General features: G+C 43.4%; 1 protein-coding gene across 50 annotated transcripts; it reads left to right on the top strand.

Moving 5' to 3' along the window:
- Positions 1-34,301: 34,301 nt before the first annotated feature.
- On the top strand, positions 34,302-52,171 carry LOC126161475 (putative per-hexamer repeat protein 5). Of its 50 annotated transcripts, none has more exons than XM_049917370.1 (6): positions 34,302-34,431; positions 49,334-49,847; positions 49,890-50,099; positions 50,142-50,561; positions 50,646-50,729; positions 51,192-52,171. In XM_049917370.1, the coding sequence occupies exons 1-6, from the start codon at positions 34,387-34,389 to the stop codon at positions 51,647-51,649; spliced, it is 1,731 nt and encodes a 576-aa protein (XP_049773327.1). In that variant the 5' UTR covers positions 34,302-34,386; the 3' UTR covers positions 51,650-52,171. The 50 variants fall into 50 exon arrangements, with proteins under 50 accessions (XP_049773327.1, XP_049773300.1, XP_049773298.1 ...); XM_049917343.1 differs by having other exon boundaries at positions 50,898-52,171; XM_049917341.1 differs by having other exon boundaries at positions 50,856-52,171.
- The last annotated feature ends 19,918 nt before the right edge of the window (positions 52,172-72,089 follow it).

Below are 72,089 nucleotides of genomic sequence, written 5' to 3'. Positions count from 1 at the left end.
TGGTGGAGCTTAGCTGTAAGCAGCCATGTCATGCTGGTGAGCATTGCGTGCCCAAGTAAAATGCGATCAGGTGTAACAAAAGCGAAGTGTTTGAAATGCTCTGGAAGCTTGGCATAAATACTTTTGTAAAAAACTTAAAGTAAAACGCAAACTCCCGTTACCAAAGTTGAATGGACTCGTCCCTGGCCCTGAAGGGCGGGAGAAGAAAAGAAGTTCTGTCGAAAAGAGGCAGGTTAATAGTAAGGTTACCTTGCGACAGAAAATTGATTGTCTTTTAGGATCTCACGCTTAACCAGGTGAATACCCGTGCGTGATTACTGGTACTGTGTGTCGCTAGGAGCCAAACATAGTGATGCTAACTTCTGGTACCAGTGGACATGCCAGGAAATGAGACAGTGCTCACGTCCGAGAATAAATCTGACATAGCTGCGCGCTTCACCGTCGTGCTCGACGAGTGACATGATACTGATGCTGGACAAAGGAGAGAAATGTACTTGTACATTTCGTTGGTCTGAGACAACAACTGAGTATTGCGTAACACCTATTTGTTGACTAGACGGGAGGGCTAGTCGAAGACAGCTGGTTGTCCTTTACCAATTGGCTCTGTTCATTCATGCTGCGCAGCTGTCGGAACCCGACGCTAATCGAGCCACGGCAGTGATGTAAGCCTTACGCCTCGTTGCGTCAGCCTTGTGCCGACGCCTATTGAGCTGCTTACCTGACAGCAGTGTATGCGGACCAGCTGTATCGTCGTCTGGCAGTCTGTGACGCCTGGCACGCACTGGCACTCCTCTGGTCAAGTCAGTCATCACCAGAGCCCCGATGATGATGATGATGTTTGGTTTGTGGGGCGCTCAACTGCGTGGTTATCAGCGCCCGTACAATTTTCCAATCTTTGCTCAGTCCAATTTCGCCACTTTCCTAGATGATGATGAAATGATGAGGACAACACAAACACCCAGTCATCTCGAGGCAGGTGAAAATCCCTGACCCCGCCGGGAATCGAACCCGGGACCCCGTGCTCGGGAAGCGAGAACGCTGCCGCGAGACCACGAGCGGCGGACCCAGAGCCCCGAGCCTGAGAGCCTTTGTGTTCGCGTCTGCTCTCTCTGCACACTAACAATAACTGGATTACCAAACGTGCCACTAGTGGCTTACAGTCAATAAACAACACAAACTCCTGCATCTTTTAGAAAATAGCTTTCCGAGGCTATTATCTGAAATACTCCTCCATGATAGTGAGAAGGGGGAGACGGAGTCAATAATCGAATCACCAAAAACGAAGGACTCTCGTGGATATGTCGGAGTATCTAGAAGATTACTAAACGACTGTTCTGCATATGTTATTCCAGTACATAGCCATATCTTTAACTTTTTCTTTCGGAATGATCTGTTTCCTGACCGATTAAAGTACTAAGTAGTGAAGCCACCTTATAAAAACAGACAAAGGGATAATACAATTTTAGACCTCTTTTTATCTGAGTGGTGTATACTAAAGTTATTGAAAAAGCTGTGTATTCAAGGGTAATTGATCATTTCAATTTATATAATTTAGTGTCAAACGTACAGTTTGGTTTTAGACGTGGCTTAACAGCTGAAAATGTTATGTATTCTCCTTTCTCTGTGAGGCTCTAGACGGATTAAATAAAATGTTGCGAGTGCTAGACGTGTTCTTTGATTTAACTAAGGCTTTTGATTGTGTTGATAACAAAACATTACTCCAGAAGTTGGACCATTATCGAATAAGGGGAGTAGTTCCCAATTTGTTCACCTCTTACTTTAAGAACAGAGACCAAGAGGTAATTCTCCCACTCTCCACAGCATTGACAATGACTACGACGTGTATTTCCAATGGCGCACAGTTAGATGGTGGGGGGGGGGGGGAGGTGGTGTCCTAGGGTTTGGTAAATGCCTTCTAGCCTTCTAGTAATACCGCTGATTCTAAAGTATTTCTGTTTGCTGATGAGAGCAGCTGGGTAGTGAAGGATGTTGTGTGCAGTATTGACACAGTATCACATAACGCAGTTCAAGACATGTAGAATATAAATTGAAGCTAAATCACAGTAATACTATTTCTAACATACAATTTAACAAAAACTGAGGTTTTGGTTACACAGAATGGGCATATTATTAGTGAGACTGTACAGTTCCAATTCCTAGGCATTCAGATAGAGAGTAAGCTGTCGTGGAAAGCCCATGTTCAGGATCTTGTAACAAAACTAAATTCTGCTTTATTTAATATCAGAACAGTAACTGAAATAAGTAACAGTTCAGCACGAAAAGTAGTCTACTTTGCTTATTTTCATTCGCTTATGACGTATGGTATTATTTTTCGGGGTAACTCTTCTGATTCAGAAACGGTATTTTTGGCTCAGAAACGGATGCCTCGAGGAATATGTAGTGTAAGTTCACGAACCACCTGTCGACCCCTATTCAGTAGTCTCAGAATTCTGAAGTTAGCCCCTCGACACATGTTTTTCTTTAATCTCGTTTGTTGTTAACAACATCAGCTTATTCACAATAGTTACCAGCTTTCACTCAGTTAATGCTAGACAAAAATACAATTCCATTTGGAACGCGTCCAGTATTCCGCTGTATCTATTTTCAATAATCTGCCACAAGAATTTAAAAAATCTTAGCTATAGTCCACACACTTTCAAGTCCTCACGCCCTCTGTTCTGTAGAGGAACTCCTGGGAAAATTAAAGAATTAAGCTAATCCTGTGTTACATGGTTGAGTATGTTTATTTAAACTTATGGCTTGTCGTCTGCATAGGATTCGTGTATTATTCTTTTTACCTACTATTATGCTTTCATTATAGTTTCATGTACTAACTCGTTCCAGGACTTGTTCCTCGTTTTGATCCTACGGAACATGACATATAAAATATAAAAACTAAGTTGTAACAAGGTACTCAATCTTCTCACAGGGAAAATTACAGGTTATCAAGCAACTAACTTTAAGGAAATTAAACGTTTAGCTATTGAATTAATACGAAAATTGATATCAAGTTCTTATATTTGAGTTAAAGTCAAGTAAGACTTAATGATTTGCAGGAGCTTTCTTGCTCATCAGTGTTTGTACAGAAAGGATAAAAAATGACATGACTTTTGAACACTGAATAGGCAGACAGCAATACAGTCTATAGATTCCGAAGAATCAAGGAAAAATTCCCAAAGAGAGAATAAGAAATCTCATCTTCTGTTATAGATCTATCCATCTGTCTTCAGTGTTAGAGAACTTACGCCAGGTTAGTGGTTAATCACAGAAATTATCCGTGCCCTCAGTACATATTACTTAATCTAGACTAGTATCTTTACAGCTAACAATGTTCACAGGATATTCGTAACATGCCGCTGTGGAACTACGTGTGTTCTGCAATCTCCATGCCATGAAAACATAGATGAGAGGATACCATACCTCCTGCCTTGCGGCTGTTTTCCAATCGAGTTCTCGTATCATTCTCCTCCTCCTATTGTCGTGTACTACGTGGCCAAACTAAAATATTTCTTTTTAAAACTTCGTCAGTTCCTTGTCTCCATATGTATATCTTTCTCTGGCTTTAGGTTCTGTCGCATATCTTCTGTCGCATTATCAATTCAGTGTCAAAATTTCCACGACAGATGCGATATGACACGCCAAAACACTAATGAAGTCAGTGCACATCCTTAGCTGGATTGGTCAGCGCCTGGGTTCGATTCCCGATTGGGTGGAAGATTTTCTCTACTCAGGAACTGGGTGTTACGTTGTCCTCGCCAGTATTTCGTTATCATCAACCCGCAAGTCGCCGAATGTGGGGTCAACTGAAAAGACTTGCGACTCGGTGTCCGAACTTCCCCATGCCGGAACTCCCGGCCGTCAATGCCGTACGATCATTTCATTTCACTATAGACGTCACATGTAAAACATTGCAAATATCTCTTGAAAAAGAACATTAGGTGTTCGTCATACTCAACCCTATGATTGTGCTGTTGTGTACAGTTTATCCACTCACTAAAGTTATTGGCTTGTGGATCATTGCTGTCGGAATCTTCAGCGTTAAGTTATGCGTGTTCATGTTACTTTACTGCAGAAATTCCATAATTCCTTGTTGTTGTTGTGGTCTTCAGTCCTGAGACTGGTTTGATGCAGCTCTCCATGCTACTCTATCCTGTGCAAGCTTCTTCATCTCCCAGTACCTACTGCAACCTACATCCTTCTGAATCTGCTTAGTGTATTCATCTCTTGGTCTCCCCCTACGATTTTTATCCTCCACGCTGCCCTCCAATACTAAATTGGTGATCCCTTGATGCCTCAGAACATGTCCTACCAACCGATCCCTTCTTCTGGTCAAGTTGTGCCACAAACTTCTCTTCTCCCCAATTCTATTCAATACTTCCTCATTAGTTATGTAATCTACCCATCTAATCTTCAGCATTCTTCTGTAGCACCACATTTCGAAAGCTTCTATTCTCTTCTTGTCCAAACTATATATCGTCCATGTTTCACTTCCATACATGGCTACACACCATACAAATACTTTCAGAAATGACTTCCTGACACTTAAATCTATACTCGATGTTAACAAATTTCTCTTCTTCAGAAACGCTTTCCTTGCCATTGCCAGTCTACATTTTATATCCTCTCTACTTCGACCATCATCAGTTATTTTGCTCCCCAAATAGCAAAACTCCTTTACTACATTAAGTGTCTCATTTCCTAATCTAATACCCCCAACATCACCCGACTTAATTCGACTACATTCCATTATCCTCGTTTTGCTTTTGTTGATGTTCATCTTATATCCTCCCTTCAAGACACTGTCCATTCCGTTCAACTGCTCTTCCAAGTCATTTGCTGTCTCTGACAGAATTACAATGTCATCGGCGAACCTCAAAGTTTTTATTTCTTCTCCATGGATTTTAATACCTACTCCGAATTTTTCTTTTGTTTCCTTTACTGCTTGCTCAATATACAGATTGAATAACATTGGGGAGAGGCTACAACCCTGTCTTACTCCATTCCCAATCACTGCTTCCCTTTCATGTCCCTCGACTCTTATAACTGCCATCTGGTTTCTGTACTAATAGTAAATAGCCTTTCGCTCCCTGTATTTTACCCCTGCCACCTTTAGAATTTGAAAGAGAGTATTCCAGTCAACATTGTCAAAAGCTTTCTCTAAGTCTACAAATGCTAGAAACGTAGGTTTGCCTTTCCTTAATCTTTCTTCTAAGATAAGTCGTAAAGTCAGTATTGCCTCACGTGTTCCATTATTTCTACGGAATCCAAACGGATCTTCCCCGAGGTCGGCTTCTACTAGTTTTTCCATTCGTCTGTAAAGAATTCGTGTTAGTATTTTGCATCTGTGGCATATTAAACTGATTGTTCGGTAATTTTCACATCTGTCAACACCTACTTTCTTTGGGATTGGAATTATTATATTCTTCTTGAAGTCTGAGGGTGTTTCGCCTGTTACATACATGTTGCTCACCGGATGGTAGAGTTTTGTCAGGACTGGCTCTCCCAAGGCCGTCAGTAGTTCCAATGGAATGTTGTCTACTCCGGGGGCCTTGTTTCGACTCAGGTGTTTCAGTGCTCTGTCAAACTCTTCACGCAGTATCGTATCTCCCATTTCATCTTCATCTACATCCTCTTCCATTTCCATAATATTGTCCTCAAGTGCATCGCCCTTGTATAGACCCTCTATATACCTTTCTGCTTTCCCTTCTTTCCTTAGAACTGGGTTTCCATCTGAGCTCTTGATGTTCATACAAGTGGTTCTCTTATCTCCAAAGGTCTCTTAAATTTTCCTGTAGGCAGTATCTATCTTACCCCTAGTGAGATAAGCCTCTACATCCTTACATTTGTCCTCTAGCCATCCCTGCTTAGCCATTTTGCACTCCCTATCGATCTCATTTTTGAGACGTTTGTATTCCTTTTTGCCTGCTTCATTTACTGAATTTTTATATTTTCTCCTTTCCTCAATTAAATTCAATATTTCTTCTGTTACCCAAGGATTTCTACTAGCCCTCGTATTTTTACCTACTTGATCCTCTGCTGCCTTCACTACTTCACCCCTCAAAGCTACCCATTCTTCTTTTACTGTATTTCTTTCCCCCATTCCTGTCAATTGTTCCCTTACGCTCTCCCTGAAACTCCGTACAACCTCTGGTTTAGTCAATTTATCCAGGTCCCATCTCCTTAAATTCCCACCTTTTTTCATTTTCTTCAGTTTTAATCTACAGGTCATAACCAATGGATTGTGGTCGGAGTCCACATCTGCCCCTGGAAATATCTTACAATTTAAAACCTGGTTCCTAAATCTCTGTCTTACCATTATATAATCTATCTGATACCTTTTAGTATCTCCAGGGTTCTTCCATGTATACAACCTTCTTTCATGATTCTTAAACCAAGTGTTAGCAATTATTAAGTTGTGGTCTGTGCAAAATTCTACCAGGTGGCTTCCTCTTTCATTTCTTAGCCCCAATCCAGATTCACCCACTACGTTTCCTTCTCTCCCTTTCCCTACACTTGAATTCCAGTCACCTATGACTATTAAATTTTCGTCTCCCTTCACTATCTGAATAATTTCTTTTATTTCATCATACATTTCTTCAATTTCTTCGTCATCTGCAGAGATAGTTGGCATATATACTTGTACTGCTGTAGTAGGTGTGGGCTTCGTATCTATCTTGGCCACAATAATGCGTTCACTATGCTGTTTGTAGTAGCTTACCCGCATTCCTATTTTCCTATTCATTATTAAACCTACTCCTGCATTACCCCTATTTGACTTATCTATCTTGGCCACAATAATGCGTTCACTATGCTGTTTGTAGTAGCTTACCCGCATTCCTATTTTCCTATTCATTATTAAACCTACTCCTGCATTACCCCTATTTGACTTTGTGTTTATAACCCTGTAGTCACCTTACCAGAAGTCTTGTTCCTCCTGCCACCGAACTTCACTAATTCCCACTATATCTAACTTTAACCTATCCATTTCCCTTTTTAAATTTTCTGACCTACCTGCCCGATTAAGGGATCTGACATTCCACGCTCCGATACGTAGAACACCAGTTTTCTTTCTCCTGATAACGACATCCTCTTGAGTAGTCCCCGCCCGGAGTTCCGAATGGGGGACTATTTTACCTCCGGAATATTTTACCCAAGAGGACGGCATCATCATTTAATCATACAGTAAAGCTGCATGCCCTCGGGAAAAATTACGGCCGTAGTTTCCCCTTGCTTTCAGCCGTTCGCAGTACCAGCACAGCAAGGCCGTTTTGTTTATTGTTACAAGGCCAGATCAGTCAATCATCCAGACTGTTGCCCTTGCAACTACTGAAAAGGCTGCTGCCCCTCTTCAGGAACCACACGTTTGTCTGGCCTCTCAACAGATACCCCTCCGTTGTGGTTGTACCTACGGTACGGCCATCTGTATCGCTGAGGCACGCAAGCCTCCACACCAACGGCAAGGTCCATGGTTCACGGCAAGGTCCATGGTTCATGGTTCATGGCAGGAAAACCTCCTTAGTTCTTATGTAGCCTAAATATTAACTGTACCTCCCAGTATGCCTCTGATCGTTTCTGAAGAACCTAAGAACCTATCACAACTAACAAACACGTATACTAATGCAATGACAACGCAAAAATGGCACAGCAAATCAACAAGAGTATCTTACACAAAAGGCAAAAATATTTCCTAGCTATTCATGCTTCCAAAAATCTACGAGTCGTATTCGGAAAGTAAGGTCTGATCGCCCGCGAAATTGAAACGGCAGTGAAAATCAAAATTGTTTTATTTGCAATACTTAGCCACATCTTCCAGCAACGTCTCTAAATAGTTTCCGCTCCGTCTGAGACATTTGTCGTAGCGTTGTACCAACTTTCTAATACTCTCGTCATAGAAGGCAGCCGCCTGCAGTTTTTGCCGATTCTCTACGCTGATCTGCATTTCGTTGTCTGTGCCAAAACGTCGACTTCACAGGCAATGGTTCATGTCAACGAAGAATAGGTCGTCGCCTCGCAAACTCCCGTTTGCGTATTATAAATATGAACAGTCACATAGGAAATACTATAATTGGTTGTTAAAAGTTATAATTTTGACTGTGACAATAACTACAGATTGAGACGTGGTTAGATTAGATGAACAAATATTACGTCATATTATTATGTCATCTCTCAAACAGATATTGGCAAGTAGGATGACGCTTTCCGACTTACTGTATACATGTGCAGTGATGTAGATAATCGTTGATGGCCTTCTTAGTTGCGACTGTGGGTGTAATTTTTATAGTAGATAAGAACGTGTGAGTTTCGGTGTAAGCAGCATCGAATCTACATTGACGTTTCGATGGTAAAGTTCCGCATGGCAGCTGCATAGTTTATTTTGTGTTACACTGAGGTAGTACGTTTTGCTATAGATATGTGGGCTGGCATTGTGGTCGACAATCTTATCGGGCCATATCTTTTACCTGGTCTTCTGAATGGCCACTTTTATTGACATTCGTGCAAAGAGTTCTTGCTGAGTTGTTGGAGAAAATACCCTTGGCTGTTCGTAAGAGGATGTGAATACAACATGAACTGATGGGCATCACTTTCAGCACATTTTGTAAGATATAGTACAAATGGCATGCTAATTATGTCAGTGATGGTATCTGCAGTTAGCTGTAACTAATGTAAGTATGAAAGTCCGCACGCTTTTACGGAAACACCGTATATACTTTGAACTGATTGCTCTTAATGTCAAGATGGTATAAAATAACAATCATAACATAACTCAGATGTAACTGATAATGTAAAACATTTATTGTATCTGATAGTAATATCTGCCACCTTGTCGCCAGATGTCATAGCATTGAATCATTCTTACAGGTTAGTACAGTCACATCATTCCGCTTATTCCAGCATGAATTTCTAGAGTGATAAATGGAAAAAAGACTTGCACTTAGTGTCGTTGTAAGTGTATGTGAACCAAAACAACTTATTGTAATAAATATTACTGCAAAAGATTTGAGGTAAGAAGTTTCTGGATTTTGACTCTTAATGTAAAAAATATAGACCTACAGTTAAAAATCATTCATCCATAAACTGAACTGACACTTTCCTAGTCACCATTATCTGTCCATTTCTACATCTTCTCGTACTAGCTGCCCCAGTATCCTTAGAAAAAGAGCTATAGTTCTACATATAGACTTAGCATATGTACCATGAAAAGCCTTTTTTTCTGGTCGCAGATTCTATAAACTTATTTTTAAATTGTCCTTTCCAATGACACTTAATTTGCACTTTTCGTTAGCCACTTAGTTTTTGCATCTATATTTAACTTAATTTGTTTCTGGTTTACATTTACTTCCTCATAGTGCCACGCTCTGAATATACAGATTCACTTACTTCTGCAATATCGACTACTATTTGGTACTAGCAAATTTCGGTTGTTGAAGAACAGTTGCAATTTCTGTCAATTAACCGTGATCCGTTCTTTTATATGTCTATCCTGTGTGATCCTGCTTCCAAGAAGCGGAACTACGAGTCTTTCCCCGCTTTCTTCTAAATTTGATTCTTCTACTCTTTTCAGAATTCGATGTTATTCTGATTAAATTAATTAGACCTATTTTAAAGCAGAATCTAGTGCAGCGTCATTTGTATATTCTGTGTAATACTTTCTTATATTTCTCTTACCTAGATCTGCAATGTCAGTAGAGAACATTAAATGTTTATCTCTTCTTATAGCGTTGCCTTATTAGTTCTTTAAATAATTTATCTTTCTGTTGTTTCGGTTGTTAATGTAGTAAAATTTTAGGAGGAAATATGACGGTTCCCAAATTTATTTCCTTAAACTTCCTTTCAGATTGTAATAAGTATTCTTGTCCTGAAAGTGTAACCGTTTGCCCCTGACTTTACAGAGTCTGAAGATCATCTTAAATAATTTTCAATTTCCAAAACACAATTGAAATTGGTAACCCAAAAGTTATCTCATCGACACCTGCAGCCTTTTTTAATTCTTAATTGCCACAGCGAAGTCAAAATTGCATTTCTGGTTCAACTGCTGCATTAAAATTACATACTTCTTCGCTTTAACATTAAAATTACGCACTTCCTCGCTTTAAGTTAGTATGTGAAATGGTTCTCCTCCCATGTATATTCATTTTACTCTACGCTTTGCACTTAGCGGAGACAACACACTTCATCTGTGAAATTACAGCCCTTCTTACTTTGCCCTTGAATGTATTACTGATTTTCCTGTATCCTCGGATCATTTATTATGACAATAAGTGTGTTGTTTTCTCTTTACACAGTCTGCATATTTCGTTTATGAATGCGTTTGCGCTAGTATTTTATTAAGTAACCGTGCCTTACTTTTTATGTAACGTTCTTGTACTTATGGCAATTTCCACAGTCTTGGTATCACACTGTTTCCTGCTTCGTACTTATGTTGAATACCTCTTGCAGTATTTGTTTATTTCTTTTCCGTACACAAACATTTGTCAGCTTATCAGTGCCACAATTCCGAATAAGTTGTATATATTCCATAATTATATTGACTACAGCTTAAATATTCATCATTAACTTGTAACGTTAGTCCTTATATCCGCCAAGATTAATCAGTAATCTCTTACACATTTTCAATTTTGTACCAGTCCATATGATACCTTTCATCGCCTATTGTTCTTTCCTATGTTTACCTCATTATCTACAAACACCAGGCGCTTAAAGGCGCTTAAAGTTGCCGCAGATAAGCAGAACACTTCCACTTCTGGTATTTCAATCCATGTTTCTCAATAACACTCATCCGTCAGTACTATACATAAATATCATCAGTGACTATAAGATTTTCATTTCTCTCTACTTATCTGAGTAATTTATGAATTTCTGATGTATTCTGTTTCGCCAACATCACTACCATAAAGCACGGAGAGTAATTTGTATCAATGTTATCGATTTTCTATTCTACTCTGTATGTATACATACATGTCTTCGTATGCACCCAAATTACTCTTATCTTACACTCATGACATATGAAATGCCATACACTCTTCGTAGAATACCAGTTGTATAAAATCAACCAATAGGGCCTTGCAAGAAAAATCTCATCTTCTTTCAAACACCCCTGTTACACTTCTGTACTGGGTACACAGGCCTCTTACGACCTCTAATTGCATTTTATGGCCAGAATTAATCCTACCTGATAATGACTCTAGGCCCTTGAACGGCGCGTTAGAAGTGCTGGAGTACAAGTGACTTACAGGAATACTACTGACTTCTATGCCATTTCCTTTACAGATAAAATACCGTCTCCAAAAGTTTTGTCTTCAGTATTATAGCTTTTTACCGTTTTCAGACATTAACCACTAATCTTGGTCTTGGATACGATACTGTTCCTTTCTTTGTGATGGAAACTGCAAAGCATTTACCCACATTTCTAGAGAGCTGCCTATTAGTCCGCCAACTCCTGTACTTCAGTACAGTCATCCAGTGACGATGATTTTCTTTCGCAAGAGCATCGTCACTCAATAACGTGATACTATTGCTCACAAAATACGGCGTATCATTCACGCATATCGAGAACACTTGGGAACCTACACTGACCGGTGGCGAACCCCATGTTATTTACGTTTCTATAGAACTCCTGTATAGAGCGTACTGGGGCCTATAAATTTAAATTATCGAGACTGTCAGATATCTGTGCATATCATATGTTGGTATCGTGCTTATGAATGACTGATACTTACAGTTTTGAACGCTCATCGGATAACTAGAGAGAAGAAATTTGCTGTTTACGTGTATCTGTTGGGGATTATTTTACATACTGAAACTTATCACATATGTAGAATTACACAGACATAACTTTTTAAGAAATGAAGGGTGAAAGGGGGTAGTAATAAGTATTATCTCAGGACGCAAAACAAATGTGCTCAGTTCGTTCTTTTAATTCCGTCCCTTCTTTGCTATACTCCCTATGTGAGCCGTTCTGCGTTCTGCAACCATTTTCTGCTGCCTAATTTTTCTCTCTTTCTTCCTCCACTACCGGAGTTTCTGTATCTCTACCCTTAATATGTTCAGCCACACTGTGCAGAAACTACATACGTTATGTTCAAATAACTTATGAGAATACAGTCGAGTAACATCCTCGGCAATCGCCGATTTTCGGCAGGTGAATACAACTTCATTTTCAAGAAGCAAATGAAAGAAGAGATCGATTGTCTTGGCAGTTTAGCCACATCCTGTCACTCTACATCAGGTTTCCTCAAACTTTGTTGTGAGAGAAGCAAATAAGGACTCCGCATAAAACTATTAATAACATGGCATCCTTTTTCAACATTTTAACGAAAGCAATTATTTTTTAAAATTTATTATAATTTATGAGTCATTAGTTATTGTTTAAAATCGAAACAATCGCAGATAAAAAAGTTTTTCGCATTTTTTAAGAATTTCGTTCAAAATTGGCAAGGTATTCCATGAAACAACCGGAATTTCAAAACCATTACTCTGAACAACGTAATGTCTCTACCACTGACCGACGGCCATTTCCTCCCTAAGCTCCATGTATCCCTTTCCCCGTCCTCATCCACCGTTACGACCATATGGGGCTAGGGGGTGGCTCAAATGGTTCAAATGGCTCCGAGCACTATGGGACTTAACATCTGAGGTCATCAGTCCCCTAGAACTTAGAACTACCTAAACCTAACTAACCTAAGGACATCACACACATCCATGCCCGAGGCAGAATTCTAACCTGCGACCGTAGCGGTCGCGCACGCGTGTTCTGATGTCGGTGTCATAAGGGGTGAAAAATGAATCGCGACCTCCATGAAGAGTATACTTAGATTAACAACAAATTGCAGGTGGTTTGTCTTCATCGAAGGCAAATCTGACAAGCTACCCTTTGAGTGCGAGGTCGCAAAAGACCAATGATGTTTACGGCATTCGACGCCCCACACATTGTCTACCAGGCAACCACGGTATTTGCTGCAAATGACAACAGGGGTCGGGACTGGAGGTATCCAATGGTGAATGCAACATGAGGCTATGGAGCGTAGTTGAACTTCTTCTTAGACCAGTAGCTCACAACAGTGCTACAGTGCTAGTGGTGTTGATACGAAACAGAACAATGACAACGAGAAACAAAGCGAACGTTGCATTATATCTGTGGTGTCACCGCCAGACACCACACTTGCTAGGTGGTAGCTTTTAAATCGGCTGCGGTCCGCTAGTATACGACGGACCCGCGTGTCGCCACTGTCAGTGATGGCAGATCGAGCGCCACCACACGGCAGGTCTAGAGAGACGTACTAGCACTCGCCCCAGTTGTACAGCCGACGTTGATAGCCATGGTTCACTGAGAATTACGCTCTCATTTGCCGAGACGATAGTTAGCATAGCCTTCAGCTACATTTGCTACGACCTAGCAAGGCGCCGTATTCAATTGATATTAAGATTCTATTAATGTATCATCAAGAGCGATGTTCTACAAATGTGGATTAAAGTTAAGTATTCCAGAAGCTACGTACTTTTCTTTATAGCATTCATTTCGTATCCTGTTTCAGACCTCACTCCAGCCTGCGTGAGTTTAAGCGCGTGCCTTTCGGCTTCCTCTAATTGTGTCTAGGCTGTCTTGTCTAGACACAACATATTTGGCGACGAGTCTCAAAAAGGGTCATCTTCTTCTTTCTACTTGCTTCCTTTACTTGTGTCATGGCTTCGCCACATTCTCCAGATGTACTGTCCGAATTTTATCGCTTGCAGAATCAGCAGACGCAGGCGTTATTGGATGCCCTTGGACAGCTCGTCCAGGGTCAACGTGCAATGCAATACGATGTGGCCGCCGCCGCTTCATCGCTACCGCAGCCACAACACGCAGTTGCACCACCTTTTCGTAATTTTCAAGCGGAAGTGGAAAGCTGGACGGAGTGGTCACGCCAATTTGGATTCAATCTCGCCGCCTACAGAATTCAAGGTAACGAGCGGCAGCCCATCTCCTTTCTTGTGTCGGTGTGTCTATGTACCGTGTGATAGTGAAATTGTTTCCCCGACGCGACGTAGCAACTCTGTCCTACGAAGAAATTTTGTCTGCTTTAGATGCCTATTTCAAAGAATCAGTTAATGTGGTTGCAAAAAGGTATACGTTCTTTCGTACAAAATGTACGGCCGGTCAGACTAATAGGGAGTGGGTTGCAACTTTGCAAGGCCTTACAATGGATTGTGCTTTTGAGTGTGAATGTGGACTCCCTTATTCAGATACTATGGTGCGGGATGCAATTGCACAGAACGTTTCTGATGTTCGTATCCGGGAACAGATTTTGAAACTGGTCAATCCCTCCCTTCAACAAGTGATAGACATATTGGATCAGCAAGACACACTTGACTTTGCTCATGAATCATTTGAAACTTCGCCAGCTGTGTGTCACATTAATGGGCCCGCCGGACGAGCTGCACGGAACTGTAAACAGCCCTCGCGCACGTCCGCACAGCCACGTGTGCCGCCCAAGCACGCAAATGCAGTGAAATCATGCCCACGGTGTGCTACTAGACATTCGCGTGAGAATTGCCCGTCACGCCAAGCTATTTGCTTTTTCTGTAATAAAAAACGACATGTTCAAAGTGTTTGCCAAAAAAAGCTCTGAACGGACACTCACAACCTTTCCAGGCCCTTTGCTTCACGCCGGAATCGAACCAAGACTACTCGGGCTCGTGAACCTTCGCCCATGGAAATTCATGTAGTTAATGCCACTCCGCCCAGTGCTTCTCTCTCTAACAGTGACTGTGTTCGTCCAACAAAAAGTGTGCGTCGACGTCGACGGAAATCACGTCACGTCGCAAGTGATTCTGTACCAGTGTCTGTTCACGTTGCACAAAACAGTCGCTCTTGTCGTCAGCACGACAATAAACTTTTTGTAGACTTGGAAATTAATGGCAATGTGATACCATTCCAGCTCGATACCGGAGCTGCAGTTTCATTGATGTCAACAAACAGCTGGGCCAACCTCCATTGCGTGCCGCAAATATTAAGTTACATAGTTATTCCGGACAGCATATCCCTGTGATAGGACAGTGCAGCCTTCTTGCAACATACAAGGGACAAACAAAACTTGTGTCATTTTACGTCCTTCGTTCTTCTTCTGCAGTGAACTTGTTTGGTTTAGATTTATTTCAGTTGTTTAACTTGTCTATAGTCAATCAGGTCCTATCAGTGAACCGGACTGTGCCTTCAGCCAGTGTTTCTCGTCTATGTGAAGAATTTGCAGACATTTCTGCACTGGGCCTTGGTTGCGCTAAGAACTATGAAGCACATTTGGAACTGAAAGTAAACGCGCAACCGAAATTTTTCAGAGCACACAATGTTCCCCATGCATTGCGTGATGAGGTCGTTGTGATTTAGAATCACAACGTGTAATTGAGCGTGTGCAGGCTTCTCTCTGGGCTTCACCCTTAGTTATTTTGCAAAAACCTCCCGAAAGTTGAGACTTTGTGTGGACTTCAAGGCAACAGTGAATCCACAACTTGTGACTGCTACTTTTCCTTTACCCCGCCCAGAAGATCTTTTTGACAAACTGTGCCCGGGTAAATATTTTTCGAAGTTGGACCTAGCAGATGCGTACTTGCAAATACCGGTGGACGAAGAATCCCAGCGCGTATTGGTGGTTAACACGCATCTTGGTTTGTATCGATTCAAAAGACTGCCATTCGGGTGTGCATCCACCCCTGCATTGTTTCAGCAATATTTACAAACTGTTTGTGCGTCGGTCCCTACTGCTGCAAACTATCTGGACAATATTGTGATCTCTGGAAAGACGGAAGAAGAACATTCAGACAATCTCCGAACATTATTTCAGGTCTTGCGACAAAATGGTCTTCGCTTGCGGAAGGACAAATGTGTGTTTTTTGCTCGTGATTTGCCATATCTGGGACATGTACTCAATGCCCAAGGCATATATCACAGTCCCGAGCACCTCCGGGCCATACAAGACTTGCCTTCGCCGCAGAATTTGAAGCAGCTACAGAGTGTGCTGGGAAAAATAAATTACTATAATAAATATATCCCACACGCCTCTTCCATTTCCGTTCCGCTTCATCCCTTACGCCGTAAAGGTGTTCCGTTCGTCTGGACGACGGAATGCGAACGCGCCTTTCGCCAGTTGAAATCGGCGTTGCTTTCCAATACTTGCCTTACGCCATTCGATCCCCGGAAGCCCCTTTTGTTGATGGTGGATGCATCGGATTTCGGGATCGGTGCTGTGCTTGCGCACAAAGATGGTTCGCGCTATCGCCCTATTGCCTTTGCGTCCAAATTGCTCTCGTCAGCCCAAAGAAATTATTCACAGATAGAGAAAGAAGCTTTGGCTCTCGTGTTTGGTGTTACAAAGTTTCACGATTTCTTGTATGGTCGTCACTTTACCATCATCACAGACCACAAACCTTTGACATCGCTTTTTCATCCGAACAAGCCTGTACTTCCACGTACAGCGCAGAAATTCAGTCGCTGGTCTATTTTCCTCTCGCAGTACCGCTACGATATCTTGTATCGGTCCACTGCTAAGCACGGAAACACCAATGCGTTGTCCCGTTTGCCTGTTGCTGAGGATAGAGCATTCGATTCTTCTGAACTTGCTTGCATGTTCATTGATGCGGAAACCGATGACGTGGTCGAATCGTTTACGATTGATTTTCGTCGTGTAGCTACAGCCACAGCTGCTGACCCTGTCCTTACTACAGTTTTGCGTTTTGTTGCTACGCAAAGGCCCTTGTCAAAGTCACGGATCGTGGATCCGTTGGTTCACCGATTGTTTGCTCACAAGGAGAGACTTTTTGTACGACGTGGTGTTTTGCTGTTGCGTTCTGGTAATGATCAGTCCAGGGTCGTGTTTCCACGTTCGTTACAGTCCTCTGTCTTACGGCTTCTCCACCAAGGACATTGGGGAATAGTGCGAACGAAACAACTTGCTCGTCAGCACTGTACTTGGTTCGGAATCGATGCTGCGATTACGAATATGTGCTCTTCTTCGAACAACAATCCGCGCCACCGCGGAAATTCTTTGCATGGCCGAAAGCCACTTCCCCTTGGCAACGCTTACACATCGATTTTGCTGGTCCATTCTGGAATGCTAGATGGTTGGTTGTGGTCGATTCCTTCAGTAATTTTCCTTTTGTTGTCAAGATGTCTTCCACGGCGTCATCTGCCACCATCCAAGCGTTATCCGCTATCTTTTGCATTGAAGGTCTTCCACAGACTATTGTTTCCGACAATGGCCCACAATTCATGTCCGCAGAATTTCAGTCATTCTGCACGGCCAATGGTATTCAACATCTGACATCCGCGCCGTTTTCGCCTCAATCAAATGGTGCCACTGAACGTTTGGTCCGGACTTTCAAGTCACAGATGTTGAAATTGAAAGAGTCACATTCTCGGGAGGACGCGTTACTGCTCTTTTTGTCCTCGTATCGCTCTCAGCCCCGCGATGGTCGCTCGCCGGCTGAGTTGCTCCATGGTCGTCCTCATCGAACCTTGATGTCTTTGCTGCATCCGCCGCATCAGGTTCCTGTGCAGCGGCAGACACCTGCTTTTGCCCCAGGCGACGTTGTATACTATCGCAACTATCGCGGTTCACGGCGTTGGCTCGCAGGGCGCATTCTTCGTTGCCTCGGCCGCGCGATGTATCTGGTTTTGGGGGCCTCTGGTGAGGTGCGTCGGCTTCTCAATCAGCTGCGCCTCTGTCGTCGCACGGGTTCTGCCGCTCCCCGTCTGCTTTCAGCGACGGTGCCGTCCGGTCAGCGCCCTGGGGACCCATCTACTGGCTCGCCTCATCCCCAGGTGTTACCGACGATGCCTTCCATTTTGCCCCATGGCGTCGCGCCGCCGCCGCAGCCGCCGCCGGCGCCGCCCGCAGTGGACGCATCGCTGCAACCGCCGGGCGCCTCCCTGGGTCACGCGCCGCCGATCGCTTCCCGTGACCAGATGTCCTCCGCAATGGAACTCTTGCCCGCTCCGGACCATCTGTCGTCTTCGCCAGCCGGGTGCTCCGACTCGATGGAGGTCGACCCTTCGGCCCCTCCTGACTATCTACGGGCGCATACACCTCATGTTGGCGTGCACCCTGGACTAGGTTTTCAGGCGTTTCCTAGCTCCCCTCGGACCGAATGGCCGGGTGCGGGTGGCACAGCCTCGCCTGTTGTTAGGCTCCCCACCTCGTCGCATACGTCAACATGGGGTCCTCCCCACGGCGGGCGGAAGCCTTATACCACAACCGTTCGCCGATTTGCGGGGGAGGAATGTGGTGTCACCGCCAGACACCACACTTGCTAGGTGGTAGCTTTTAAATCGGCCGCGGTCCGCTAGTATACGACGGAACGCGTGTCGCCACTGTCAGTGATGGCAGACCGAGCGCCGCCACACGGCAGGTCTAGAGAGACGTACTAGCACTCGCCCCAGTTGTACAGCCGACGTTGATAGCCATGGTTCACTGAGAATTACACTCTCATTTGCAGAGACGATAGTTAGCATAGCCTTCAGCTACATTTGCTACGACCTAGCAAGGCGCCGTATTCAATTGATATTAAGATTCTATTACTGTATCATCAGGAGCGATGTTCTACAAATGTGGATTAAAGTTAAGTATTCCAGAAGCTACGTACTTTTCTTTATAGCATTCATTTCGTATCCTGTTTCAGACCTCACGCCAGCCTGCGTGAGTTTAAGCGCGTGCCTTTCGGCTTCCTCTCATTGGGTCTAGGCTGTCTTGTCTAGACACAACAATATCTATAACAGCCGAAGTTGATATATCATCAGAAAGAAACCCAAGGAATTCGCCGAGTGAGAAGGAAGTGGCAGATGTAATTTTAGCGTTTCTCCAAGATGAGTCACTGGAATGTGTGGTATCATATAGGCTCGACTGCGCGGACAATGTACGTGAGGAGAACAATGATGACGGTACTTGCTTAACAAGAGAAAGTGATGTTGTAACAAGTTTTTAACCGTGTAGTTTACTCTTGTCGGACAGGGAGCCACAAATCCCGTCTCCAGTGCAATGTAGTAATGGATTGTCGTTGACCAAGGAGACGGTAGTAAATACACTCCTGGAAATTGAAATAAGAACACCGTGAATTCATTGTCCCAGGAAGGGGAAACTTTATTGACACATTCCTGGGGTCAGATACATCACATGATCACACTGACACAACCACAGGCACATAGACACAGGCAATAGAGCATGCACAATGTCGGCACTAGTACAGTATATATCCACCTTTCGCAGCAATGCAGGCTGCTATTCTCCCATGGAGACGATCGTAGGGATGCTGGATGTAGTCCTGTGGAACGGCTTGCCATGCCATTTCCACCTGGCGCCTCAGTTGGACCAGCGTTCGTGCTGGACGTGCAGACCACGTGAGACGACGCTTCATCCAGTCCCAAACATGCTCAATGGGGGACAGATCCGGAGATCTTGCTGGCCAGGGTAGTTGACTTACACCTTCTAGAGCACGTTGGGTGGCACGGGATACATGCGAACGTGCATTGTCCTGTTGGAACAGCAAGTTCCCTTGCCGGTCTAGGAATGGCAGAACGATGGGTTCGATGACGGTTTGGATGTACCGTTCACTATTCAGTGTCCCCTTGACAATCACCAGTGGTGTACGGCCAGTGTAGGAGATCGCTCCCCACACCATGATGCCGGGTGTTGGCCCTGTGTGCCTCGGTCGTATGCAGTCCTGATTGTGGCGCTCACCTGCACGGCGCCAAACACGCATACGACCATCATTGGCACCAAGGCAGAAGCGACTCTCATCGCTGAAGACGACACGTCTCCATTCGTCCCTCCATTCCCGCCTGTCGCGACACCACTGGAGGCGGGCTGCACGATGTTGGGGCGTGAGCGGAAGACGGCCTAACGGTGTGCGGGACCGTAGCCCAGCTTCATGGAGACGGTTGCGAATGGTTCTCGCCGATACCCCAGGAGCAACAGTGTCCCTAATTTGCTGGGAAGTGGTGGTGCGGTCCCCTACGGCACTGCGTAGGATCCTACGGTCTTGGCGTGCATCCGTGCGTCGCTGCGGTCCGGTCCCAGGTCGACGGGCACGTGCACCTTCCGCCGACCACTGGCGACAACATCGATGTACTGCGGAGACCTCACGCCCCACGTGTTGAGCAATTCGGCGGTACGTCCACCCGGCTTCGCGCATGCCCACTATACGCCCTCGCTCAAAGTCCGTCAACTGCACATACGGTTCACGTCCACGCTGTCGCGGCATGCTACCAGTGTTAAAGACTGCGATGGAGCTCAGTATGCCACGGCAAACTGGCTGACACTGACGGCGGCGGTGCACAAATGCTGCGCAGCTAGCGCCATTCGACGGCCAACACCGCGGTTCCTGGTGTGTCCGCTGTGCCGTGCGTGTGATCATTGCTTGTACAGCCCTCTCGCAGTGTCCGGAGCAAGTATGGTGGGTCTGACACACCGGTGTCAATGTGTTCTTTTTTCCATTTCCAGGAGTGTATAAATATGTATGTGGAAGATCATCAGCAGAATAGTAAAAAATGACTCTGAATATATTTCAAATAACTCCGCGGCAGTATGACCGTATGGTGCTTAAGAAAAACTACGGAGATTCATGGGAAAAAGGGTCGCACTAGTTACAAAACTTTGCGTATTTCAAGGACGCTCGATAAAATTTACGTGGTAGTGGCCTACTACGTTTTCCGTATCAAATTGTGCGCGAGATAGATTACGGTGTATTCAAGGGAAGCAGCGCATGGTTGCATAACTTCAGACAGTGCCACAGAACTGCAAGACGTAAGATAACGAAATTTCAAACAAAGCGTCAACTTGACAATGCACAGCAAAGTGGAGAATCGACCCGAAAACTTGAAGAAGAGAAAAAAAATGTATCCCATCGCTCTGTAAGTGATTTGTAAGCTACGACCAATTGGGATTTGAGGAAATGCATATGAAAGGAGCCCTCGGAATTACAGGCGCCAAATGAGATGCATAAAGATTAAGTAACAGAAATGTCTTAAAGCATTCGTATACAATTATGGCGACTGTTAATCTAAATGGCAAATTGGTTGAGAAGTTATTTATTATGGTACAAGAAGTTGAAGGTGCTTCGTTCCCTACGATTCTTTCTCGTGTGCGTGATCTTGCAACGGCAATAGGGAATATTTACGTCATACCAAGCAAGGGTGGGAAAATGGGAGTAAGAGAACTACACTACTGGCCATTAAAATTGCTACACCACGAAGGTGACGTGCTACAGACGCGAGGATGCTGTGATATACAAATGATTAGCTTTTCAGAGCATTCACACAAGGATGAGGCCGGTAGCGACACCTACAACGTGCTGACATGAGGAAAGTTTCCAACCGATTTCTCATACACAGACAGCTGTTGACCGGTGTTGCCAGGTGAAACGTTGTTGTGATGCCTCGTGTAAGGAGGAGAAATGCGTACCATCACGTTTCCGACTATGATAAAGGTCGGATTGTCGCCTATATCGATTGCTGTTTATCGTATCGCGACATTGCCGCTCGCGTTGCCGAGATCCAATGGCTGTTAGCAGAATATGGAATCGGTGTGTTCAAGACGGTACTAAGGAACGCCGTGCTGGATCCCAACGGCCTCGTATCACTAGCAGTCGAGATGACAGGCATCTTATCCGCATGGCTGTAACGGATCGTGCAGCCACGTCTCGATCCCTGAGTCAACAGATGGGGACGTTTGCAAGACAACAAGCATCTCCACGAACACTTCGACGACGTTTGCAGCAGCATGGACTATCAGCTCGGAGACCATGGCTGCGGTTATCCTTAACGCTGCATCACAGACAAGAGCGCCTACGATGGTGTACTCAACGACGAACCTGAGTGCACGAATGGCAAAAGGTCATTTTTTCGGATGAATCCAAGTTCTGTTTACAGCCTCATGATGGTCGCATCCGTGTTTGGCAACATCGCGGTGAACGCACATTGGAAGCGTGTATTCGTCATAGCCATACTGGCGTATCACCCAGCGTGATGGTATGGGATGCCATTGGTTACACGTCTCGGTCACCTCTTGTTCGCATTGACGGCACTTTGAACAGTAGACGTTACATTTCAGATGTGTTCCGACCCGTAGCTCTACCCTTCATTCGATCCCGGCGAAACCCTACATTGCAGCAGGATAATGTACGACCGAATGTCTCAGGTCCTGTACGGGCCTTTCTGGATACAGAAAATGTTCGACTGCTGCCTTGTGATGTACATGGTGAGTCATTAGCCGCTTATATTTTTCCAGTTAACGCAACACTTTGGAATGAGCCTAACTAAAGACTTCGCATCTAAGGTGTTCCTTCTGAGACTTAGGCCAGCTTCAGTTGCGAGTCTGACATTTACTGCCAAACTTTTAGCAAGCAGCTTAGAGGCATTTTCGATTGCAGTAGAGGTCACAATTTGTGATGGAATTTCAGTTATCCGTGGATAGTAATCCTTTGATTGCGCAACTAACACGTATCGCTACGAGAACTCTTGGACTACAAGCAAAGAATGTGGTTTAAATACTGCTAATAACTGATCGATGTGAGATAACGATACGTATGTTGGTTTCCCGGCATGGAAGCAGTATTATATGGATTTTGCAGAGTATACTAAACCGATTCTACATACATTGACGGACATTTTTAATGTCACATAAACAGAACATAAAAAAATGTTACAACATATCTTGTGTTTTATATTTTAATTCACTACACAGTATGACACGGAATAACACTAGACTCCATACAAAGATGCATCCATAATCTTCAACAGTCAAAGAAACACAGAGTCTGCCGATAGTCATGTACAAACTAAACACCACACTGTCTACTATGCCAACGAGACGTTGTAAAACATTTCACCGCCTCACAGGCACCAATCATAAATTCTTTTTTCCATAAATGCCCACGTCTTTCTGAGAGCCGAAGTAAATCTAATGACGTGATTTTCTACACTGAAAGCTACTATGCCATTACGCTGATTCTAACTATGATCCTTCCAGAGCATCCTAGACTACATTCACCAACACATCACCACAACCAACCCATTAGCTGCCTCTGGCTACCAATAAATACGCAACAAACTAAAAATAAATACACTATTGGCCATTAAAAGTGCTACAACACGAAGATGACGTGCTACAGACGCGAAATTTAACCGACAGGAAGAAAATGCTGTGATATGCAATTGATTAGCTTTTCAGAACATTCACACAGGGTTGGCGCCGGTGGCGACACCTACAACGTGCTGACATGAGAAAAGTTTCCAACCGATTTCTTATACACAGACAGCTGTGGACCGGCATTGCCTTGTGAAACGTTGTTGTGATGCCTCGTGTAAGGAGGAGAAATGCGTACCATCACGTTTCCGACTTTGATAAAGGTCGAATTGTAGCCTAACGTGATTGCGGTTTATCGTATCGCGACATTGCTGCTCGCGTTGGTCGAGATCCAATGACTGTTAGCAGAATATGGAATCGGTGGGTTCAGGAGGATAATACGGAAGCAGTGCTGGACCCCAACAGCCTCGTATCACTAGCAGTCGAGATGACAGGCATCTTATCCGCATGGCTGTAACGGATCGTGCAGCCACGTTTCGATCCCTGAGTCAACAGATGTGGACGACTGCAAGACAACGACCATCTGCCCTAACAGTTGGACGAGTTTGCAGCAACATGGACTAACAGCTCCGAGACCATAACTACGGTTACCCTTGACACAGCATCATAGACAGGAGCGCCTACGATGGTGTACTCAACGACGAACCTGGGTGCACGAATGGCGAAACGTCATTTTTTCGGATGAATCCAGGTTCTGTTTACAGTATCATGATGGTTGCATCTGTGTTTGGCGACATCGCGGTGAACGCATATTGGAAGCGTGTATTCGTCATCGCCATACTGGCGTATTACCCGGAGTGCCATTGGTTACACGTCTCGGTCACCTCTTGTTCGCATTGATGGTAGTCTGAACAGTGGACGTTACATTTCAGATGTGTTACGACCCGTTGCTCTGCCCTTCATTCGATCCCTGCGAAACCCTACATTTCTGCAGGAACCCTACATTTCAGCAGGATAATGCACGTCTGCATGTTGCAGGTCCAGTACGGGCCTTTCGTGATACAGAAAATGTTCGACTTCTGCCCTGGCCAGCACATTCTCCAGATCTCTCACCAACTGAAAACATCTGGTCAATGGTGGCCGAACAACTGGCTCGTCACAATACGCCAGTCACTACTCTTGATGAACTGTGGTATCGTGTTGGAGCTGCATGGGCAGCTGTACCTGTACACGCCATCCAAGCTCTGTTTGACTCAATGCCAAGGCGTATCAAGGCCGTTATTACGGCCAGAGGTGGTTGTTCTGGGTACTCATTTCTCAGGATATATGCCTTCAAATTGCGTGAAAATGTAATCACATGTCATTTCTAGTATAATATATTTGTTCAATGAATACCCGTTTATCATATGCATTTCTTCTAGGTGCAGCAATTTTAATGGTCAGTAGTGTACATATACAGCGCCCACTGTACAAAACGTTTAAAACGTACTCGTGTAAAAACGAAGTACAACCATTGACTACGACTCCATGAGTTACTGTTACCTAAAGGGATGCACCTCGCCTTTCGTAGAACCGCATTACATTTTGAAACACATTAGCTACTCGCGTAACTTTTTACCTTAGTGCACAAGTGCGCGCTCACCAACCTGCTATTTAGCCAAAGTATTTCTGACAGGTTTCAATGCGTGGCATTACAGTTGCAAAAAGTCAATATGGGCCTGGTCAAGGACAGCAAGGCATATGTGCTGCTGCTCTTTGTGAGTTTCGACGCATTGAAGGATTACGGACAGATCCTCTTTGCGCACCGGGACTGAAGAATATGACTCGGAAGTTAGAATTACCTGGCGACTTGGGAATTGTTCCCGGGAGCCACAAACAGTTGAAGAAGTTACTGATGCCATGACTGCGAACAGTGGACGCAATGTGTGATCTTCAAATAGCGCACGAGCTGTGACACGACGGCTGAAGATTCCACGGTCCATCGTTCGAAAAGTACTACGAACTTTCGTCAGCTTCAGGAGTGTTTGCGACCTGAAAAGTAAACATAGTACTGAATTAACAGTTGTTACTTTCTCATTTAGAAATCAACGTAGGTTTCTTTCAGTTCTTTATTCATTATTTGCCTTCCGCATATCCTCACAAATGCTTCCACGAAGTTTCATTGTCCTACGGTCTGTCGTTTTTTCATGGCGGCCCTGTCAAGTAGCGAAAGCTTTTTATGACCACCCTATACATCCCACGCTGGTCAGGGACTTCGCCTTGCGATAGCCAATAGGAGGTCTTGCAGCGAATCTGGATTAGAGGAACGCGTGGCCTGGCGGAAGCGATTCACTGTGGCTGTGTTCCGTTCAGTGCGGACCTGCACTGGCATGTGTTGGACGCTGGCCTGCATCTTTTCATCGGGTGCGGCACATTTTTTTGTAAGATCGCTACATGTTCTTGGCTTCAACACAGCTTTGCACTCGGGTTCACGCCGACCGTTTTGTGTTTCAAGTCATGTTCACACGGAGTAAATTATCATGTTGAGTGTCGACTGATATCACAATGCATTCCTTTGTGCTTGATTCGGAAACATGGACTACGTGAATAACGAAATCCAGTTCCTCACACTTATGAGTATTTTGACAATCAGTTTATGTCTCCCTCAACTATTAGTAAGCAGATTCATTTGGACATGTACAGTAAAATAAGGAAACTGATGCCTTTTGTGCAACACTTAAGACGGTTTGAAGTAGCTGAAATAAGGCTGCCTATCCTGTAATCGACGTGTTTGAATATTATATCACCTTCACGAAAAGTAACAGCATTCGCTTGTTCATTATATTAAAATTTTCCTTTTCCTGAGCATGTAACTACGTGGCTTTGCTTATTCACAATCAGTACTTAGTTAATGATGATTGCTGATCTTATTTAACAGACCATTTGCATCAAGATATGCACTTTCCTTGTACCGCTAAACGTTACCCTTTCGTCTCATATAATATTTTCGGCTCCTCTGTAAGAGTTGGTGTTGGCCTTTAGCGCCAAATGCAGTTGCGCCATTAGCCACGTCTTCCGATCAATCTTCTACGTAATTTCGTCGACAGTCGTAAGGGCTTAAAAATTCGTTTCTTGGATAATTTGATTCAGATTGCACAAATGGCGGAGATATTTGCATTGCATGAATATTCGTCTGTAAGATGGGACACATTACACGAAGCATTAATTAGCGTTGTAGAATTACAAGCTAATAATAATTAATCTCTTTCCTTGAAAAATACATCAGTAAAATTTAAGTTGCGCTTGCGACAAGTTAACCGTTTGTCACTGGATCTTTAAAGTCAGATATTTTTGGTACAGGATCTTATGTGCTAAATGGACATAAATCAATTTAAAAGTTATTTCAAAATTTCAGTTCGGCATTTAATTAAATTTACAAGACAACTGTTAGTCATCACCATTACGTAATAACTCACTCTATACTTATTTTTACCTGTCGCCTGCTCCGCTGAACATACCAGAAGCTTCTTGTTCATGAACCTCAGAAATCATTCATGTTTAATATCTTCCATCCGATCGATTAGTCTAACAGCAGTTTTCCATAAATGACCTCCAGAGGTGAAGCGTACTAGTAAAGATGCTTTCCACTTAGAAGATGTTCAAATAACATCTTTCTACGTGTAATTATTACAGATTGTATGAAATCCCCATTCTGTGAAGGCTGTAATTGCCATTTTATGTGCAATCCAAAAAGATTATTTGTAATCCATACATAACAGAGATTAAATTTACTGATGCTCACGAGGAATAGGCTATATGCCGGCACCCTCTCCCTTCTCTCATCTTCATAAACAACAAACACAAACGTTATGTTAAGAAGAATTTCGCTAACAGCTATGAAAATTGTTGTTTTATTGTAAACACAACCTGTTTCGTGGCCTAAAGCCTCATCATGAGCTGCAAACAACTTTAAAAGATCATTGGTGTTTACATCGCTCCTAGTCAAGATATACTATTCAGTAAATATTGTCTACATTACAATATCGACGAAGGATGACGAAGACGTGATCCATTAATTTCGTAAAAATGCCCGGTAATTGGATGATTTAGTTATATGATTATGTTTTAAGTTTTCCCTGCATTGGTGTGACGGCAGTGCACCACATTGTTGAGAAGAGTAGAAACGACCCGCACAAGCGCCTGGGTGTAGGTTAAGTATTGATTAAGGGCATCAGAGTCAATGAAGAGGACCAATTTAGCAGGTAAGTAAAACCAGTCTGGTCATATGTCTATTGGTTAAAAAGAGGGGATGAAAAATTAACGGCCCTCTACAGGGTATGAAATTGTTTTATGTAACATGAGGACGAGAATATATAAGGACTTCACACGCAACATGGATACCTAGCCATATGGTGTATCGTTGGAATATAACCTACTAAAGGAGTAAAGTATTAGCAATTAGAAAGTTTTGGTAAAAGATCGTATTAGAAGGCTATCTGCCATCTGTAGCTAAAATCTACTTTAAATGGATTAGCCTATAATTTAAGGATTTAGGTAACCATCATATACCTGAACTGGGTCAATCAGTGCCTGCATCTGCATTGTACAGTAAGTTTTCTGTGATTTTAAGTCTCGTGAGCAAAATACGATAAGCATTGTATGATGTCTGGAATATAAATATATAAAGTGACCAATAATTACGCTCAAACGAGCCTACATAGTGAAGACTTTTAATGACGGAGTGTCATCGAAGTAAATGTCAATGGAATATTTTTGTAATAGATGGTGATGAGATTAATTTGACCAGTCAATTTATCTTGAACCTCTTGTTGCAATTTGGGCGGATCTTGAATCAATGTTTTCCTTACGACACGAAGTTCGCGTTTGACTGCTAGCACTTTGGTGCCTTGTTCAGCTTGTACCTCAGCTTATTCCGAATTTTTCAGTATTTTCATTATCCTTTTCTCTTAGGAATTTTGCTTTCGAGCTCAGCATTTAGATTTTCTACGCATGACTGTACTAGTCTCGCTGTGAGCTGCAGATTAGTTTTTGCAAGTTACGAAGTGTCAACTTTCGGACAAATCTTTTACCTTTTCAGGAAGGCCCTTAATGATTTCCTGCGAGCCTGATTTTTCGGTATTTATATGACCGAAATCAGATCTTAATAATTCCGTTAGGTGGCTAAACACTTGTTCACTGACTTGCTCCATTTCTTGTTTCAAAGTAGAAAAAACATAGTGTCTTGCTTATGTTCTATGTTGTTTCTTCATTGATTCTTAGAGGATAGGTTACTATGCATGGTTTCCTGGTTTTGACTCGTGGTCTCTTGCTGTTGTTTTAATATAAAAAGTAAGTAGACGTGCTTTCTAACTGTTGCAAAATCAGTGCAAGAGAATATTGCACTGCAGTAACAGGTTCGGTCATGAGGGCTGATGCTACATTATTTACTCCGATAATGGGGCTAGAAATCACAAGATCTGGATCAAGTACTACATTAAATTTGATGATATTAATTTACCAACAAAACCAGAAGTCATTATATCGGATTCTATGTACACGTCAAGTTTCAGATGTCAACGCAACACTGCTCGCGTCAACTGAACCGGCAGTTGTGTTTACATCGGCGCACTCGCCGTTAATTGTCTGAATAGTGTTATTGTCTATTTCGGTAGCCGCGAAGTGATCGCAGCGGGTTGCTAAGCGAAGGGGCCAGGGTTTGATTCCAGAACGGGTCAGAGATTTTCTTCCAGTGGGGACCGAGAGTAGTATTTTCCCAATTTTTATACCGTTATAATTGACATAATTACTGAGATGGCTGACTGGACACGGCTCTATAAAAAGTGATAGAAAGTTCATAAAACATCATCAGTTTTACACAATACAACTAAAAACATTACACAGGTAACGCTTGCTACTCGTTAATGCGCGTGGTAAAATGTATCTTTGGCAATAGATGCTGACCACACTACCTGGTACCTAGCACGTACCTAGTTACGATTATCCGCCATATTGCGGAATTTCTACAGACTGTAACTTTAATTACAAAAACTTCTAAAAATCTAACTAAATGCAAGAAAGTCGCAACGCCTAGGAAACTTATTTCTGCTGAAGTGGATCTACTGAATTTAAAAGCATTAAGTGAGTCAGTTCTCTTTATATGGCGCTGTATTCGCCAGCAGTCGTTATGATAGTAAATTTTGAACTCTTGTTCTTTTCCTTCGAGATTTTCTGGCTTCTTATAGAGTGCAGTGATAAGCATACACTTACACCTAACACAAAACTCTCATACACCGCGTGAAAAGGAGTCACTGAGGGCGCGAGCTTCCCCTCAGGAATCTCCCAGGCCTAGGACCCCTCTTTTAGTAAAATTCATGGATCTGGCTTCGCACCGTCACTAACTGTGGTGTCACCGCCAGGCACCACACTTGCTAGGTGGTAGCCTTTAAATCGGCCGCGGTCCGTTAGTATAAGTCGGACCCGCGTGTCGCCACTATCAGTAATTGCAGACCGAGCGCCGCCACACGGCAGGTCTAGTCTAGAGAGAGACTCCCTAGCACTCGCCCCAGTTGTACATCCGACTTTGCTATCGATGGTTCACTGTCTACATATGCTCTCTCATTTGCAGAGACGACAGTTTAGCATAGCCTCCAGCTACGTCATTTGCTACGACCTAGCAAGGCGCCACATTCAGTTACTATAATTACCATCTTCAAGAATGTATTCTGAACAGATAATATTGTGAATCATGTACCGTCAAGAGCGACGTTCATCGTTAATGGATTAAAGTTAAGTATCAAACTAATTACGTCCACTTTCTGAATTCTCATTCCTTGTCATGTTCCAGACCTCACGTCAGTATAGTTCTTCCCTCCTCATGCCAGCCTTCGTGAGCTACAACGCGTGCGTTTCTGCCTCCACTCGGTGTTGGCTCTTCTGCTAACACAAAACTAACGACCTCAGCGTCGATGGGACGTTAAACACTGATCTCTTTTTTCTTATTGTAGCGGTGAAGCAAGATGGTCGCATGCGCCCCACGATGGGCGCTATTACGTACTGGGTGTGGGATGTGGTGTCCGCTAAGGAGGGGCGGCGATGGTAGTCCACCTGGGCATTGTTGGTTAGAATAGGTGGTAAGCTGTACGAGAGATAGACGTGAGGGGAAAGTGGCTGTAGCAAATAAGGTGGCGGGCACGTAAGCTCTTTACTGTTCTGACAAGCTGCAGCATTTACAGTTGTGCATCCTCCTTCAATGGCGCAGCCGAGCGCTGATTCACAATCTGCCACGGACGTGGTCAACCGTCGATCTCGCTGCCAGAGGTGGTGAGTAGCCGTATCTTGAGGCCGGCGGCAGCTGCTACCCTAGCAAGGCAAAGATCTCGTGTGATCGGCATACTTCGTTAGTGCTACTGCAGATGCGGTAGCTTTACGTTGAAGTAACAAATGTCATGCGATACAATATATTGTCGGACCTCTTTCTCTCCGGCGTACGGGAGCAACTCGACGTGGCTTCCTGTCAACAAGTCGTTAATAGTCCCCTGGAGAAATACTGGGTCACGCTGCCTCTACAGCCGTCTCTAATTAAAAGTGTTCCCTGTGCACGAACACACCCCTCCATTATTTCCCAAAAATCTTCCATAGGATTCATGACTGGCGTTCGAATTGTCCAGCATGTTTTTCAAACCAGTCGCGAACATTTTTGGCCCGGTGACATGGCGCATTGTCACCCATAAGAACACCATCGTTGTTTGGGAATATGAAGCCCATGAATGGCTGCAAAAGATGTCCAAGTAGCCAGACATAACCATATCCAGTTAATGATCGGTTCAGTTGGACCACGGGACGCAATCCATTCCATACAAACACAGGTCACAGCATTATGGGACCACCAGAAGGTTGGACAGTGCCTTGGTGCCAACTTGGATATGTGGCTTCGTGTGGTCTGCGCCACACTGAACCCTACCGTCAGCACTTACCAAATGAAATCGGGACTCATTTGAATATATCATGGTTTTCCAGTCGTCTAAGATGCAACCGATATGTTTACGAGCCCAGGAGAGGTGCTGTAGGTAATGTCGTGCTGTTAGTAAAGGCACTTGTGTCAGTCGTCTGCTATCACGGCCCGTTAACGCCAAATTTCGCCGTCGTACGTTCCACATTGATTTCTGCGGTTATTTCAGGCAGTGTTAGCACTGACAAGTCTACGCAGCTCCGCTGCTCTCGGTCGTGATGTGAAGTTTTGGCCAATGCGTTGTCCGTAGTGAGAGGAAATGCCTGAAATTTGGTATTGTCGGCACACTGTTGATATTGTGGATCTCTGAATGTTGGATTTCCGAAATGCGATGTCCCATGCCGCTATCATTCCCTGTTAATTCCCGTCGTGAGGCCATGATCACGTCGGAAACTGTTTAATACGAATCAGCCGAATTCAAATAAAAGCTTCCAGAATTAACCGACATTTTATCTTACGTACGCGATACCAACGCCATCTGTATATGTGCATATCACTATCCAATGAGTTTTGTCCCCTTTGTACATTCTATCTACTGGCACTACTATCATGCCAAAAATCACCCACATCTATCAAAAACTTTTCTTATTTATCCTTTACGCGGCCCACGTTGTGCAGGCTTCCGAAAACCCCAAATTTTGGTATTTATTCCAAGTCTTTGAATGTCTAGCTCTCCTCGTAGTCATTAGCATACGCATTGTCATTATTATTTTATTTTAAGGGGGTTTCATACATCAATAATAGCTCTGTAGCAATTATCGTGGAAAATCTTACGCATTTCAAACCGACAGGACACATAATGCTCCTACGTTACCAACTAAAATGCACAGGACACCATGGAAAGAGCAGTTCCTATCCAGAATCAAACTTTCACACATCTTTTACTTCATTTCCTATATCAGAAAACCCTCTCGCACATCCCCCTACTTATTCTGTCCTTCCTAATAACGTCTCCTCCCACCCACCACCCTCGCGCACGTATAATTTCAGAAGATACAACTTTCGTTCGTAACATTCATTTACAGCTGCCATCCATTCATATCAGATGCTAAAGGAAGGTTAACGTAACGCCCACCCTACCCGATTACATAACCTACGTTGACTGACGTGCGACGCAACCGTTTGTCATACATGCAGAAAAATAGATGCCAGTATAAGGATTAACGAAAGCCTCAAAACCTGAAGCATTACGAAGTTCAAACGCACAATACAAAATACAATGCTAAACCAAAAAACTGAGAATGAAATGTTGTGCCTTTACAAAAAAGAATATCTTTACACGATGTACACGTATTTACAGGCAACGATATTCAGAAAAGAATATGAGTTGATAAAATATACTTTAAAATTTAAAAATAATTCTGTTCAGACTTCTTTCAGTTGCTGCAGAACCGGAAAGAAGAAAGATGTTTTCAACAGTAAATATTTAATGATAACGCATCTGGTGGAGAATATATTTATTGTACACAATGAAATAGTTTCTTTTCCAGTTGCAAAAGGATTATGTTTAATATCCATGTTTTAACAAAGTAATGATTGAATAATTTGTTTTGTAGGCCTACAGCGTATTTCTGTTGATAGCTGCGTAGTAATATGATTGAATCTCGATGCATATCTGATAGGCGCCATTTCAGAACTTCTGAGAAGAGTTTTACATTATTTCGTTTGGATTCGTCAAAGGAGAGGTGCTATGAAATCAGTTATAGAATGTCATCAGTTACGTATATTTAGAGGATAATGCTTGCGTCAAGGATCACTTGCAAAAGATGTAAATGTCGTATGCTATATCTGAGGCTTCCACAATCAAAAAGGTTACCATCAGAGTTACAGAAAAACATAATAAAATTTCTGTATGTGGAAGATTATCTATGTTAGGGGTGAGATTCGAAGATTCAGTGGACCACTTTCTGCATATTACCTGCAGGTAACTATCTATACACTTGTTATTTGATGTTTGAAAATAAATGTTCATATCATACTGTTTTTAATTCGAAGTAACACGAGAATATTTTTTTATATTTATCGTCACATTCACGTACAATTACTGTATATAAAGAAAGAACTGCGAAAGCGTGCTGTACCTAGGTGAATGATCACAGGAGACCGACGGATACTGCGAAGATCTCCAGCAGCAGAACAAATCGATTGTAGTAAAGAAACTGAAGTAGAAATGAAAGCGTGAAAACAACTTTTAAAGGCACATTTTTAGCCATAGCATGTAAATCAATTTTTTTTTTTAATCAGAGAACCCTCTTTAATAAAGCATGAAAGCCAATGCAAGTTATCTTGTGCGCGGTCGCATGTGATCGCTGGTGAGACACAGATAGGAAGTCTAGTCTTTTGTTAATTACTTCTTCTGTTATCTGTTCTGGAATGGAGTCGAGGGAGAGCTTCGCGCGTTTGACTGGCCGCTCCAATTTAAACTCTTTAATTTTTTTAAAAGTCACTGCGTACTGCAGGGCGCATACTCGCACATACTAGTAATTATATAAGGAAATTTCCACTGCGCACGGACGTGATACCGACGTGCGGATAATCAACATACCACTAGTGATTAATATCGTATTCCCAATGTAAGTAGCATAGTGCACTTCAGTAATTATAGTTATGATTAACGCTATTTTGATTTCACCATTTGTTTAATCCATGATCCTAAAATTTCAACATTATATGTAAACTGTATTTTCAGTATTTATATCATTTTAGCGCAGAAATAACGTGGCCCACGAACCTTCTTCTTACTGCGACGAAATTATAAAAGTATATGTCCGATGCCACCTTATCATGGCTTAAATATATTCACTGATTTTTAAATATTTCCATCCATCTCAATTCAACCAAAATAATATAAATAATCATATATATATATATATATATATATATATATATATATATATATATATATATATATATATATATATATGTATATATGTATATATATATATTATTTACAAACTTTTTCTTGTAATGCTGCACTACTCTTCGCTCTCTGCCGTCAGTTTGTGTGCTTCTCTCCACATTCCGAACCGAAGAAACGTTTTTTCACTCAGTCCGTAAAATACTTTTTTTTCTTTTTTACAAGTCATCCTTCACTGTACCCGGGTTAGACTACCGGCAAGGTACTGGTCGCCAGGAAAGAAAACATGTTTGCGAAGGAATGTCATGCAATGTCAGGCTGTTCATTGTCAACGTCGTCAGCTGGTTAAACACGTAATGCAGACACCACACTACATATATGCAGAATGAGCTGTTCTCAGTAGCCGAAGAAAAGACAGCTAGTAGCAACACGCAACTGCGAACAACTATAAAAACTGTTGTCACGACTGAAGCCAGTCACACTGCGTCAGGATGAAGGCGCGGGTCGTCATTCACTTCCTTTGCTTTGCCTTGACCGTGAGTATAAGAAGTGTTGTAATTACACTGAGTAATCATAGGAATAAATATTAAGAATCCAACTTTTGGGTATTAGTAGTTTTATGTTCTTAGACACACCATTTATTTGGCCGGCCGGAGTGGCCGAGCGGTTCTAGGCGCTACAGTCTCGAACCGCGCGACTGCTACGGTCGCAGGTTCGAATCCTGCCTCGGGCATGGATGTGTGTGATGTACTCAGGTTAGTTAGGTTTAAGCAGTTCTAAGTTCTAGGGGACTGATGACCTTAGCAGTTAAGTCCCATAGTGCTCAGAGCAATTTGAACCATTTGAACCAATTATTACGACTCGCTACCAACATCTAACTATGGTAGTGCAACCGATGCGTTATTATTTACCCCATCCAGTCTGACACAATATAAACATTATGGCATGTACCCTTCTCTGAAATCTGTGCAAGCTATATTCTCCCGGTTCACATAACTCAGATATTTGGTATCTTTCCTGCACGACGATCACAACTAATTTCCTTGAATGAAACAAATTACATTCTTGAAAAACTCTACTGTAAATAGATGCTTGCTTAATATGAAGAACGTCACTACGTTATCTACCTTATGTAAAAAGAAAGCGTTCGTTTTGTCATCAAAAGTGACTTCTCCCATGAAGAAAACTTAGAAGCGCCTAAATATCTGTTACAACTAAAGTAAACTCCGCCATGAAGTCCCAACGGTACCGACCGGCCGCCATGTTCTCAGCCCATTGGAGTCACTGGATGCAGATACGGAGGGGCATGTGGTCAGCACACCGCTCTCCCGGTCGTAGGTCAGATTACGAGACCGGAGCAGCTGCTTCTCAATCAAGTAGCTCCTCACTTTGCCTCACAAGGGCTGAGAGCACCCCGCTTGCCAAAAGCGCTCAGAAGAGCGGATGGTCACCCATCCAAGTGCTAGCCCAGCCTGACAGCGCTTAACTACGGTGATCTGACGGGAACCGGTGTTACCACTGCGGCAAGTCCCTTGGCCAAATATCTGTTAGTAGTCGCAAAATAACAGTGATATGTAATTTAGAATGAAATGGAGACAATTAAAAAGAAGATAAGTAGAAAGCTATTTGACGACAGGCACAAAGAAAAATTTCTATATTAATTATCGAGTCCCGTTACATTATAGAATCTGCCACCAGCTTTTCTCGTTTTCTTTTTTGCTGATATTTACTTGAGAAACAAGGCTAGTCTGAAGAAAGCCCCAAAGGCTATAAGAGCAAAGCCCCAACAGCTATAATGGACTAGTTAGAGTCAAAAATGTCTCACAGAAAGAGACTGTCATCACAGACGCTTAATACCCATTTTTGAATAAGGACCTCACTGCCATAGGCCAAAACTTTCCTCTTCAGATCTATTAGAGACTTTGTTTTACGAACTATGTTTCAGTCTATACAAGGCACATTCTAAGACAAAAGAAAAATACTCACTACGCACGACAGAATTATCCGAATTGGACGGAAATCGGTATACATGATGTACATGTACAGACAAACAAATGATTACAATTTCAGACAAAGTGGATGATTTACTCAAGAGAAAGAGCTTCACAAATTGAGCAAGTTAATAACGCGTCGGTGCATCTCTGGCCGTTATGCACGCAGTTATTCGGCTTTGCACTGACTGATAAAGTTGTTGAATGTCCTCCTGAGGGATATCGTACTAAATTCTATCTAACTGAATTGTTAGATCGTCAAAATCACGAGCTGGTTGGAGGAACCCGCCCATAATGCTCCAAACGTTCGCAATTGGGAAGAGATCCGGTGACCTTGCCCCACAAGGTACGTTTTGGAAAGCAAGAAGACAAGTAGTAGAAACTATCGCCGTTAGCGAGAGGACATTATCTTACTGAAGTGCAAGCCCAGGGCGGCTTGGCATGAAGGGCAACAATACGGGGCGTAAGATATCTTCGACGTACCATTGTGCAGTAAGGGCGCCGCGGATGACAACCAATGGGGCATTTGCCATGAAAAGAAACGGCACCCAGATTATCACTCCTGATTGTTGCGCCGTATGGCGAGCGACAGTCAAGTTGTTATCCAACCGCTGCCTGGGACGTCTCTAGACACGTCTTTGCTGGTCATTGGGGCTCAGTTCGAAGCGGGGCTCATCAGTGAAGACAATTCTGCTCCAGTCAATGAGATTCCAGGCCGAAGACGTGCCTGGAGACGCTCGGACAGTGGTGGAATACGAACCTGGCGTACGGCCCGACATACATGAGTTATGGTGTGGGGTGGCATTTCATTTCACAGCACGACCTTATTGGTCGTCATCCGCGCACCCCGTTTTGTTGCCCCTCGTGTAAGCCATTCTGTGCTGATATTTCAGCAAGAAAACGTTCGCCCGCACATGGTGAGAGTTTCCACTGCTGTATTTGTGCTTGCCAAGCCCTATCGTGGTCTTTAAGGTCACCAGTACTCTCCCCAATTGAAAATATTTGGAGCATTATCAGTAGGTGATCCGTGATTTATTTTCAAAGAATATTCTTAAGAATTTAATTTATTTACTAGCGATTCATCAATAACATTAATACATTTAACCACACTATGTAAACTTGGAAGTAGTTGCCAGGGAGTAACTGATGAAATCATAATCAAATTTCTTTTAACAAATGGGAATTTTATTCACTTTAATAGTGTTTAAAAGCATTTTTTTAAAAGAAACAGGTTTAAAATTATAATCAGAAAGCACTCTCTAGATATCAACGTTACAATTTATTCAGAGGCAGAAAGAAACAAGTTTTGACAGTATGAGCTTTTGGGCAGAGAACCTTGCCGCTCCCTTTTGACACGGCCGTAGTTACGACCGCTCACAACAGCCTCTGAAAGGCTACACTGGTGCAAATCTGTAAAACACTAGATTACTTTAAACTAAGAGTTTTAACAATTTACACAAGCACACAAACTATGCACCCCCCCCCCCCCCCCCCGTAGGAGAGATGGAAATGGTACAAAACACTAACAATTAAAATATTGACCTTGCCATCGAAGGTGCAACTTGATTTTAACTTCTAAGAAAAGTCTTACGGTGAAATGGTGGCATCTTTATATACTAAAATGGTCATTTAAATAAAAGCCCATGAAATGCAATCTTATATAAAATTCTACAAGGTTGGCCAAACAATAGTAAAGATGCTCTACAATACACAGATACCGACTCTCAAGATCATATGCAATAATATCCAAGTTGCCAAAGATCAAAACATATTTCAGGTATTAGGCCGTTAGACTCCAAGCAATAAATTCGTTAATACACCAAATCCGACAAATGTGACAGAGGCAGCTACTAATGTACGGTAGATTGATAGGGAAAGTACCGAACAACCCGAACCGCAGGTTGCTCTAACCCGCCCCTACTCCACAAGGGAAAAATGGACCAACCAATTCAAAAACAACCACCTTCCCGCGGGTGGGAAAACGAAGAAGAATGGTGGGACGACCCCAAAGCAAAACGGCTGGTGACCTCACCAAGAAAACAAGTAGAATTCAACATGGGTAAATCAAACAACATGTCACCAATCACTTAACTTCTAACTTCTAATAAACTACGATTTCTCGAGAAGACCTGGCGCAGCAACCCCCCCCCCCCCCCCCCCCCCCCCGAAAAATCGCTCTCACGAACCGTCCGCTGCCAGCCGCTTCAACGGACGCAGGAAGGCGCGCCGATCTCCCGTCTCATGGCGTCGCAGCTCGCACCGGCCAGACTGATGTCGTGGGTTGACTCCCGTTGCTCTCGTGTCGACCGCGAAGCCACTACCCCTCGCTATACGCCACGGCCCACTGGACTCACTTGGCGACCTCACATGTGCCGACGCTCAAGGCGGACAAGTCATGTTGTGTCTCAGTGCGCGACCGACCAACCGATCGATCCAACTGCCAATGACCATTGCCTGAGCAAACTCGAGCAGACTGGCGGCGTAACGCGCAGACTCAGATGCAGGAACTAAGCCCCGACCGGGCGACCACTCCCTGAGTTCTCTTACTGGCGGAGTGGGAAGACTCTCATTTTCCCGGCTTTAAAGGTTGATCCGAACGACATACTAGCACTCCGAACGACAGACAGACACTAACTGCCTAACAAATGCGGACAAGAGACAGACTAGCAAGCTGGGGACGAGAGACTGACCGAGACTGACCGACTGGCGAGCTCATAGCGCCCCTTAAATGCACGTGAAAGGGCAACCTTTCCCCTTTTCCACCAGAGGGAGACACCAAAGCTGCGATTGCCACAGCGGCGCCACCGCCAGAAACGGAGGGCGACTGCTTCACACTACGAGCTGCGGCGCGCTCTTCAAAACAGCAATTTTTACCACGGCTCAGTAGGGGAATTTGACGATCTACAGCACCAGCTGGACAGAGTTAGGCACGATATCCCTCAGGAAGACATCCAACAACTCTATCAATCAACGTCAAGTCGATGAACTGCTTGCATAAGGGCCAGAGGTGGACCCACATGTTATCGACTTGCTCAATTTGTGAAGTTCAATTTATTGAATGAATCATCCAATTTTTCTGAAACTGTAATCATTCCTCTGCCTGTATACGTACGTCACAGCTATCGATTTCTACTCTATTCGGATAATTCCTTAGTGATGTGTAGATCTTTATTTTTTTGTTTTAGACTTCACTACACAATTTGTTGTCTTAAAGTACCTGAAATATCAAAGCTTTTCCACGAATGTTGGTCTTTAGCTGTGACCATCAATATAGCTCCTGTTTGAAACTTGGGTTTCTCCCGGGGTACAAAACGTTCAAACAGATTACGGGAATGCAGCCGAGTGACGTCTTCGATAAATACCGATATTTCGACAGATGAACACACCGTCATATTCAAGGCGTAACTCGCACGAGAGAGTGCTGTGGGAAGAAAATGTGCTGTTACGGTTGTTGGTCGATTTAGTCCCGCCTACTTGTAAAGCGCTCTCTCGTTGCAGCTGTTGCCTGAAAATAACCGAATGTACATCTGTAAAAATATCGGCTGGTGTCCAATTCGTCAGTCGGCTGCGTTACCGTCAGTTGTTTGAACATAATCCCTGTTTGTTTTCTTGTGTCATCCTGGTTCTACTAGGTCGTTCTAATAGTCTGATCTAAACCAGTTTCTTGGTTCACCCATCGCCAATTCACGAGGTCATATGTCCCGGTCTCATCCAATTCATTTATCACTACAGTTATAATTAAATTTTTTATTGCATTTTTTCCACTGAACCGTGTGTTTTATTCTGTCTCTCCTAACATGTATTTCTCCATTATTCTCTGATCTACGCTAATTTGTCCTTTGTATTCGACATGACTCCACGTCATAAGCCAGAATAGGTAACAAGGTGAGTGGAAACATTTCTTCCCAGACCTATCGGAAGATTAATTTAGAAAGCCCTATTTAGTTTACCATGAGCACTGCAGATCACTTTCCCCTGTCTGCTTACTTTTTACTTGTCCATCTAGTCATTAGCTTCAACTGCCCAAAATAAAAATGAAACCTTATCACGTGATTCCATGTATTCATTGTTAAGTAAATGGTACTGTTTCATTTTCCAGGTGATGATTACTCATTACATTAGTCATATTATTTTTGATTTGCAAACTGCTCTCGTACAACCTCGATCAAGATCCTACAGTGCATAATGAAGTATTTCTGTATTAGAGACAAACCGTAGAATATCATCAAGAAAATATCTAAAATCCACAATACATATCATACTCCGCATGACAGCTGATTGTGTGTGGTGGAGGGTACTTCTGACACCAGTAACTGATCCCCTCTGTCCTTTTCCATTCGTGAATGGCGCGATCGTCGGTAAACCTCTGTACTGGCTCTAATTTCTCGAATTTTGTCTTCGTAGTTATTATACGTGATTTATTTGGAAGTAAGTAACATATTCTCCGACTCATTCCGGAAAGTGCTCTCTCAAAATTTCAATAGTAAACCTCTCCCTGACGCACAAAGCCCCTCTTGATGGTTCCGCTGTGTTCTCCGTTTTCTTCTTTCAAGGGCCTGAGAACATGCTCTATAACTTCTGGTAACATTTTTGATTATGTCGAATCTGTTCGTCTATGTAACTTCCCTTTCATTTCTAAATTTCTCCCTACAATGATGAACAAAACCTGTTGTATTGTATATATTGATTGACTCACTCTTTAGTCATCCCGTTGAACAGTGAGGCACTAAATTGTATGTTTGATGTGGGCTACGTCATTTATGCTACAAAAATTTAACATATAGTATTATTTACAGAATAAACAAACGTTGTAGGATAACATATTACAATGACTGAAGATGAAATCATACCGAGTATTCTATTACTACGGTATACATATCCTAAATATTTACATGTAAGTTGCACAGGGACGAATAGAATATAGTGATTTAAAGCATTAGAAATTCATTTCTAAAAACTGCGTAAAGCTTAGTAATCCTGGGTTTGGCCCCTTGCTTAGCTTCTATTTATTGCCAGTCTCTCGTCCAGGGCAAAGTCCCGAGCGACTGGAAGAGAGCGCAGGGGACTCCTGAGTGTAAGAACGGTATAAGATCTGATCCACAAAATTACAGTCCAAAATCCTTAAAGTCGGTTTGCTGCAGAATTCTTATAAGTTCGAATATAATTTCATTGAGATAGAAACACTTCTGTCCACGAATCAGCACCGTTTTAGAAAGCACCGTTCGTGTCAGTTTCAGCTTTCCCGTTTCTCATATGATATCCTGGGAACTATGAATGAAGAACAACAGACAGATTCCATATTCTTAGGCTACCAGGGAGCATTTGACACGGTGCTGCACTGCAGACTTTTAACGAAAGGTCGATTATACCGAATATGAGTGGGTTGCCCCGATATGTGAGTGGCTCGAGACTCCTTAAAGAACACAACTCGGTACGTTGTCCTGGACAGCGGGTGTTCGTTAAGAGATAAACGTATCGTCAGCAGTTCCCAGGCAAATGTGATGAGACCGCTATTGTTCTGTATGTACATTAACAGGCCGACCGATAGGGTGAGCAGCAATCGGGGGCTGTTTTCTGATGACACTGTAATGTTCCAGGAACTGGCATCGTTGAGTAACTTTAGGAGGATACGCGAAGACCGAGAGATAATTTCAATTTGGTGTGATAAATGGCAGCATGTCCTAAATGTAGAAAAATGTAATAACGTAGATGAGTTGGAAGAACAATCCTGTAATGACCGAATACAGTATTAGTGCTACGCTGCTTGACACAGAGACGTCGATTGAATGTTTGGTCGTTACGTTGAAATGCGATATGAAACGGAAAGAGCACGTAATTTCAGTACCAGCAAATGCTAACGGTCTTCAGTTTACTGAGAAGATTTTAGGAATGTGTGGCTCATCTATAAAGGAGACCACGTATAGAATACTAGCTCTGGAGTACTGCTGGAGTGTCTGCGATCACCATGTACTGTGTCGTAGCAAGCCCTGGCAAAACTGTTAATCTTTTTCCCCACATAAAAGTACATAATTCCCTTATAACGTATTTAAGTGATCTAGACTTAGCGTCAACCTGTCTATCCCACAAGTGACTGATTCTTTCTGCTAATCCTCTCCAAATTAATTTCGCTTTACAATAACAAGTAGGGCATGACACAATAGAATACCTTACCACTAATAACTAATACACGAGCCGGAAGGCATGGCAAGAAAACTAAAATAGCTAGGTTGTAGCTCAGGACAATACCCAAAGTTAAACCACTAGAGATGAAACACCAAGCTCCGAAACTAATACAAATATAACTAATGAACAGGAGAAACAGGAAATGGAAAGTTAAGGCACGATGAACCAGGCTACACAAAACTGGCCACTGGACAAAATAGATCAGAGCAGTAATTCAACAAGATCAGAAGTTAGAAGTCGGAATTGTTAATCAATTAAGCACAACTGATAATAAAATGAGGTACGCACTTAGGATCTAATTCATACAGAATATTTTCGTACAACAACCTGTCTCAGAGAACAATACTAGCCCTTGGATGAGCCCTGCTGTTGTGGCAAATAATAAACGCCAAACATGTGTTTGCACATCGGAAGTTTTCTGCCGAGCACAAGACAACACCCTTCCCCGTGCACCACCGTCCAAAGGACTGCCTGCTTCCCGGGAACAGGAATTAATACCTCTCGTTGATAACAGGTCGCTGCAAAATGGTTCAAATGGCTCTGAGCACTATGGGACTTAACATCTGAGGTCATCAGTCCCCTAGACTTAGGACTACTTAAACCTAACTAACCTAAGGACAGCACACACATTCATGCCCGCGACGGCAGCAACAGCGCAGTTACGGACGGAAGCGCCTAGAACCGCTCGGCCACAACGGCCGGCCGGTCGCTGCAAGCTCAAGCCCTTACTCCACCTGGCTACCTTCACTGCTGGCCACGTGAAATGGACGCCTTGTCTTGTCCAACTGACTCACCTCTCAATTGTTCTCTTGCTGTTGTGCTTCTTCATTGGCTTTCGGCATACCGCCCGCAACTCGTTGAGTGTCCGGTTTCCGTGACGACTGCAGCCACCCTGTCGTCCACACACACGAGGCCACTACCATCGGCCGCCAGCAGCCAGCAGCCAGACGCCATTGCTCACCAGCCAACTCACTGACCCAGCCACTCCTGTATGTAAACAAGACTGGCCGGTATGCCATTCTTTGCCCAGCATCAAATGCAAAGTTCTGCCGCTGCTACCCACAGACCCTGGCGCTGACTCGAGGTTGCTGCCGCTTCCTCGTCTTACACTACACTACACTCTCTGTTGCCTCTCGCAGCCACTGCTTGCCTCATCGTGGCAATGCGCTCAGCTATTCTGCAGTTTCACGTGCGCTCTGATACGGCGGGAACGCACCAGCAGCACTGGTGCCAGTTGGTCAGAAAGACAGGACTTCAGCTGTGCCATGAATCGGTAATTCACGACACACAGCGTATTCGTTTTTACTAAGTTCGAACGGAGGCTATGAAATAATATTGTTTATGCTATGTTCTTTAGCTTGACTACAGCAGTTCGTTCAAATACCCTCCAGAACGTAGAATAAATTGTTATTGAGCTATACAATGAGGTGACAAAAATCATGGGATACCTCGGAATAGCGCTACAATCTGGAGCCGAGCGACCGCTACGGTCGCAGGTTCGAATCCTGCCTCGGGCATGGATGTGTGTGTTGTCCTTAGGTTAGTTAGGTTTAATTAGTTCCAAGTTCTAGGCAACAGATGACCTCAGAAGTTAAGTCGCATAGTGCTCCTAGCCATTTGAACCATTTTGAACCTCCTAATATCGTCTCGGACCCTCTTTTGCACGGCACAAATATTGAGACATGCTGTCTCTATAACCATCCATAATCGCGAAACTGTTGCCGGTGCAGGATTCTGTGCACGAACTGACCTCTCGTTTATGTCCCATACATGTTCCATGGGATCCGTGTTGGGCGATCAGTGTGTATTCCCTCTAACTGTCCAGACCGAGTGAGGTGGCGCAGTGTGGGTAGCACACAGGACTCGCATTCGGGAGGACGATGGTTCGGGCCATCCTGATTTAGGTTTTTTGTGATTTCCCTAAATCGTTTCAGGCGAATGCCGGGATGATTCCTTTGGAAGGGCACAGCCGACTTCCTTCTCCATCCTTCGCTAATCCGATGAGACCGAAGACCTCGCTCTTTGGTCCTCTCCCTCAAATCAACCAACAATCGAATGTCCAGAATGTTCTTCAAACCAATCACCAACAATAGTGGCCCAGTGATATGGCGCAATGTCATTCATCAAAATACCATCGTTGTTTCGGAACATAAAGTCCACGAATGGCTGCAGATGGTCTCCAAATAGCCGAACATAACCATTTCCAGTCAATGATCGGTTCAGTTGGACCACAGGACGCAGTAAGTTTCATGCAAAAACAGCCCACACCGTTATGTAGACACCATCAACTTTCTCTGAGCCTTCCTGACAATCTGGACACATGGCTTCGTGGGGTGTGCGGCACATTCCAATCCTACCATCAGCTCTTGACAACTGAAATCGGGACTCATCTGACCAGGCCACGGTTTTCCAGCCGTCTAGGCTCCAATAGATATGGTCACGAGCAAGGAGAGGCGCTGCAGACGATGTTGTGCTCTCAGAAAAGGCACTCGAGTCGGGCATCTACTGCCATAGCTCATTAACACCAATTTTCGTCGCACTGTCCTACCGGAAACGCGGTCATCTACTGCCATAGCTCATTAACACCAATTTTCGTCGGACTGTCCTACCGGATACGTTCGTCGTACCTCCCACATAGCTTTCTCCGTGTTTACTGCAGTAAGAAATTCGATAAAATCTAGCAAGGTTATCATGGATTCCTACTGTGAATTAATCTGGCTGAAGTTAAGTATCAAAGAGCCGACAAAAATGGTAGTCGTATGCTTTTACGGACTTCCTGGATCAGGAGCTCTAGTCTCTTCAGACAGAACTTCAAGAATACCGTCAATAATTTTTATGGCCATGCTGTTTCAATAGGCGGTGCCTTCAAATTTGCCAGGTATGGTTGGGGAGTGCCATGCTATCAAAACTGGTGCCAGACATAGTTCTGGATCTCGTGTCCGAATATTGTTTTGAGCAGATAGTTAGAGAACCAACTCGTGAGGGTAACGTCTTAGACCTCCCGGCAACAAACAGACCTGACCTTATCGAATCAGTTAACGTAGAGGAATGTATCAGTGATCATAAGGCTGTGATAGCACCTATGACAACGGGTATTACAAAGAATATTAAGTAAGGTTGGAAGATATTTTTGCTTAACAACAGTGACAGGATACAAATCTCAAAGAATCTGAGCAGTCAGCATCAAGTATTCGGTGATGAGGACGAAGATGTGGAGAACAAATGGAAAAAAAATCAAAGCCATCGTGCAATATGCCCTAGACAAGTATGTGCAGAATAGGGTCTTAAAGGATGGGAAAGACGCACCATGTTTAATGGTCGTGTTAGGAAACTGCTACTAAAATAAATAGAACGTCATCTAAGATTCAACAGAAGTAAAATCTTAGATTACAAACAAAATCTGACGAAACGAAAATGAGCTAAGGAGAGCCATGAAAGAAGCGTTCAGTGACTTTGAAAGTAAAACATTGTCACTCCATCTGAGGGAACACCTTAAGAGGTTTTTGTCGTATGTAAAATCATCTCTTTATTCACTCAGTGACCATACTGGCACAGAAATGGAAGATAACAGAGAGAAAGCCGAAATACTGAATTCGGTCTTCCGAAATCGTGTCACCACGTGGGATCGTAACACAGTCCCTCTTTGCAATCGTCATACGAACGTCGAAATGGCATATATTTAGATAAACGATAGCGGAATAAAAAAACAACTCAGTTGCTTAGTAGTAGAAATGCGTCAGGGCCATATGAGATACCTGTAAGATCCTACAAAGATTATGCGAAAGAATTTGCTCTCCTTCTCGCAGTAATTTATCGTAAATCTTTTGAGCAAGGAGGGGTACTTAGTGACTTGAAGAAAGCGCTGGTCATTCCCGTTTTTAAGAAGGGTAGTAGGACAGATGCACACGATTATAAACCTATATCATTGACACGAATCTGTTGTAGAATTGCGGAACATGTATTATGCTCAAGAATTAGACGTTTTTGGAGAGTGTAAATCTCCTCTATAAAAATCAATATGGATTCCCAAACAGACATCCTGCGAAACAGCTCGCTCTGTTCCTCCACATATCCACAGCGCCGTAGATAAGGGCGCTCAGGTTGATGCAGTGTTCCTTGACTCGAGGAAGGCCTTTGACAACTTCCCGCACTGCCGTTTAGTGAAAAAAAACGAGCTTATGGACTATCGGAGCGGATTTGGGACTGGATTCAAGGCTGTTGGCAGACGATGCGGTTGACTATAACAAAATAGCAACGCCAGAGGATAGTAACGTTTTGCAGAATGGCTTGCAGAGAATTGATGAATGGTGAAGGCTCTGTCAATTGACACTGAACGTAAATAAATGTAACATATTGCGCATACATAGGAAAAGGAATCCACTACAGTACAGCTACAGTATTGATGAGAGTCCAATGGAAACAGTTGTCCGTTGTCCGTGGTGATAGGTAAAGCCTGAAATGTGGTATTGTCTTAACGCTGTGGATCTCGGAATATTTAAATCCCTAACGATTTCCGAAATAAAATGTCCAATGCGCCTAACTCCAAGAACCACTCTGCGTCCAGAGTATGTTAATTCCGTCGTGCTGCCACAATCACGTCGGAAACGTTTTCACACGAACCACCTGAGTACGGATGACAGCTACGCACATTCACTGCTCTTTTATACCTTGTTTACTCGTTACTACCACCATTTATATATTTGAATATCACTATTCCGTGACTTTTGTCACCTCATTGAAATTTTTGTGTCATATTTTTACTATTTTTGCCTTTTACCAACTTTTTCGCCAGTGTAGTCATAATGTCCTTTTGCTAAAGGGCTGTTACAAATGGGTTGTCAGAATACGAGTCAAAAACTTTTCAAAAATACGAAGGCATACTGAAAAATAATGCCTCCATTTTTTATGTGAAAACTCTTGCAGCATTTTAAATAAAACAACCATTATTAACATTCTACATACTTATTTTTCACGTACCCGCCGCAAGAAAGCTCCGAATTGTAGAATATAACATGGCGCTGAGTAACGCAGCTATGTCGGTGCCTGAGGAACCTCGTGCTGTGAATCGAGTTCCGAATTCGGAGAGTTCGTCCATACATGGGAGGACTCTCTCGTTCAGCTGGACCACACACGAGCGGTGAGACATCTGCAACAATCAGACGCCTGGTGTTCGCTATCATAGATCATCCTTGATACAGTCCTGACTTGGCCCCATCCGATATTTATCTGTTTCCAAAACTTAAAGAACACCTTCGAAAATTTCACATGCATAGTGATGAAGCGATGCAAACATAGGTGAGGTTGTCAAACTTTCAGCAGTGAGGGTATCAGAAAACTGGTCTCTTGTTGGGACAAATGAAATGTGTGTGAAATCTTATGGGATTTAACTGCTAAGGTCATCAGTCCCTAAGCTTACACACTACTTAACATAAATTATCCTAAGGACCAACACACACACCCATGCCCGAGGGAGGACTCGAACCTCCGCCGGGAGCAGTCGCACAGTCCATGACTGCAGCGCCTGAGGCCTCTCGGCTAACTTTGTTGGGAGAAATGTCTTCGTCGCCAGCGTGATAAATACGTACACATGAAGAATAAAAATATAGGATGTTAATGAAGTTTGCTTTTTTTAAAAAAGCTTGGAATGTCTTCACAAAGAAAATTCTAAGGCATTACTTTTCAGCACGCCCTCGTATGCGACTGCTGCTTTTCAAATGCTTCTGAAATCTTTCACAATAAACTATAACTTGTCTCATGAGTCACCAGTGGAAATGGCTCCAGAGCCAAATAAATTACTTATGTTTTCCGAGATATAACAACTTAATTTTTAGTTTTTAACCTTTGTATTAATCGCATAATTAAAGAGAAGCGAAGGAACATCATAAGAGATACGTTTTACCTTTATTTACGCACGGAAGTGTTGCTACTGAACATAAAACAACACATATGTAACGTAAATGAGTTGTTTCTAGACGACACATTTTTTTCAACACAAAACTAAGCCTGAGTTGTATAGATGTAGTGATTCTGTGAATACAGTTTGCATGTCAAGTCAGCTTGGAGCATTCTGCTGAATAGGGTATAACGTTTCAATAATAAATACGTAAAATCATGTACGTCACTCAAGGTTTGTGTAGAGACAGAGGCAATAGCTGGGAATGGCGGATAAAGGGGTATACTACAATATATGCTGTCACTCTCTTCATTAATGCTTCAATCAGCTTGTCAGTTTCAAATGACGGAACCGCTTTACTTGTCAGCATACTGACAATCCTTTAGCATGCTACCTAAGATTATGAAAAGAAAACAGAAAATAACGAGGAGTAAAATACTTATACCAGAAAAAAGGAGGAATTCCCAAATACTCACATCATACTGTAGGCGATGAATGCGACGTTTTGTGAAAAGGAAAGTGGAATCAGGTACTAGTGGCAGCCTAAAAGAGCTATGCGATACTAGGAAAATGGAAGTGAGACCTCTTGCTCAATAGAAACCTGTGGGTCTCATTTAAGACGAATAAGCCAGATTATGACATCCTAAAAGTTTTACCCGAATCAAAGAGAATTGGGTTAAACCTCTTACTAAGTATAACAACTATGTGGGGTGTTAGTTAGTCGTAAAGTGTTTTACAAGTAATCGAACGTCTGAGAAATAAAAAACTTGAACGCAGAGGCCCTAAAGAACACAGGTTCAAGAAAGACTTCGGAAGAATAGAAGTTAGAGACCTACGATAAACTTCAAAAGAGCGTTCGTTGTTCTGTAGATTATTGAATGATGCCAGCAGTCTGTACACCACCACAGACATTGCAGGAGAGACCAATGGAAAACTTAACGACACCACGAAAGATAGCTGGAACTTTGGACGGGTCTATCATATACCGCCGCTAATTTCAATGTCTGCATCAAAAATACGCTTCGAGAATACATCAAATTATGTCACGGCTACAAACTTATGTAATGGGTATTTGAGCAAAGTCTTTTTTTGTGGACAGCTAGAGTACATTATCTTTGGAAGAAAATATGGTAATGAGTTACCACAAATTTTGCATAAAAGCTCCTGACACATTAGATTTATTGTTTAGTATATTACTAGAATATTTATAACAACAAAACTTTCTACCTACCACTCTAATGAAACAATTTTTCACAACAACCTAGATTTCATTACAACACGAATTACTGTCTGTCATTGTGTCTAATGTTTTACTTATAACTTACAATTAAACTACAGTAATTAATAATAAATCTCTTCTATCCGTTCCAGGCAACAATATGTGCTGGGCAGTCTACGAACTTGGGTATTCCAGACCTGCCTGGTAACTGGACAGGAAATGGAACAGACATCCCAGAACCACCTGGTAACTGGACAGGAAATGGAACAGATATCCCTGAACCACCTGGTAACAGGACAGGAAATGGAACAGACATTCCAGAACCGCCGGGTAACTGGACAGGAAATGGAACAGACATTCCAGAACCGCCAGGCAACTGGACAGGAAATGGAACTGACATTCCAGAACCACCTGGTAATTGGACAGGAAATGGAACAGACATTCCAGAACCGCCAGGCAACTGGACAGGAAATGGAACTGATATTCCAGAACCACCTGGTAATTGGACAGGAAATGGAACAGATATCCCTGAACCACCAGGCAACTGGACAGGAAATGGAACTGATATTCCAGAACCGCCAGGTAACTGGACAGGAAATGGCACCGACATTCCAGAACCGCCAGGCAACTGGACAGGGAATGGAACAGATATCCCTGAACCACCTGGTAACTGGACAGGGAATGGAACAGATATCCCTGAACCTCCAGGTAACTGGACGGGAAATGGCACAGACATCCCAGAACCCCCAGGTAATTGGACAGGAAATGGAACAGATATCCCTGAACCACCAGGTAACTGGACAGGCAATGGTACAGACATTCCAGAACCACCTGGTAACTGGACAGGAAATGGAACAGACATTCCAGAACCGCCAGGCAACTGGACAGGAAATGGAACTGACATTCCAGAACCACCTGGTAATTGGACAGGAAATGGAACTGATATTCCAGAACCTCCAGGTAACTGGACAGGAAATGGCACCGACATTCCAGAACCGCCAGGCAACTGGACAGGGAATGGAACAGATATCCCTGAACCACCTGGTAACTGGACAGGGAATGGAACAGATATCCCTGAACCACCAGGTAACTGGACGGGAAATGGCACAGACATCCCAGAACCCCCAGGTAATTGGACAGGAAATGGAACAGATATCCCTGAACCACCAGGTAACTGGACAGGCAATGGTACAGACATTCCAGAACCACCTGGTAACTGGACAGGCAATGGTACAGACATTCCAGAACCACCTGGTAACTGGACAGGAAATGGAACAGATATCCCTGAACCACCTGGTAACTGGACAGGAAATGGAACAGACATTCCAGAACCACCTGGTAACTGGACAGGGAATGGAACAGATATCCCTGAACCACCAGGTAACTGGACAGGAAATGGAACAGACATCCCAGAACCCCCAGGTAATTGGACAGGAAATGGAACAGATATCCCTGAACCACCAGGTAACTGGACAGGCAATGGTACAGACATTCCAGAACCACCTGGTAACTGGACTGGAAATGGGACAGATATCCCTGAACCACCTGGTAACTGGACAGGAAATGGAACAGACATTCCAGAACCACCTGGTAACTGGACAGGGAATGGAACAGATATCCCTGAACCACCAGGTAACTGGACAGGAAATGGAACAGACATCCCAGAACCCCCAGGTAATTGGACAGGAAATGGAACAGATATCCCTGAACCACCAGGTAACTGGACAGGCAATGGTACAGACATTCCAGAACCACCTGGTAACTGGACAGGAAATGGGACAGATATTCCTGAACCTCCTGGTAACTGGACAGGAAATGGAACAGATATCCCTGAACCACCAGGTAACTGGACAGGAAATGGAACAGACATTCCAGAACCACCTGGTAACTGGACAGGAAATGGAACAGATATCCCTGAACCTCCAGGCAATTGGACAGGAAATGGAACTGATATTCCTGAACCGCCAGGTAACTGGACAGGAAATGGAACAGATATCCCTGAACCACCAGGTAACTGGACAGGCAATGGTACAGACATTCCAGAACCACCTGGTAACTGGACAGGAAATGGGACAGATATACCTGAACCACCAGGTAATTGGACAGGAAATGGAACAGATATTCCAGAACCACCAGGTAACTGGACAGGAAATGGTACTGATATCCCAGACCCTCCAGGTAACTGGACTGGAAATGGAACAGGTTTGCCACTACAATCTGGCAACTTGGCAAGTAGCACATCCAGTATGCCTGCTGGACCATCTAACTCTGTTGGAAGTGAAACGAATAATCCAGGTTCTCCAGAGTCACTGCAAGAGTTTCCTCCCAGTCTTAATATGCCATGGATTAATCTTTTGCCTCACAGAATAGAAAATCTTCCTGCCTTCAATCCTGGACTGAACCCAATTTTTAATTTTCTTCGTACTATACAACAGCTGAATAACAGACGTCCCTTCTTCGTAATATAGAACGCAATGATTTTATTGCTGTTAGTCCATGTATGTTCTCTGTAGTGCATATGAATGAATACTGGATTCAGTGTTCAAGTTTGGTTGTTGTATTGCCTTTATTGTCTCTTGACAAACACTTAGTCTCATGATATTTTCCTCCCAAGTACCCTTTCTTCATGAATTAGTTTCTGGTATCCCACAGTAACATTTCAGTAAAATTTGTCTCTGTGAATTTTCTTTTCTTTCTGTTGTTTGACCAAAAATTGAGCATGCCATGAAGAGGTATTAAATTCATTCCTGCAATTACGGCAAAACGACATATTATGTCCTTTATGTTGTTTGGAGAATGTTGTTTGGGAATGAAGCGGTATTGCTTTTGGAAAATATGTTCAGAATTCTTTATTTTTTATTTTCGATTCAATATTCACAATAAAGTATGTGTAATAAGTATTGTATTACTCTACTGTTCTGGCCTTAAGGTTAGTGGCAGTGTGAACCAACTCCAAGGAATGACTGGTAATAAAATCGTTGTTTACTTGACTTTTTCGATTATTATTTTATTCAAAGTACCTGTTGAGAAATTCGAAAATGATAATCTTTGAATGTGTAATCAATGTGTATGAACCTTTTTCATTCTGAAGTCTTTTTTCCTCCTAAACCTAAAATGTTTTTAAATTGTCTGTATAATGTGAACTACATTCTGTAAATGACGCCTTTGCTACTCTTAAGTAGATTTAATTAACGTATAGTATTTTAGATACGTTAACATATTTGTTAGTACCCTGTCCAGATTCAGAATGAATCGGTAGCGTAGTAAAAACACCTGTATTTAGTCTTCATCATGGAAAACAAAATTTAGAGTGACGATTTATGTAAGTTAAAAGTAAATTCATATTTCTGCAAATTATCATTCACAATACTTAAAATAAATAAAATTATTCTTATCTGTTGAGTGGTCGTTTGTATGGACGTGAGGATTACTCTTACATGAAACTTTTTAAAATCTTTGAGAATTTTCCTTTGGCTATCTCTCATTTTTGTTCCAATCCATGTAAAAATGAGCAGCGTGAAATCTGGGATCAATAAGGTAAGGAAAAAGTTTGGTCTTGGGGCTTCAGAGAAAACGCTAACGATCTCATAAAATACTACGTCTGCATAATAAAGCCATTGTATTACCTAAAGCAGGCAGGTGATTTACTTCATTTTCCGTCACTAAATTCCCCCTCATTACTGACGTCCTATTGTTCGGTCTGCAAAAGGCGAGACGCGCCGAGCTGCTCCTTCTTACGCCTTACCTCGGTCGACCCCTTTAGCTTTTATCAGTCGAGGGGAGGAAGCAGTCACAGCAAGTGCAATGTCTTCGTCATCACCTCAATTACGAACCATCATATATTTCATTGTGTGTTACTAGCATAAAATAACTGCAATCTATCAGACAAACGCAATGTTTATTTCTTACTATTAGGGGATTCATGAATTAACTGCACATCAAAGTGTCACACTAGGTATGCAGTATGTGGTGATGTATTGGGTAAAGCACGAATTCTGTCATAGGAGCAACAGAAGAAAATTAGAAAGCACTAATAAAATGATTGCAGAATGTTGGAAACTCGTTAGCCAAAACACACTGATTGTTCTCAGAAAGCAAAGACAAAGCTTATGCTAATGCCTTGAAGATATCAGCTATTAAAGAATAGAGCCGGACTTTTATGAACCAAAAGCGGAAAGGTGGTACGAAGAGCACGCTTGGAGTCAGTCACCAGATATTTGAGAAAGGGAACCTCTGTTCGAGTAGACGTGGCAGTGAAGTACAGAGAGTTAGTTATCAACAATTCTGTGATTATTAATAACTTATCAATTGTGCAATTGTGCACGTAAATATATTTGAAACTAAAAGTAAAATGCAATGCTCATTCAACGATGGTAGCCTTACACATACAACATTTGAGCTTAGTTTTGGAAATTTGTGGTAAGTTCCTGTGGTACCAAACTTAATCTAACTTAAACTAACTTACGCTAAGGATAACAAACAGCCGGCCGTGGTGGCCGAGCGGTTCTAGGCGCTACAGCCTGGAATCGCGCGACCGCTACGCTCGCAGGTTCGAATCCTACCTCGGGCATGGATGTGTGTGATGCCCTTAGGTTAGTTAGGTTTAAGTAGTTCTATGTTCTAGGGGACTGATGACCTCAGAAGTTAAGTCCCATAGTGCTCAGAGCCATTTGATCCATTTTTTGACAACAAACATACCCATGCCCTAGGGAGGACTTGAACTTTTCGCTGAATGGGGTATCCAGCCCTATGTTAAAGCATTACTTTTTGAAAACAGCGTCGAATACAAACACATTTAGAGGAGCGTCTGTTTTGACTATAACCGTCTTGAGAAAGGGCTTCCTGTACTTTCGTGGCAGGGGTCAGATATATGAAATCATCCTGAGAAGTGTTGCTGAGGAAAAGACGAGCTGAAGAAACACAGGTTCGACTATTCAAAACAGGAAAGAGTCTTAAAATGGTTTGTCTTAAATCACATCTAGAAATCATCTCGGAAACCTCAAAGAACGCTTTACTCAAGTCAATGCGTCCCGAAATATTTATTTAGTTTGAGATTGAAATATTAGCAGCCTAGATGATATTATATGGGAGATTTACAATTACCTGCCATCTTTCTTGTCAAAGCAACAAAGCTCAAGGTGCATCCATCGAATAAGGTGGACTGTAAAGCTATATACTGCTTGAAACTGTTTTCTGTGATGATGCGCGACTACAAGAAGACGATAAAATTTGCTACAGGGGTATTTTCCTTATCAGTATGAATGCTGGTTCATGATCATGTGCCAAAACACAGTATTTGGATTTAGTACTCATTCAAAATATTATAAATATCAGGCTGTCAAACATGGTATCTCTCATTTGGCGACACAAAAAAATAAACATCATTTATTTGATTTAACGATTGAGTTATTTGTATATGTGGTGTCTGTTCATTGAGACATGTCTGAAAGAAGACGGCCAATAATCTCCTCAGTACAGATGCTCAGCAGACTCGAACTCTTACAGGAATCGGCGAAATATCATGAGTAATTAGGATACTGGGCAACGGTCGCTACATTAATAGTGTCTGACGGGAGGCGCGCTAGGAGAGTCCATGCAGCTAGTGACCACAGTGTCCGGATAGCGCAGTGGTCAACTCATCTGCCTAGTAAGCGAGAGATCCATGTTGGAATCCCTGCCTGGTACAAATTTTCAGCTTTGCCCATTGATTTAAATTAATGTCCACTCGGAGCCAATGTCTGTAATTCCTTAGTGTCTTGTTTCAGTTATTCATACTAACAAGTTTAGGGCCATTAGGCTCTGTCTCACATCCAATGAGGCACACTATTTACACCTAAGTGTAAAAGGAACTGGTACACCTGCCTAATATCGTAAAGGGCCTCCGCTAGTACGCAGAAGTGGCGTAACACGACTTGTCATGGACTCGACTAATATCTGAAGTAGTGTCGGAGGGAATTGACACCACAAATTTTGCATGGCTGCCCATAAATCCGTAAGAGTACGAAGGGGTGGAGAGTTTAGTGGCCAGCAGAAGTGTTCAAACTCAGAAGAGAGTTCCTGGAACCACTGTGTAGCAGTTATGGACGTGTGGGGTGTCGCATTGTCCTGCTGGAATTGCTCAAGTCCGTCGAAATGCATAATGGACATGAATAGATGCAGGTGATCAGACAGGATGTTTACGTGTATGTCACCAGTCAGAGTCGCATCAAGACGTATCACGGGGTCCATATCATTCCAACTACACACGCCCCACACCATTACAGAGCCTTCACCAGCTTGAACAGTCTGCTGCTGACATGCAGGGTCCATGGATTCATACTCATACACGTTCATCCTTTCGATACAATGTGAAACTAGGTTCGTCCGACCAGGCAACATGTTTCCATTCATCAACAGTCCAGTTTATTTATTTATTTATTTCATTAACAGTACAGAGTAACCCGCCACCTTGAAATGTAGGGTGGGTCGTATGCTTCTGAATCTAACAGCAAAGACTTCTGGTTGTTACAGTCTTATTGATGTACAGTTATTAACGCTTTTTTTAAATCATATAAAGAACATAGTATATAGAGATTTCTCTGAGGTTACAGCGAATTGAATGCTCAACAATTGTTAAAATGGTTCCATATAATTTGTTACTACATAGTTGATGAGAAGATAATTTATACAACGCAAATGTCAAAGAAAAAAAAAAGAAAATGTAACACAATGAGTTTCGTTAAGAATAATTTATAATATATAGAGGGAAGTGATATGCTGTATTTGGATGAGTAATACAGTCTAAGTAACACATTGGTTAGTAATGGCCTATTTCTATCTATTTCAGATGAGAAGGTCTCGGCACAACCTCGAGCTATTCTCATCTAAAATGGTTAGCGGTAATGTATGTTTACACAGATGATACAGATTAAATGCTGACTGAGCACTTCATACATGGAATACATGAATTGTAGCTTAACATGAGAAATACCACTTACGTTTGTAACTTGTTAGTTGAAATAGAAAATAGTTCATTGCTACTTGAATGCATTATTCCTTAAATAACTTAATTCATTTCTGATATATGAAATTCATTGATTGTAGCTTTGAATAGAGAAGAGAATATACTTCTGTCTGCACACAATAAGACGAGCAACACATTAATGCTTGTGTGCAGTATACTTTTAACACTAAGCAGGATGCCATTTGGGAGGAGGAGCCTCGTAATAAAAGTTCTTCGAGCCTCTTCTTCCCAAGCGACATTACCTTATTACTACAGTCTTGTTATGTGGTGCCGGTGTTTATTTGTTTTATGATTGTTGTGTTGTTTGTGACTGTGTTGTGGCATGCAGTGTCATGCATTGTTGGTTTTGGTTTCTTACATGTTGATTCCTTCTGAGTCATGTTCACTTAGTGTTCCTTCCTCGGTTTCGGAATCTGTGGTCGTGTTCGTGTTCTCCCATGTGGTTTGTTGTGTTGTTTGTGCTTGTCTATGCCTCCTTCCATATGGGTTTTGGCGCTTGTATTCCCGGCTTGGGTCGACATGTTTCAGTTGTAGTCTTTCGTGTACATCAGGAAAGAAAGAGTGTACTCGGAGACCCTTATCGGATGCATCCCATTCTCTCTGTCATGTTTGAATTCGCCATTGTTTCATTTGTGTTTTGTTCATAATGTTTGTTCCCGTAATTTCGGTGACTTTATCGAGCCTGTCCCTTTTAAGCCAGTAAAGTGCAGCTCTGTTAGGTATTGTTACGTCTATAGGTCAGGTCCCCATCACAACGCAAAGTGCCTCTAGTGACGTGGTGCTGAAGGCTCCGCTCATTCTCAGGAGTACACTACGCTGACCTCGTCTTGCAATTGTGTTGTTAGTCTGTATGTTCAGTCTGTGAGCCCAAGCACTTGCGACGAAGCATGCAATGGATTCAAATATCGCAATGTAGTAGGTCCTTATGGTCTTAATAGGTAATTTGTACTGAGTTGTGTTTAGTCTTGCTTGTTGGTGCATAATTTTGAACGCTTTGTCAATTGTCAATTTTATATGGTGGTTGAAAGTCTGTTTTTCGTCTAGGTGCAATCCAAGGTAACGTGTGGCTTGCTTCCTCTGTATGCTTGTATTGTCTAATTTTAGAATTGGATTCCTCTGTAGTGTCCCTCTGAGCAGTAAATATACAGTTTTGTTGAGAGCTACTTTTAATTTATTTTCTTTGCACCAACTGTTAATTTTCTGAAGCAGTTGCGTGCCTTTTGTCTCTAGTGCTGCTGTCGAGTTGGCCGACACCACTATGAGCGGGTCATCTGCGTAAGCCACCACACCTCTTACCCTGTCGTCACTGTCCAGGGTGTTAAGCAAGGGCTCGATTGCGATATCCCAGAATATTGGTCCGCAGATCAAGCCCTGTGGACATCCCTTTGTTATTTTCTTGACAACCTTCTGTGTACCAGCCCTCCAGCCCTGCCTCTGCAGTAATCGAGGAGGCTATTGTAGAGTGAAGCTGATAGCCTCATTTCCCTTAACCTGGCGAAGAGGGACGGCCACCACATGTTGTCAAAAGCCCCGGCTATGTCGATTAGAATGGCGGCCGCGTATTTCTCGCTGATGCTATTTGTAACTGTCAGTGCTTGGTTGACGGCGTCTTCTATTGATCTACCTTTCCTGAAGCCGAATTGATGAGGCGTTAATCCGAGGAGGCGCGTGTGCGATTGTAAACGGTCACACTGAGCCTTTCCTGTACCTTGCCGAGAGTGTTTAAGAGACAGATCGGTCGGTACGTTTTGGGGTCTGTTGGCTCTTTCTATTGTGATTTCCTGATTATTACTACATTAGTAGTTTTCCAGAGGTTTGGAATTCTGCCTGTTAGTAGTGCCTCGTTGAAGATGTTAGTAAGAAAAGTCGGTTTTAACGTTTCTGAAAGTATTTTGTCTTGGCCGGGTGCTTTCCGGTTTTTAAGGCTGCTGATTGCCGTCGAGACTTCTTCCTGCGCGAGTGGCGTGGTTACACTGTCACTGATGTATGGTTGCGTCATGCTCTCTCAGGGAGGTGTCCCTCGTCTTGTGTGGGGTCGTCAACATCCGGGAGGAGCCTGTTCCGAAGATATCCTGCTGTGCTTCCCCATCCTCTGGCCATTGTCCAGTGTCGGTGTTGACGGGCCCAGGTGAGGCATAAAACGATCTGTCGTGCAGTCATCAAGGGTACACGAGTGGGCCTTCAGTTCCAAAAGCCCATAACAATGATGTTTCGTTGAATGATTCGCATGCTGACACTTGTTGATGGCCCAGCATTGAAATCTGCAGCAGTTTCCGGAAGGGTTGCACTTCTGTCTCGTTGAACGATTTTTTTCAGTCATCGTTGGTCCCATTCTAGCAGGATCTTTTCCCGGCCGCAGCCATGTCCTGATATTCGCGGTACACTCGTGAAATGGTCGGACGGGAAAATCCCCACTTCATCGCTACCTCGAAGATCCACTTCCCGTTGCTCGTGCACCGATTATAACACCAAATTCAAGCTCAATTAAACCTTGACAACATGCCATTGTAACAGCAGTAATCAATCTAACAACTGCGCCAGGCACTTTTTGTCTTATATAGGCATTGCTGACCGCAGTGCCGTCTTCTGCCTGTTTGAATACACATTCCTATTCCAGTTTCTTTGGCACTTCAGTGTATTTTACATTACGTTCGTATAATGGCACATTGTTGAGTAACGGATTATATTTAATAGAAGCAACTATAGCATAAGCGGCAGAAACCAGTAGTAATTACTGTAAAAAATGCAGAGTTTGTAGTAGTATATGAAAAGTGAAACAAGAAAGATGAACAATAGGCAGAGGTCGAAACGTGCCACCTTGCAGGGAGATATGTTTTTGGAGGCGACAAAATATTACATTTTAATATGGTTCCAAAAGGATGAAGTAAAAAACACGATGAAGTTTTGCGTAAATGAAGAGATGTGAGCGTTTGTTCGAATAGAAATACACTCCTGGAAATTGAAATAAGAACACCGTGAATTCATTGTCCCAGGAAGGGGAAACTTTATTGACACATTCCTGGGGTCAGATACATCACATGATCACACTGACAGAACCACAGGCACATAGACACAGGCAACAGAGCATGCACAATGTCGGCACTAATACAGTGTATATCCACCTTTCGCAGCAATGCAGGCTGCTATTCTCCCATGGAGACGATCGTAGAGATGCTGGATGTAGTCCTGTGGAACGGCTTGCCATGCCATTTCCACCTGGCGCCTCAGTTGGACCAGCGTTCGTGCTGGACGTGCAGACCGCGTGAGACGACGCTTCATCCAGTCCCAAACATGCTCAATGGGGGACAGATCCGGAGATCTTGCTGGCCAGGGTAGTTGACTTACACCTTCTAGAGCACGTTGGGTGGCACGGGATACATGCGGACGTGCATTGTCCTGTTGGAGCAGCAAGTTCCCTTGCCGGTCTAGGAATGGTAGAACGATGGGTTCGATGACGGTTTGGATGTACCGTGCACTATTCAGTGTCCCCTCGACTATCACCAGTGGTGTACGGCCAGTGTAGGAGATCGCTCCCCACACCATGATGCCGGGTGTTGGCCCTGCGTGCCTCGGTCGTATGCAGTCCTGATTGTGGCGCTCACCTGCACGGCGCCAAACACGCATACGACCATCATTGGCACCAAGGCAGAAGCGACTCTCATCGCTGAAGACGACACGTCTCCATTCTTCCCTCCATTCACGCCTGTCGCGACACCACTGGAGGCGGGCTGCACGATGTTGGGGCGTGAGCGGAAGACGGCCTAACGGTGTGCGGGACCGTAGCCCAGCTTCATGGAGACGGTTGCGAATGGTCCTCGCCGATACCCCAGGAGCAACAGTGTCCCTAATTTGCTGGGAAGTGGCGGTGCGGTCCCCTACGGCACTGCGTAGGATCCTACGGTCTTGGCGTGCATCCGTGCGTCGCTGCGGTCCGGTCCCAGGTCGACGGGCACGTGCACCTTCCGCCGACCACTGGCGACAACATCGATGTACTGTGGAGACCTCACGCCCCACGTGTTGAGCAATTCGGCGGTACGTCCACCCGGCCTCCCGCATGCCCACTATACGCCCTCGCTCCAAGTCCGTCAACTGCACATACGGTTCACGTCCACGCTGTCGCGGCATGCTACCAGTGTTAAAGACTGCGATGGAGCTCCGTATGCCACGGCAAACTGGCTGACACTGACGGCGGCGGTGCACAAATGCTGCGCAGCTAGCGCCATTCGACGGCCAACACCGCGGTTCCGGGTGTGTCCGCTGTGCCGTGCGTGTGATCATTGCTTGTACAGCCCTCTCGCAGTGTCCGGAGCAAGTATGGTGGGTCTGACACACCGGTGTCAATGTGTTCTTTTTTCCATTTCCAGGAGTGTAATTGTTGTCCTATAGTGCCTTACTGGAAATTATCTGCGGCATTGTGAAACAGATGCCAAATGAAGCTCTGCAGTTGCTCACTTTAGGTGAAAAAAGGTTGCTAGCGCACCATTGCCAATGCAATTTCTACCACGCTCCTACACCACGCTTGAGATGTAAGTATGTCAGCTTTAAAGCCCCTCTAGAAGCGAAAAATATTATTATTAAGATACGAAGATGCACAGGATAGAGTAGACGGCCGGAGTGGCCGAGCGGTTAAAGGCGCTACAGTCTGGAACCGCACGACCGCTACGGTCACAGGTTCGAATCCTGCCTCGGGCATGGATGTGTGTGATGTCCTTAGGTTAGTTAGGTTTAAGTAGTTCTAAGTTCTAGGGGACTTATGACCACAGCAGTTGAGTCCCATAGGGCTCAGAGCCATTTGAACCATTTTGAACCACAGGATAGAGTAGCATGGAGAGCTGCATCAAACCAGTCTCAGGACTCAGGACTGAAGACCACAACAACAACGTCTGCATATGATGGCCCAATATGTCCTACACAGCAACCTTAAACACCTACATCAGTACCTCTGGGAAGAACACCTTCTAATAAAGAGAAAGTAAAATCTGCGTTACTTGTCACGTACTACAGTCTTTTGAATCCAAACGTTGTGTTTACAGAGAGGAAGATACACTGCATCCTTCCCCCTCCACTACCTCTCCTTTGGATCTGCTATACATGTGATTTACATTTTTCTTCTGTTTGCCATACACTTCTAAATTAACTTTCTCTGGTTTTGTTGTAACCTTTTTTTTAAGGCCTACCTTATTTCCTTCTCTTTCTCGGCGTTGAAGACATAATTAATATATACTAAACAAAAAAGTATCAGATTTGCTAAATCCCGTAATTGTGTCCCATTGCGACGTGTAAGTTCGAAATTTCGGTTGGTGCTACAGATTTCCTGTGAAATGGTGAAAAAGCGTGGTGCCCTGCGACGTCTGCTTGACAACGTTTCAAGCAGTAAGTTATTGACACATGCGAAAAAAAGGCCACAGCTCGTCACACCCTCGGCACCCAACTGTCACACCTTCCTTTGGCACCTCTGCGCTGGAGGTCAGATCCGCGACATCTAGCGCAGAAATCACGTGGTTTTCGCACGGTTGGCCGATGACCACCTTTCCGACACACCGTCGTTCAGAATCGACACGAGGAGCCCTTGGGAGTTGGCACCAAGAGCGTTAATGAAACCACAACATCCCTTGGGGTGTTGATTCCCAAACCTTTCTCTGTCAAAAACGACAGTTTGCTGTGCGATGAGCGACAGAACGACGCCTTTGACAACATGAGACACTGGTGATCCTTTCTCCCTCCCCTGAACGAGTCAACCTTTCTCCAAGGACATCATGGGATGCACTCCACTGTACATTGTCTGACCCTTTTGGAGAGTAGTATGACAGCAATTTTTGGCCTGCGTGGAACCAGAAGGGATCGTTAAGAACTATTTGATTAAATTTGAATGTTAGCCCAAGCAGAAAAGGGTGTTTATGCTTTTTCTGACCTGCTTTTCGCGCCCTTCTGTGACGTAATCACGGGTGAGTACAACGTTAACATGTCTTTGAATATGGCAGCGAAGGTAAGTTGCCATAAATATTTCTTTATGTTCAACAACCGGTTCCGACAGATTTTGCTGTCATCTTCTGGTCTTCAAAATGTTTGTTCTTCTTCTTCTTCGTCTGATTCTTCTCCTCAGGTTTCAAGCGAAATGGTCTGTTTTGTTCCCCCTCGTCGCCGGGGCCTTGCTCTATTTCTTCTTCCTTGGCACTTACATTTTCTAGCCTTTAAGGGGAGTCTGTCACGCTCCACTAATTCTAGGAGTACTTTATCGTTTCGACTAAAATTTTTTAGTTGTTCTGCAATATCTTGATTCCTTATTCTGTCTCCTGTTTTACAACCTTTAACTCGTCTCAGGAATTTTATTTCTTGTGCCTGACTACGGCTTTCTTGCCCGCCCGGTTGGCTGTGCCGTCTAACGCACGGCTTTCCGGGCGCGAAGGAGCGCCTGGTCCCCGGCACGAATCCGCCTGGCGGATTTATGTCGTGGTCCGGTGAACCAGCCATTCTGTGGATGGTTTTTAGGCGGTTTTCCATCTGCCTCAGTGAATGCAGGCTGGTTCCCCTTATTCCGCCTCACTTACACTATGTCGGCGATTGCTGCGCAAACAAGTTCTACACGTACGCGTACACCGCCATTACTCTACCACGCCCACATAGGGGCTACACTCGCCTGGTGTGAGACGTTTCCTGGGGCCGGCCGCGGTGGTCTAGCGGTTCTGGCGCTGCAGTCCGGAACCGCGGGACTGCTACGGTCGCAGGTTCGAATCCTGCCTCGGGCATGGGTGTGTGTGATGTCCTTAGGTTAGGTTAAAGTAGTTCTAAGTTCTAGGGGACTTATGACCTAAGATGTTGAGTCCCATAGTGCTCAGAGCCATTTGAACCATTTTGAACGTTTTCTGGGGGGGGGGGTTCCACCGAGGGCCGCCGAACCGCACAATAACCCTGGGTTCGGTGTGGGGCGGCGGAGGGGTGAAGTGGACTGCCGTAGTCGTCGTGGGGTTGTGGACCACTGCAGCTGCGGCGGGGTCCGAGCCTCTCTGTCATTTCTAGGTCCCCGGTTAACATACAATACAATACAATACAATACGGCTTTCTTCCCTTTTGCTTAGGCACTCAGGCCTTGCTTCCATAGAGCAGCCCGGCTACTGCAACGCTTCTGTAGAATTTAATTTGAATATCTTTCCCAGTTTTGCTTTTAAAGTTTTTGAAAACTATTCCACACGCCTGGTTAAATTTACTGAGCTTATTTTTTATGCCTTTGCTGTAGCCGTATGTCACTTCACATTCTAGATAACTGAAGTGGTTTACTTGCTCCAAATGTGTTCCATCCCCATGAAGGTCACCATCTTAGTTTTTTTCTGTTGATATCTCCACGTCAAATTTCGCACTTACTTGTTTCAGTAAGTTAATTCCTTTCTGAAAGCCGTGTTCTTTATCTGCTAGGATCATTGCATCGTCGACATATAGTAAGTTATTTAAAAGAGTCGTCCTATCTATGTATACACCTATCTGAAATTCTAGTTCCATATGTGCATTATTTCATGAACGTAAATGTTAAACAAAGTTGGGGAGATACAGCAGCCTTGTCGTACTCCTTTGTTAGTTGGTATCTCATTAGTCATTCTCCACTGAGATCAAGAGTAATAGTTTGTTCTGATACATACTTTTTATCGCATTTGTTAGATGGTTTGGATATCTGCGATTCTCCATTATCTTCCAAAGTTTCTGTCTATTGACACTGTCAAAAGTCTTTTTTAAAATCGATAAAAATATTCTCTGCGGTATTATTTGTGGTAAAATAAAAACTGCGTCTATCGTGGAGCGTCCTTTCCTAAAACCCATTTGTTCCTCATGCAGTACAGCTTCTGTTATGTTTTTAAGTCATGTGTTTAAAATCTTGGCATATATCTTCTATGCTGAGTGCAGAAAACTTATTCTTCTGCGGTTGCTGAATCGGCCTCTGTCTCCTTTTTCAAAAACTAATATCACTCTAGCAGTTTTCCAGTCTTTGGGAACTTTTGCTCTTCTAATATTTGTATAAGAGACGTGACACTCGTTGACGTAGCATCATTCCTCCATATTTTAGCAGTTCAACGTTAACACCATCTCTTCCTGTCGCTGTTTTGTTCTTAAGTGGTGTTAAGGCAGATTTTATGTCGTCAGGCTGTATTTCATCTAACCCCTTGTCGTCTAGTGTTTCCATTTCAGTTTCTTGTGCTGTATCGCCATACCATAATGATTTGTAATAATTTACCACAGTTATTCTTCAATATTGTTTATTTGTATCTTCTCTTTCTCTATTTTGTTTAATGTTTTTAAAACCTGATAACCCATTCGCTGTTTCCCATTAACATTATTCTCGATACTAGAAATAATACATTTTATGCATCCTGTTTGTCTTTTACAGCTTTACTTGTATGCTCATTCCAAATTTTTAGACACACTCTTCTTTTACCTAGAGCTTCTCTTGACGCACTATATAGTATATCACGGTCTTTAGAATTTCTTCTATATTGTCGTTAGTTTGCAATTTTGCCAGCTCCTAATTTAATATGTTTTGGCAAAATTGTTTGCTGTTCTCCTCAAGCAAGTACACTCTATAACTGCTTTGATCTTGTTGTTTACTTATTTGCTGTCTTCCATTTCGCAAAAATGGAGATTACCAGAAAATGATCTCACCCTATATCCTGTCCTCAGTAAACTGTTGTATTCCTTACTTGACCCGCTACCTTATCATTTACTAAAATGTAGTCAATTATTGATCTAAGACCTCTATTGCCTCAAATATGCTTATGTATATCCATTTTTCTTAAAAACCGAATTTATTATTTTTAAATTTTGTAGATGGCAACGTCTTTTACTATTTTACCATTTTCATCACATACCTTTCCCCCAAAAGGCCGTACAATATTCGTTACTGGGATATTTCCTGTTCTTCCATTGAAATCACTCTCACAACAATCTGATCAGTAGCACTGCATTTATTCAGAGTCTTCTGTAGCTCTTCGTAGAGGGTTCTAGACCCATCCTTTTTTCCTTCTTCTCGTGCATACACGCCTATAATGGCGGCGTTGCCTCTTCTAAGTTTCAGTCTGACTATGACTATTCTTTCGCTTATGCACGTGCAATCTTTGATCTCTTCTTTTCCCATCTCTCATGGATGAATAACGCCTCACCTCTGCTTGCTCTCTCATTTTCTTCGACTCCACTATATAACATAACGTAATCGCCTTCATATTTATTACCTATCATTTTCATTTTCGTTTCTGTGATTGCTACAGCATCGATATTTGTGTCTTTTAGTTTATTTTTTGATTGTATCTCCCTCTGGCATTCCAGGTTGCTATCTTGATATATCCTTTGACCCATTTTCGTTTGTTATTGTCGTAGCTTTGTCATTGGCCTTTGGGACTATCCTGTTTCCGAGGCTCGTTGGGTAACTAGGAGTAGTTAGTGTTTTCTGATAGTTGGTTGCCAGCAATGCTCAATCACCTTTCTAGGAGACACATGATTTTCTTTCGGGGTCATCTCCCTTAGCCGATGTGTTCTGTTTATTTAAAGGCACCGGAAAAATCACCTTTTATCCTCTTGCATTGACTATATAACGAACATTCACTGTACGTTTCTCAGAGTTTTGACTCTGAACAGATACCGGCAGCCTGAACAGAGTCTGGGATCCTTTGCCAACCTTTCACGTTAGAGATAGAAAAGCAAAAGGAAACTGAAAGGCATCTTCCGGACTCGGAACCTAATACCGTAGTGACCGGGTAAAAAAAATTGGCCAAGGGAGGCCGGCAGAAGGAAAAAGAAGAAGCCTGACACAAGTAAGTGCAAGCAATGTCAGTCTTAGCTAAGGGCCCATGTAGTTGCCATCAATATACTCCCAAGAAGGGAGACCTCTAGCGGGAGTACACTTTGTCTGGAATCTCACCAGCAGCCACTAGTGACTCTGCCAAGAGCGTTGCTCCCGCCAGCGTAACACAATAGGTCACTGAGGCACACTAACTTTCCCACCAACCCTAAGGTGGTAGTCCACGAGGAGGAAAATTTTTGTTACAAAACGTGTTCATAGTTATCTGGAGCCTCATGCCAAGTTGCACTGTTATTTGCTAAATGCAGCACATTGTAGGAAAGCATGACGTTCCAACTCACAATGAACACGTTTTGTAAAAAGTTGTTGAAAATAAAGATATATTCATGCGATCTTGGCTTTAGAAGGTTTTTACCAAGTTAAACTGATTGCTCCTTATTTCTCAACATGAGAAAATTCAGCCAAGACGGCGAAGGATCTCTCTAAGAGCCCTCTGTTCTGCATCTTCCTCTTTGCCATCTTAGTTGTCCATGTTATAAATGTACCTGTCAAAGACTTCGATACGCGTTCAGCCTTGTGGCTGCTCTAACGTTTGAGGGCAGGCGACCCCTTCCAAATCACTTAGGTGAGGTTCCCGGCCATCTGGCGTTAGAACAACCACAAGACTGAATGGCTGGCGTTAGAACAGCCACAAGATTGATTGGATATCGAAGTCTCTCATTTGTAATGTACTCGACAAAGGAGTGTGCGTGTGGTCCGGAGCTGTTGCCGAATGAAGCATTTACAATGTAAGTCACTAGCTGTACAGCCACTTACTTCAGTATGTCCCACAATCAGTCCTGCGAGTGTTATCTGTCAATTATCCCTTGTTTCACCTCTGGCAATATTATTTGATATGAAATATGTAGAGTTGCACCGTGTTTCGCAGCCCACGTTAACCCTTTACGCACGGCAACCATACCGGTACGGCGAAGGCCATATTGCCGCCTCAGCCGACGAACGTACGGCTGCGTTTCCGCTTTTCTGCCACGTGTATCTGCCGCCGTATTGTTACGGTTGCTTCCCTCTGTGGCTGAATGGTGCTGAAATCTGTTGCTGACATCTAGATGTACTTGATTTTTCAGAAGGCCTTGCATACATTCGATCTATGTGAACTAAATTCGATACGAGGTGCATTCAAGTCCTAAGGTCTCCGATTTTTTTTCTAATTAACTACTCACCCGAAATCGATGAAACTGGCGTTACTTCTCGACGTAATCGCCCTGCAGACGTACACATTTTTCACAACGCTGACGCCATGATTCCATGGCAGCGGCGAAGGCTTCTTTAGGAGTCTGTTTTGACCACTGGAAAATCGCTGAGGCAATAGCAGCACGGCTGGTGAATGTGCGGCCACGGAGAGTGTCTTTCATTCTTGGAAAAAGCCAAAAGTCACTAGGAGCCAGGTCAGGTGAGTAGGGAGCATGAGGAATCACTTCGAAGTTGTTATCACGAAGAAACTGTTGCGTAACGTTAGCTCGATGTGCGGGTGCGTTGTCTTGATAAAACAGCACACGCCCAGCCCTTCCCGGACGATTTTGTTGCAGTGCAGGAAGGAATTTGTTCTTCAAAACATTTTCGTAGGATGCACCTGTTACCGTAGTGCCCTTTGGGACGCAATGGGTAAGGATTACGCCCTCGCTGTCCCAGAACATGGACACCATCATTTTTTCAGCACTGGCGGTGACCCGAAATTTTTTTGGTGGCGGTGAATCTGTGTGCTTCCATTGAGCTGACTGGCGCTTTGTTTCTGGATTGAAAAATGGCATCCACGTCTCATACATTGTCACAACCTACGAAAAGAAAGTCCCATTCATGATGTGGTTGTGCGTCAACATTGCTTGGCAACATGCCACACAGGCAGCCATGTGGTGTTCCGTCAGCATTCGTGGCACCCACCTGGATGACACTTTTCGCATTTTCGGGTCATCATGCAGGATTGTGTGCACAGAACGCACAGAAATGCCAACTCTGGAGGCGATCTGTTCAACAGTCATTCGGCGATCCCCCAAAATAATTCTCTCCACTTTCTCGATCATGTCGTCAGACCGGCTTGTGCGAGCCCGAGGTTGTTTCGGTTTGTTGTCACACGATGTTCTGCCTTCATTAAACTGTCGCACCCACGAACGCACTTTCGACACATCCATAACTCCATCACCACATGTCTCCTTCAACTGTCGATGAATTTCAGTTGGTTTCACACCACGAAAATTCAGAAAACGAATGATTGCATGCTGTTCATGTAAGGAAAACGGCGCCATTTTAAGTATTTAAAACAGTTCTCATTCTCGCCGCTGGCGGTAAAATTCCATCTGCCGTACGGTGCTGCCATCTCTGGGACGTATTGACAATGAAATCATTTTAAAACAATGCGCACGTTTCTCTCTCTTTCCAGTCCGGAGAAAAAAATCGAAGGCCTTAGAACTTGAATGCACCTCGTACCTGCATTTATGTTTCTGCGTTTGGTGAGAATAGCGGGATCGAAAGGTTTGGGTGACGATGAAATTAGAGAGATACTCCTAAATGAAGACTCAGCTGCAGAATCTGGTAGTGATTTCGAAGGCCACGAAGACCGCAGGTATTACTAAGCGAAAGTTAAGATACTTCTAGTGATGTTGAAACTATTTACGAACAGGGTCTCACACAGGTGAGGAAGAAGGGAAAAGTCGGAGACAGTGAGTACAGGTGGCTAAGGTAAGGCGTTTTGCCACCTCAGAACGACACCTTTTCTAATGATAATTCTGGAGTGAATCCTCATTGCGGACTAAGTGAGAAACCTGGTGAAAGTGAATGTTTTGAGCTTCGATAGACAAATGATGGGATACATTGTCAGTCAAAGTACAGCTTTACAAAATAGTGAATGAAGCATGTCAAGGATCATTCAGGGGAATACATTGTACAGATACAAGTGCAGACGAGATATATCAGTTTTTAGCACTCTGCATGCTGATGGTTCACAGAATAGACTGAAGGACTATCGGTCTTCTGATCTATTAACTGAAACATCCTTATTTCCGAAAGTAATTCCTACGTACAGATTTGTGACAGTTCTTCGAATGTTACATTTTAGTGATGCAGGCATTCTGGGAGGCGTTGAGGGGGCGAATATGCTTTATAAGATGAAGTATGTTGTGATTTTTTGACAGTGAATTGCAAGTCAGTTCTAAATCGATTCAGAGATTTGTGCACTCACGACTCTCTAATGCTACATCTACATTTACATGATTACTCTGCAATTCACATTTAAGTGCTTGGCAGAGGGTTCATCGAACCACAATCATACTATCTCTCTACCATTCCACTCCCGAACAGCGCGCGGGAAAAACGAACACCTAAACCTTTCTGTTCGAGCTCTGATTTCTCTTATTTTATTTTGATGACCATTCCTACCTATGTAGAGTGGGCTCAACAAAATGTTTTCGCATTCCGAAGAGAAAGATAGTGACTGAAATTTCGTAAATAGATCTCGCCGCGACGATAAACGTCTTTGCCGTAATGACTTCCATCCCAATTCGCGTATCATGTCTGCCACACTCTCTCCCCTATTACTTGATAATACAAAACGAGCTGCCCTTTTTTGCACCCTTTCGATGTCCTCCGTCAATCCCACCTGGTAAGGATCCCACACCGCGCAGCAATATTCTAACACACGACGAACGAGTGTAGTGTAAGCTGTCTCTTTAGTGGACTTGTTGCATCTTCTAAGTGTCCTGCCAATGAAACGCAGCCTTTGGCTCGCCTTACCCGCAATATTATCTATGTGGTCTTTCCAAGTGAAGTTGTTCGTAATTTCAACACCCAGTTGAATTGACAGCCTTGAGAATTTATCGAGTAATCGAATTCCAACGGATATCTTTTGGAACTCATGTAGATCACCTCACACCTTTCGTTATTTAGCGTCAACTACCACCTGCCACACCATACAGCAATCTTTTCTATATCGCTTTGCAACTGATACTGGTCTTCGGATGACCTTACTAGACGGTAAATTACAGCATCATCTGCGAACAACCTAAGAGAACTGCTCAGATTGTCGCCCAGGTCATTTATATAGATCAGGAACAGCAGACGCCCCAGGACGCTTCCCTGGGGAACAGCTGATATCATTTCAGTTTTACTCGATGATTTTCCGTCTATTACTACGAACTGCAACCTTCCTGACAGGAAATCACGAATCCAGTCGCACAACTGAGACGATACCCCATAGGCCCGCAGCTTGATTAGAAGTCGCTTGTGAGGAACGGTGTCAAAAGCTTTCCGGAAATCTAGAAATACGGAATCAGCTTGAGATCCCCTGTCGATAGCGGCCGTTACTTCGTGCGAATAAAGAGGTAGCTGCGTTGCACAAGAACGATGTTTTCTGAAACCATACCGATTGCGTATCAATAGATCGTTCCCTTCGAGGTGATTCATAATGTTTGAATACAGTATATGCTCCAAAACCATACTGCAAACCGACGTCAATGATGTAGTTCGATGGATTACTCCTACTACTCTTCTTAAACACTGTTGCGACCTGCGCAATTTTCCAGTCTGTAGGTACAGATCTATCGGTGAGCGAGCGGTTGTATATGATTGCTAAGTAGGGAGCTATTGTGTCAGCGTAATCTGAAAGGAACCTAATCAGTATACAATCTAGACATGAAGACTTGCCCGTATCAAGCGATTTGAGTTGCTTCGCAACCCCTATGGTATCTACTTCTAAGAAACTCATGCTAGCAGCTGTTCGTGTTTCAAATTCTGGAATATTCCGTTCGTCTTCCCTGGTGAAAGAATTTCGGAAAACTGCGTTCAATAACTCCGCTTTAGCGACACAGTCGTCGGTAACAGTACCATCGGCACTGCGCAGCGAAGGTATTGACTGCGTCTTGCCGCTTGTGTACTTTACATGCGACCAGAATTTCTTCGGATTTTCTACCAAATTTCGAGACAATGTTTCGTTGTGGAACCTATTAAAGGCATCTCGCATTGAAGTCCGTGCCAAATTTCGCGTGTCTGTAAATTTTTAGCCGATCTTCGAGATTTCGCGTTCTTCTGAACTTCGCATGCTTTTTCCGTTGCCTCTGCAACAGCGTTCGGACCTGTTTTGTGTACCAGGGGGGATCAGTTCCATCTCTTACCAAATTATGAGGTATGAATCTCTCAATTGCTGTTGCTACTATATCTTTGAATTTGAGCCACATCTCGTCAACATTTGCCTAGTCAGTTCGAAAGGAATGGAGATTGTCTCTTAGGAAGACTTCTAGTGACACTTTATCTGCTTTTTTAAATAAAATTATTTTGCGTTTGTTTCTGGTGGATTTGGAAGAAACGGTATTGAGCCTAGCTACAACGACCTTGTGATCACTAATCACTGTATCAGTCATGATGCTCTCTATTAGCTCTGGATTGTTTGTGGCTAAGAGGTCAAGTGTGTTTTCGCAACCATTTACAATTCGCGTGGGTTCGTGGACTAACTGCTCGAGATAATTTTCGGAGAAAGCATTTAGGACAATCTCGGAAGATGTTTTCTGCCTACCACAGGTTTTGAACAAGTATTTTTGCCAACATATCGAGGGAAGGTTGAAGTCCCCACCAACTACAACCGTATGAGTGGGGTATTTATTTGTTACGAGACTCAAATTTTCTCTGAACTGTTCATCAACTATATCATCGGAGTCTGGGGGTCGGTAGAAGGAGCCAATTATTAACTTAGTTCTGATGTTAAGTATAACCGCCACCCATACCAATTCGCACGGAGTATTTACTTCGACTTCACTACAAGATAAACCACTACTGACAGACACAAACACTCCACCACCAATTCTGCCTAATCTATCTTTCCTGAACACCGTCTGAGACTGCGTAAAAATTTCTGCAGAACTTATTTCAGGCTTTAGCCAGCTATCTGTACCTATAACGATTTCAGCTTCTGTGCTTAGCGCTTGAAGCTCAGATACTTTCCCAGCACAACTACAACAATTTACAACTACAATTCCGACTGTTCCTTGATCCAAGCACGTCCTGTATTTGCCATGCACCCTTTGAGATTGCAGTCCACCCCGTACTTTCCCGAGGTCTTCTAACCTAAAAAACCGCCCAGTCCACG

The sequence above is a fragment of the Schistocerca cancellata genome, chromosome 2, assembly GCF_023864275.1.
Source record: "Schistocerca cancellata isolate TAMUIC-IGC-003103 chromosome 2, iqSchCanc2.1, whole genome shotgun sequence".
Lineage (NCBI taxonomy): Eukaryota > Metazoa > Arthropoda > Insecta > Orthoptera > Acrididae > Schistocerca > Schistocerca cancellata.
Note: the sequence above shows the minus strand (reverse complement) of the source record. Positions and strands in the feature narration are given on the sequence as shown.

What these genes read in the sequence shown, in the direction of transcription:
- LOC126161475 (XM_049917320.1), top strand. Translation starts at nt 34,387, where the DNA reads ATGAAGGCGCGGGTCGTCATTCACTTCCTTTGCTTTGCCTTGACC. An exon ending in AGATATCCCTGAACCACCTG is followed by an intron (nt 49,848 to 49,889) that starts GTAACTGGACAG and finishes CTGAACCTCCAG; the next exon opens with GTAACTGGACGGGAAATGGC. An exon ending in TGACATTCCAGAACCACCTG is followed by an intron (nt 50,100 to 50,141) that starts GTAATTGGACAG and finishes CAGAACCTCCAG; the next exon opens with GTAACTGGACAGGAAATGGC.